The sequence below is a fragment of the Carassius auratus genome, unplaced genomic scaffold (genome assembly GCF_003368295.1).
Source record: "Carassius auratus strain Wakin unplaced genomic scaffold, ASM336829v1 scaf_tig00214829, whole genome shotgun sequence".
Taxonomy (NCBI): Eukaryota; Metazoa; Chordata; class Actinopteri; order Cypriniformes; family Cyprinidae; genus Carassius; species Carassius auratus.
The window spans coordinates 18,480-90,568 of record NW_020527819.1 but is presented as its reverse complement, the minus strand read 5'-3'; the positions used below and the strand labels follow the sequence as shown (position 1 = coordinate 90,568).

General features: G+C 36.6%; 2 protein-coding genes, 1 long non-coding RNA gene, 1 pseudogene and 4 gene segments (V, D, J or C); 2 read left to right on the top strand and 6 right to left on the bottom strand.

Moving 5' to 3' along the window:
- Positions 1-3,424, bottom strand: part of LOC113093014 (uncharacterized) — an 8,387-nt gene extending 4,963 nt beyond the window's left edge. Inside the window, exons 1-3 of the mRNA XM_026258840.1 lie at positions 3,201-3,424; positions 2,022-2,131; positions 350-502 (exon numbers count right to left, since the gene is read on the bottom strand). Of these exons, the coding sequence (XP_026114625.1) occupies positions 350-502; positions 2,022-2,131; positions 3,201-3,402 (465 nt within the window). The 5' untranslated portion in view covers positions 3,403-3,424. The remainder of the gene's footprint in view (positions 1-349; positions 503-2,021; positions 2,132-3,200) is intronic.
- Positions 3,425-3,492: 68 nt separating this feature from the next.
- LOC113093016 (uncharacterized) lies at positions 3,493-5,387 on the top strand. The gene is made up of 2 exons (XR_003287689.1): positions 3,493-3,863; positions 5,259-5,387. It is a non-coding gene; the product is annotated as an uncharacterized LOC113093016 (long non-coding RNA).
- A 770-nt stretch (positions 5,388-6,157) lies between these two features.
- On the top strand, positions 6,158-11,325 carry LOC113093015 (uncharacterized). The gene is made up of 7 exons (XM_026258841.1): positions 6,158-6,251; positions 6,495-6,587; positions 6,821-6,886; positions 7,832-7,927; positions 8,046-8,141; positions 8,277-8,372; positions 9,041-11,325. Exons 1-7 carry the CDS (start codon positions 6,165-6,167, stop codon positions 11,189-11,191), a joined length of 2,685 nt encoding a protein of 894 aa, XP_026114626.1. The 5' UTR covers positions 6,158-6,164; the 3' UTR covers positions 11,192-11,325.
- A 2,953-nt stretch (positions 11,326-14,278) lies between these two features.
- On the bottom strand, positions 14,279-14,853 carry LOC113093017 (Ig heavy chain V region 6.96-like; annotated as a pseudogene).
- Positions 14,854-33,650: 18,797 nt separating this feature from the next.
- Positions 33,651-62,493, bottom strand: LOC113093011 (Ig heavy chain V region 914-like). The segment is given in 2 exon segments: positions 33,651-33,977; positions 62,442-62,493. Coding segments are annotated over 2 exon segments (360 nt in total).
- On the bottom strand, positions 37,987-38,535 carry LOC113093010 (Ig heavy chain V region 914-like). The segment is given in 2 exon segments: positions 37,987-38,342; positions 38,426-38,535. Coding segments are annotated over 2 exon segments (372 nt in total).
- On the bottom strand, positions 57,192-57,846 carry LOC113093009 (Ig heavy chain V region 914-like). The segment is given in 2 exon segments: positions 57,192-57,677; positions 57,763-57,846. Coding segments are annotated over 2 exon segments (378 nt in total).
- LOC113093008 (immunoglobulin heavy variable 1-46-like) lies at positions 60,305-60,872 on the bottom strand. The segment is given in 2 exon segments: positions 60,305-60,669; positions 60,773-60,872. Coding segments are annotated over 2 exon segments (384 nt in total).
- Positions 62,494-72,089: the final 9,596 nt, after the last annotated feature.

The window sequence follows — 72,089 nt, the reverse complement described above, 5'->3', positions numbered from 1 at the left end:
TGCAGAAAACATCAACCTAATTACCTTAAACAACAATGTCAGCTATACACTCCTAATCATACACATGCCAAAACACAATTTTAGTGGTGTTAGTGTATGTAGAAATTAACAGTTCATACACTCTTGAATAGTAACTCATTTTCACAAAAATGCAGTTCTGCTACATCACAAGCTGTACCCTGAGCACCAAGGGCATATAGGTTTGTAGGTTGGGTTTGGACTTTGTTACTGGTACATAATTCAATTAAAGCACAAAGTGCGATAGTAAAGGCATTTTCACTGTAAACTCAATAAAATTTTCTGGGGAACACTGCACATTTGATGAAGTCAGTTACATTTTTAAACTTACCATTTTTCGTTTTTTGGGAGGATCAAAAATATCACAACATGTTTCATCAGAATCAGACTCAAATCTAGCAGGAGTAGAACTGAGTTGTCTTGGAGGTTGCTGTTTGAGGTCCCTCTTGAGCTGTTCGCCTATCTTGGCCATCTGTGAACCAGACTGACAACATACATCTTGTTTAAGAGAATGATTTTGAAAATGTCAACACCACCACTTTAAGTAATGTCACACACCGTCGAGGAATGAGAACAGCAAACGAAGATAAATTATTCAAAATAGACTATAATAATAATAAATGTTTCTTGAGCAGCAAATCAGCATATTAGAATGATTTCAGAAGGATTGTGTAACACTGAAGACTGGAGAAAATTCAGATTTGATCACAGGAATACATTTTTAAATATATTCAAATAGAAAGTAGTTATTTTAAATCGTAAAAATATTGCACAATACTGCTAAATGCAGGCTTGGTGAACAGAAGAGAATTCTTTAAAAAAAAAAAAAATCTTAAAGTTGCATTCAAAAACTTTTGACTGGTAGAGTAATCTCTCTTAAAATACCTTACTTTTATCATGGGTTATGATAATCAAAATGGTCCTGAGCTAGATTAAGCTTTGATCTCTTCAAACCAAAATATCACTTTAATCAAATATTTAATAATAATGTTTAATACCATAAAGCTGCTTGATTTAAATGAAAAACTATAGATGTGACGTGAATGCTTTACTGAGCTCGTGCAAACATCCACATTGGTGTAATAAGATGCATTTTTAACTGCTACTTTCATACTGCTATGAATTTTGTTTTTGTTGTTATTTCGTTATTGAGAGGAAAGCGTGTCATATATTTTCATATCCAAATGCCATTCTGTTTGGCTCGGTGCGTTTCTGACATAGACAGTAAAAGAAATGGACACAGCGACCCCATTGGAACTCAATTGAGACAAGTGAAGCCCATTTTTACAGTTTTTTAGCACTTCCGTTTCTCACGCGCAGACTCAAGCTAAGCTTGACGACGTCAGCAACCTGTCTCACAGATGTAAATCTTCTAAGTGGCTGTGCGTGCATTCTGATTAATTATTTTGTATAGGATTTTAAAATGTAACGCCAGTACGCCATATTAAGTTAATTGCCTGCGAGCTTCTCCTCCTGTCTGTATGGTAATGCGACAGAGAGTAGAGTGGTTATGACGCAATCGTTAGCCTACTTTTACAAAAACTGTTTGTACGGGGCCATAATGTAACATAGAAGGTAATGGAGCATAAATAATGGACAAACAGAGTCTTTAAACGCCTCAAATGTAAAGTTGTTCGCTGTCAAAGTGACACCAAAATGAATGGTAGTCACTGGGATGCTAACGCAAGTGAAGTTCTGCTACAAGATGACGGCATGCTGCCGACTTCAACTTCCAGTCGACTTCCTTGCCGCCTGGTTTCTGAGTGCTGTTTCTCTTCTTCTCTTGAATTGCATCGAGGAGAGCTGAATTACAGTCTTGTGCTACAGTGCCACACTGGTCAAACCGCATTAGTGCAGGCTCTAAATTAGGTCAAAATAAATAAAACGACTACTTGACAACAAAAATATTTTTCAAAATTTTTTTGACGATATTGTCGACTAATCGTTTCAGCCCTACTGGAATCACAATGTTCCATAACTGTTAAGTCATAAATCAAACTTACAGTCATTCCTTGCTTCACCACCCCCTTCTCCTGGCCAGACTGACTGGAAGACCATATATCCCCCCGTTTGAGAAAAGCAACACGCTTCTGGACTACTTCTTTGTAGTTTTCTGTGAATAAGAGACATAAAATACAAATTCAAGTATTCAATACATAATTTCAAGACAGCAATGTCACTGTCATTTAATTTTATTTGTACTTTATGACTTTCATCAGTATTGGGCACTAATGTCCATACCACCTTACAGCAGGAGTCCATCCCTCTGTACATTCAAAATTTATTTGTCCTATATTTTAGCCTGTTGCACTTTATAAATATGTTGTCCCCGACAACCGAATGACTTTAGTAACTTTGTTTTAACTAATTATCAGAATTTGTATAACGTTACTAGCTAAACCTTCACTAGAACCTAAGCCAAACACTTCAAAGATAAGCTATGGGTCTGTAAACGCTAGTGTTGGAGCGTTCTCTGTAGGAGGACTTATTAATTATGGCGTTTTTCCATTACATGATGGTACCTGCTCGTCTAGCCTCGACACATTGTGCGTCCGTTTTCCATTGCAGATTTTAGTATATCCTCAACAGCATGGCTGGTCGTCTTATATGACGGCTCGGCGGACACACCAGCACACAAGTATAAACATCAGCCTATGTAAGTGGCCTGATGATTATACTTGTGCGCTGGTGTGTGCGTCGAGCCATCATATTGTGTAACGTTACGTAGGCTATGGCTAAAGCTCTGCTTGGAGCCTCCGCGGAGCTGTAAAAAAGCGGCGCCAACTGCCGTGACCTAACGCGACACACACACACAACGTAGAATGTGTGTTGTTGTTGCTACAGCCAGAAGACATGTTTTGTTTAAAAAAAAAAAAACGCTTTATTAAGGAACCCCCACCCCCACCCACCTTTCGCTTTCACGTTACCTTTTGGCTCAGGCTCGCTTGGAACCTAGCTGAGGTGGTACTAAAAAGTACCTGTAAGCAGGTAACGTTAACGTTAAGTTACCAGGTACTTTTTTCGTAAGAGTCGAGGCGAGTCGAACAGGTAACGTTACAATGTAATGGAAAAGCGCCATGTTTCAGGCACTTCATCATCAGTAACGTTAAATTACATTACAGTAGTCGGTTAGTTAATGTTACAAAAAGTATTCCGAATATTTCCAATGTTTTAGAACTTACCCGCCATGAACAGCAGTTTGGCTGCAACCGGCTTCGGATCTTGCCTGCGTTTAGCTGGCAAAATCACCTCTATCCAGCCTTCCTGTGACTGGATGTCTTCCTTGCAGGTCACTGTAACACCTGCATTTATATATGCATCCTGTATAATAGATGTACTCTCTGCAATAACGGACCCGTCAACGAAATAAAACAACCCATACATAGTGCTAACTTTACCCTGTTACCGCCTGAGTTTCAGTGAACAGGGTCCCCGCGGGTCCTTAAAAAGTCTTGAAATGTCTTAAATACAATTTTCGATTTTTAAGGTCTGAAAATGTCTTGAATCCTGGAATTTTCCATATGAATGTCTTAAATTTCATGTGGGATCTTAAATTTCATGTCCGACTCGTCATTTTTATTTATTTTTTCAACCGCAATTTGACCAGCGTAACATTTGGGGGCAGCACTTCGTGGGTGCAACCTCCATCATTCCATAGGCGACATACGAGTAAGTGATTGATGAACGCGTTGCGTTGATGGTTCGCCACCACGGCAGTTTGCGAAATCGCAAGCATGGGCAAAGACGATAAAGCTGTGGACAAGACCACGATTGTCAGGTCTCGCTATCTTGGTTCTCAGTTTTTGAGCCCCTCAACGGCAGAAGACTTGCTGTAGCACTTTAAGGTAAGACTCTAAAAGTAACATTTAAAATTATTTGAATATGTTAAAATGCTTCATGTGTTTTTGTTATTTCCTAATGAATATTTGGGACAATATATCGATGCGTCACAATTCTTGGATTGATTTAAATTTTTCTGAATGCATTGTGAATTGATTCTGAGCTTAGTTTTTGCACATTGCGCTCTAGGCTAGTTTTTAACCGAACACTCAAATGCTCACGACGAAGAGCGCTCGTGCGTTCTGCTGAGTCTGATTATGTAATTGATATATTGCTTTTATGACGCGAGATTAATGTAAATGCCCTACTGCAAACACCCTTGTACTTCGCTTCAACCTTTTCGAACTGTATTAATTATTATTTTATAGTAGGTTCAAGTGGTGTGTGTAAGGCATATAAATCATGCAGTGGCATATGCTGTTAAAAACTAAACTAAGAATTGATTCGAGAGAGAATCGCGATGCATTCAGAAAAATTGGAATCGATCCAGAATAATTTCTCGATTCAAAATGCATCGATATATTGTCCCAGCCAATCAGTTAAAAAAATGTTGTGGGTGGGTGACATCTAGGCATAGGACTACTGCATTATGGATGGAAGGCAGTGCTGTAAATAACTTTATTATATAAAGCATTCAATATGCATTATGCTTCTTGCATTTTTTTTTATGTGAAAAGTAAAATTGAATTGAATTAAATAATGTAGCCCAGTTCATGGTTAGACTCCACATATCTGTTTTGTGCTTCTCAATTTTAGGTTAACAACGTTGACACTGAACCCTATCACATAGGCCCAATTTGTGAGCATTCACTATTATGGCTTAACTTGTTTCTCAAACATTTTTTCTTTCAAATCAAGGACCACTTAGCCAATAAAAAAAAAAAAAAAAAAACTTGACATATTTGGCTTAATGATCATCCCTAATGCATGTAAAAATGTAGGCCATTTTAGTCTTCTGAAACCATGGCTAACTTCACCTGCTAATAATGTGCATGATTAGAAAATAAGTCATGAGAAGTGAATTGGAAATGTTCAACGGTGTCACAGTCCATGTCAGTCATTTTGGTTGATGACTTTTGCTCACAGACCCTCCTTGGTAATCTGGCATACGTCCAGTGGTCCCCAGACCACAGTTTGAGAATCACTACTTTAGACAAACCATCTAATCTAGTGTTCCTGTAGCTCAACTGGTAGAGCACTGATCTAGCAAGCAAGCAAGTTTGGGGGTTCAATTCCCCGGGAACACATGATATGTAAAAATTGATAGCCTGAATGCACTGTAAATCGCTTTGGATAAAAGCGTCTGCTAAATGCATAAATTTAATCTGAGTGAACATGAATGAAAATGTTATCATTCTTGAGGTGGACTTTGTTTTGATTTTATTTTTTTATAATTTCAGGAGGGCACCAAGGAACTTAATTTAAGGAACATGCTTTCTGTGTCAATGGATGGACCCACAGTAAATTGGAAAGTCATGGATCTCCTACAACTGGAACATGCAATAAATTTCTGATCCTGATCTTTCCTACAATTGTCTGTCATTCATTAGGTCTATGCATAGATTATTGAATGTGCTTGCATTTATCATTTATCTTGCACGTGTCTGAAATGACATAGAAAACACTAATCAGACCCTGAACAACATTTTCTTGGGGGAGAACCCCCAAACCCAGCTCAAGGATATTAGGCAGCAACATTTAACCATAATTTAAATCAAGTATGATGAAATGGGCTTTTGTAATGTCCTGGGGCTGTCTTCCATGTCTTTTTCAAACTGCTATGAGGGGCCAGAATTTAGAAATTACCTGAAGTACCTTAAAGGCTGATAGTTTATACATAGTCAACCATGTCAGGGTTGTAAGGTCAATCAGCACTTGGTATAAAAGTTTTCGCGCCCCTTTGACCTGTCTTGAGCGTGGTTGTGATGAGTTGTGCCACACTAATGCTTCGCCACATCAATCTGTGTTGTCGGACTGAACATTTCCCTTTTTTTTTTGTTTAGATAAAGTCTTAAATTTTCCTTTTAGAGGACTTAAAAAGGTCTTAAAAGTCATTAAATTTGCTGTTAAAAAATGTGAAGATACCCTGGTGAAGAATTTCAAACATTAACCGTTACTATATGGGTAGCTAATTGCCGCCGAAACTTCTACATCATGATTGGATGTCGATAATGCTGCGTACACTGATTGGATGTGGGAACCGACTGGGGGGTAGGTCCAATTCCTGGGTCCATTCGTAGCCATATTGCTTAGTCTTGATTTTTGAATCTTGATCTGTTGCAGTGCTCAACAATAGTTATTCAAATATGCCACCTGTACAATCAAACTACAAATCCTACTTAATGGTCACCAATAAGAAAATACCAAGGACAACAGAATACAGACACAGGAAGGTAATTATAATTTTTTATCATTATTTAAAAAAAATGTTTTCTTGTTCTTCTTCTTCTTATAATTATGGTAGTAGTCGGCCTACTACTTCTACAATAATACTAATAATAATTATACTAATAAAAATAAGAAGAAGAAGAAGAAGAAGGCCCTAGTATAGCAGTACTACTAATAATATTAATAATAAATAATAATGGTAATAATAGGATAAAGCTATACTGTCTTGAAATTGTATTTTGTTTCAGGGAAAAGGCAGAAGACATAAACAGTACAAGCAGTACCTTTGCAGCACTGGTGTTGAAGTCCCTGACAGAATTTTAGGACGTCATGACAGAGAAGTATGCTAGCATATATGATGAAGTAAAGTTTTTTTTATGATTATGACATTGCATGGATTACAACGTGTAATGTTTTCAGCCAAAAAATCTTAATCTTAATCTTAATTCCCAAATCGCCTTGACACTAAAAACAATACCAAAATTATGTTTTCATCTTAATATAAGATTACTTACACTTGGTTATATTTTATTTTGTGCAGTAACATGGATGGTGACTTTTGTTTTGCTTACAGCCTCCAGCTCACCATGATGCACCACTGCAGCCAACAGCAGGAAAAAGAAAGAGAGCTGACAGTAAGGTCAGGACACTGACAATGCACAAATCATTCCTTATAGCCTAACTGTCTATTCTTTACTTTTTTACTTTGTAACAATGTGACCAACAATTGTTGAATTACTTACATTTGTATGGTTTCCTGTAGGCCTGTGTCTAAGGCTAATGTAATGATCTACCCTGTAACTACTCCTGTCTGTACCTGATGTCTGTTTGGAAACTTACTATAAACCCTAACGCTTAAAATAATCAATTGGTTTGAGTAGGACAAACTTAAATTAAACTAATTAGTTCAGTCAAATAAACTTTTATAAGTATTTATAAGTATTTATATTTTCTTTTTCTTTCAAGTTCACAGACCTAATATATTTTAAGTAAACTGATCTGTTAGCAAACTAGCTTGTTAAAACTATAAATTAATACTAATGAAAGGTTTTAAGTTAATTGCATGAAATAATGTATTAAGATTTTAATTGTTCTTAACTTGAAATGTTTAAGTACAAACTTAAAATCTACCAGATCTGCTTACTTAAACTTTGAATTTCAATTTGATGGAACAATGTATGATATTCACATAAATCATACACCAAATTGTTCAGGATGGCCAATATAAGTGGGTTTCTGTCTATATGTGTTTGTGTGTGCAATACAATATGGGGCAGAGTGTAGTACAACAAAATATCTAGTAGTAGTAACATATAGATTAGTGGCAATAGTGTGCAGAATAAAAAACAAAAACAAACATGCAGGACAGGACACAGGTATTACACATTTGTTCACTATGCTTGTTTATTGGTATTTTGAGGAACTGACTCCTACAACATAACAAACTAGCTAACACAGTTTTCTAATTTCAGAGTGCAGCGGTTGGAGCAAGTTGCTTTACATTTAGTGTTATAAGATCCCACTCAATACCAAAATAACACCAGATTCAGTGACTAACTTGCCACACACTTTGTGCAAACTTCAGAATGGATCAGCTGCTGAGGACGATGTGGTTGATATAGGAGACCACCAGACCATGCAAGAACCAGAGGCTGAGAGACCCAACCCAAATCAGTCACAGGTAAGATTACAATAACTTATAGGCTAGCATTTGCATTACTTCTATTGTTAGAAGATCCCACTCAATACCAAAATTACACCAGAGTCAATGACTAACCTGCACTTTTTGCAAACTTCAGAATGGATCAGCTGCTGAGGACGATGTGGTTGATATAGGAGACCACCAGACCATGCAAGAACCAGAGGCTGAGAGACCCAACTCAAATCAGTCACAGGTAAGATTACAATTAATTATAGGCTAGCATTTGCATTATACGTGTCTTTACTTCTAGTGTTATAAGATCCCACTCAATACCAAAATAACACCTGATTCAGTGACTAACTTGCCACACACTTTGTGCAAACTTCAGAATGGATCAGCTGCTGAGGACGATGTGGTTGATATAGGAGACCACCAGACCATGCAAGAACCAGAGGCTGAGAGACCCAACTCAAATCAGTCACAGGTAAGATTACAATTAATTACAGGCTATCGTTCATCTTTGTGCGTTTAGGGTATCTTTTACAGGAGTGATTTGCTATGATGACTCGATGCACACAATCTGAACAACAAATTTCATTCTTCTGCCATAGAATAGAATAGAATTACAAAGACTTTATTTTCATGTCAGGCACTTCCATTTTGCTCAGCAGGCCACAATAAAGCTGAATTGAGATCTCTGGCTGACACAAAACCATGCCCAAGGAGTGCAGCAAGGCACAAGATTCTAGAAAATGGGACCCCCCCCAAAGCTAGCTACACACAAGGAATCCATAAATTGTGTGTAAATTTCAAAACCGAGCATAAGGGACCCATCAGAGACTAATACTAAACTAAAAATGGTTAGATTAACTCTTATTTAAAAGTGCTCGATCCCAAGGGTTCCCAGAATAATGCATACATTTCATGTTTAATCATATTTAGAAAATAACATCACAAATAATTAAAATCTTTTACTAGTGTTAGATTTTGCTCAGGTAGTAGAGCAAAGTTAATGTGTTCTGTGTCATTCATATAGGGCATTTTTACATGATTAGAAACTTGACAAGATATAATAAACCTGAATACTTGAGAATGTTTTGTTCATTGTACTGAATGTTTTTTTTTTTTCAATCTCAATGTGTCATTTTGTAGGATGGAAATTGTGGAGATGACCTTTTGTACCCTGGAGCACCAATTACCAAAGGTCAAAGTTTACTCCTTCTAATGGCTTATGTCCTGAGGCATAACCTGACTGGGATTGCTCTGGACCATCTTTTAAGAATTTTTCATGAACTTTTCCCTGCACTGATACCAGCAACCTCATATCTCTTCCATAAATCCTATGGCCAATATGGCGAGTATGTGCCCCATTTCTACTGCTATCAGTGTTCTAATTATATTGGAACAAAAGAATGTGGTTTGACACAGTGTGTTCTGTGTGAGGCAGAATTTGATGTGGAAGCTAGTCTTGAAAAGGGTTCATATTTTTTGGTTATCAGTTTATCTTTGCAAATTAAAGAGATTCTGGAAAATCCCAACATCAAAATCCAAAGACATACATCAACTCCAGGTTTTATTTGTGATGTGCAATGTGGAGGGGAGTATAGGAGGCTTAAAGATAGTGGTGAAATAGGTGATGATGACATCAGTCTGATCTGGAACAGTGATGGGATCCCTGTTTTTAAAAGCTCTAGATGCCAAATATGGCCTATTCAGTGCCAAATCATAGAGCTACACCCTACAGAGAGGAAGAACAACATATGTGTTCCTTGTCTTTGGTTTGGAGAGAGCAAGCCTAATATACAGACTCTCCTAATTCCATTTGTACAAGAGCTACAGGAACTTCAAAGTAATGGGATCACCTGGGGAGATGGTTGCACTTCAAAGGTGCATGCACTTGTATGTAGTGCAGATTCAGTTGAAAGGCCACTTCTCCAAAATAAGAAACAGTTTAATGGCATTTATGGCTGTGACTTCTGTTACCACAGAGGTGGAGGCTCCTATCCATGTGTTATTCCTGAACCCCGTCTTCGTACAGAAGTTGAGCATTTTGACAATGCCATGAATGCAACACCTCAGCAGCCCATAATGGGAGTGAAAGGCCCAAGTCAACTAATGAAACTAGACAAATTTCAAATGGTGCAAGGCTTTGTTCCAGAATATCAGCATAGTGTATGCCTTGGAGTTACTAGACAGCTGACTTCTCTGTGGTTAGATTCCACAAACCATCAGCATGGTTGGTACATAGGCACCCAAACTGAGCAGATTGACGAAGTGCCTAAAAAAATTTCACCACCAACTGAGATCACAAGAGTACCACGATCTATGCAAGAAAGGAAGTTCTGGAAGGCGTCTGAGTGGAGGTCGTTTCTTTTGTTTTATGCTTTGCCAGTTTTAAATGGGATCCTCCCCAGAAAATACTGGAATCATCTTTTCCTTTTGGTTTTTGCAGTATATCATCTACTGCAAGAAAGGATCAGAGAGGCAGCGGTGGTGATAGCCGAGCAGGCATTGAAAAAATTTGTCAGGGAGTTTCAGGGGTTATATGGCACAGCAAATGTGTCATTTAATGTGCACCTCATGACACACTTGGCTGCAAGTGTGAGGAACTGGGGACCATTGTGGGCCACATCCACATTTTCCTTTGAATCTTTTAACGGCACCCTGTTGACATATTTCAATGGCACAACTCATGTCCCTGTCCAAATAATGAAAAGGTACCTAAGGGAAAGGAGCCTCACAAAGAAAGGAGCAACAGTTATGCATAATGCCAATGAGTATGTCAAAGATCTTTTCTATGAACTACAGGGCAGAAAGTGTTCAACTGAAAAATCAGTTTGGATCAGTGCCCATGTCAGAGTTTTTGGTAAATCAGTACAGAAAGATGTCTCGGTTTTACACATGCTTGCAATAGATGACCTACTAGGTGTTAGAGTGAAACAAGCCTCCTACTACAATCGTTTCATTGTGAATGGAATACTGTATCACTCTGACACAAACAACCGCCTACAGAAAAGAATCAACTCTGTTGTTGAGTTGCAGAATGGCACATTAGTCAGAATTGTGAATTTGGTTGTTTCTGGTGCAACACATTGTGTTTTGGTCAAGGAGCTTGTTAAGTCTGGAAGGAAGCTGTGCAGAGACACAACACTTAATATTGCATCAAGCTTTGTGTATGAAGTGTCTGAGTGCAATATAGTGTATGCCATCCATCCAGAGTCATTGACACGCAAATGTGTCATGGTTGAATCCAGGGAGAAGGTATATGTTATTCCTCTGCCAAACAACATTGAACGAGACTAATGTGGCATCAAGAAAATTGAATACTGCAAAGAAGTCCCAAAATTCCTGAGACCTATTGAATTGACTAAATACAATATCTGAACAAAGAATTACTGTTCTTTACCTGTTACATAAAGTGACCCTTCAACCCAGTGTTTGTGCATTAATACAAGATGTAACAGTAAACAAAATGAACTTGTCTTACTCACTGCAGCATTGTAGCATATGACCCTTTAAGAAATCAGCCTAACAATGTCAATACACTTTCCATTAGTAGGCTACAGTAAATTAATAAATATCTAAATTTCCACTAAAAGTGTTTGCATCTTTGCATATTTTATGACAGTACTGTGATATGCTAAAAAATTACACTTATATTTAGTGCACTTTGTTTACAGTGTACTAAGATAACACTACAGATGAAGTGAAATCATTGTACATGTTAATAATTATACTTTGTATTACAAATAAACTTACATGCTAAAAGTACACAAAATTACCACTATACATTTTTTTATTTTAACATATTTTATGAGAGTACTCTGATATGCCACTAGAAATACACTTATTTTAGAGTGTACTGTATAAAGTGTACAGACGTCACACTTCTAATGAAGTGAGAACATAGTACACTTTAAATATACTTTAATATACTTAAAATGTTTTATCTTCAATACAATTTAAAATACATTAACAACAAAGTACACTTTCAAAAAGTATATTTAAAAAATAATTTGATTACGGATAAATTAGTATACTTACTGTTTGGACTATTAAGTTGAACTTAACTACATCTTTTTTGAAGTATACTTTTAAAAAGTACAAATCAAATACTCTTTAAATAAAGTACAACAAGTAGAAGCATACTTCTTTTATAATTCATGTACTTTATTCATATTTCAAATACACTAAAGTATACTACTTTTTTACCTGGGTTCGCACGCAATTCAACGTCAGAGTGAACTAATACGACCGACTCACAACTTTACACGAGATCTGCTCCCCGCTGGAAGAAGCTATATATCAACAAAATCAAAGCATCCACGAACAACTGGCAATTTCAACTTTAATTAATCTCTGGACGTCTTCACGAAGCTAAGCAAAGTTATTTCATTTGTACTGCCTAGTGCTATTTTGGCGAATATGCTTCAGACATTGCTTATTGTAAAAGCTATTGTTCAGTTACGTTGCGAGGCATGTTATCATATTACCACACCGGTAACAGTTAAATATACCCATGAGCCTCGTTACTCTGTGGTCAAGGCTGTCGATATTAACGGTTGCTGCTCAGGCTCATTTATTGGGGATGCTTCCTTTAAACTTATCCAACTACTCCCAACACACTTGGTTTAATCAGTGATCTGCTGTTGCTCAAACTAGTGTATCGATCAAGTGCTGAATACTACATGTACAGATCGCCATTTTGCTCGTATCAATGCTAAAACGTATCCGAAAAAGGCTTATGCTGTTGCCTAAATTAAAGTCTGACCATATGATATATGTCATATGACATACATGACATAAATAAATAAATAAGTTATTCATAAAAGTTTTATAATTATTTTTTAAATTAATTTTAATTTAAAACACCTCAGATTGGACTTATGTTACTTTAGAGCTTGCATATCTGCCCCCTTTCTCATGATGAGTTTTTGAACAGGTGCTTGTATCTGTGCTTCCACTGTGTGTCTTGCACAGTAATACACTGCAGTGTCTTCAGTCTTTAACTGACTCATGTGCAGATAGAGATTAGAGCTGTCCTTAGATGCTGTGAATCTGCCCTGAACTGACTGAGCTGAGCTCTTAGCAGAATCTGAATAATAATAAATAATCCATTCCAGTCCTTTTCCAGGTGCCTGACGGATCCAGTGCATGTTAGTGCTACTAACAGTAAACCCACTGCAGGCACACGTCAGTTTGTAGGAAGCACCTGGAGACACAACTACTGACTGTTCAGACTGTGTGAGCACAACCTGACAGTCAATACCTGTGGATAAAAACAACATTTAGATTTATGAATATTAATATTTACACTGAAAACTGTTTGTTTATCCAGGGGATTAACTTACAAGACACAGCAGCCAGCAACAGCAAGAGAAATGAAGTGAACATGGTTTATATGAAGGCTGATCTGATGATGAGTCCTGCACTCCACAGTGTAGCTGTTTAAATATGAAACAGACATCAGTTCATTTGCATCGAACCCCAAATAGTGGACTCACTGGAGCTTGAGACTATTGAGGTTCATTGTATATTCAAATAATACTGTACTTCAGTAAATAAATGTAACATTTTTGCAGCAGGCATGTGCGTGCAACCCCTCAGTTCCATCAAACAGACATGGCATTGTGTTTTGTTCATGAGAAAGTAGGTAAAGGTCTTTAATAAAGCTGTAGAGCTTAAATGAGTTGTAGTGGAACAGCAAACACAGATCAGCACTTTTCCAATATCAGGTTGTTGTTGTTGATGCACTTCTTGTTGTGAAATCATGCTGATCCTGGATAAATAAATACATAATTCAAATATGTGATAGTTTACTTGTGTATAAAAATTTTTTTTTATTTTATATTCGGCAGCACAGTTATTTAGATGTACAAGTAATAAAATGTAATACTGTGCGTTTTATAACTGTTTTATGCTATATGTGTTCACTTTATATACATATGTACATATACATGTAAATATGTCCTTTGTCTTTTCTTTCTATTGAGTATTTAAACATGAAAAAATCTGATAAAAGTTTAGTTTTCACCTATAAACCCTATCAAGCATTAACTTACACAAATTATTTGTTTCTATAAAGCTATTACATATAAAAAATGTAGTGAAGTTTTTGTCTTTATTGTGATGTTATGTATCAAGTAATATGCATTATATTTTCTGCTATATTCCCATATATTTTTGCTTCATAATATCATATATGACAACTGTACAGGTTTTGTATCTTTGCTGATTAATCAACCCTGCATACTCTGAATCTATTTTTATGATGTACCTTAATTAATCCAGACCTTATTCACTAATTTATTTGAGAATCTGCTTATGAGGAAGATTTGAAATGTTTCAAATAAATTTATAAACAAGTATAATTTGTTCAATTGTGGGGAAGTTTGCAGTTGTTTCAGTGATCTGATGCATGAATAGTTTTTGTTCAGTCCTGCAGTCTTTTGTGTAACAGTGACTCTCGTGCACAGTAATAAACAGCTGTGTCTTCAGTCTTCAGGCTTTTCACCTCTAAATGCAGCATGTTTTTGCTGGTGTCTGTGGTGATGGAGAACTGTCCCTGTAGAGACTGAGCATAATACACAGTTGAGCCAGATATCTGTCCAATCCACTCCAGTGCTTTCCCTGGTTTCTGACGGATCCAGTGCATCCAGTAGTCATTCACTGAGAATCCAGACGCAGTGCAGGACAGAGTCACTGATTCTCCAGGTTTTTCACCACAGAATCTGAGGAGGTCAAAGACTGACCACTAACAACTGAAAAACATGCAAAAAAAAAAAAAAAAAAAAATCATGTTAGATGGTATAGAAAAAACATAAGTGACAACAATCTGGAGAAGTGAAATCATTCTCACCTGACATAATCATCAGCAGAACTCCATACTGTAACATTTCCATTATCAGCCAAAAACTGTCAAAGGAAAAGAAACTGCACTGCAGCAGAACACAAACACTGACTGAGGATCCAGTTTATAACACAGTCCTCAGTCCAGATTGAGTGACTCTGACTAAATCATGACATTTGCATACACTGTATCTGTTTTACAAACACAACATGTGTGGAAACACTGGATCTGGGAAAATGTATTAAAATAGTTTTGATTAAATTATGATTTATCTGTAACTATATTCATACCTTGTTGTCTTTGAATCTGAATTTTTGCATTTCTCAGCAATATTATTATTATTATTATTATTATTATTATGTTTTAAATTGTTATTACAAATGATAGTTGATATTTCAGTCTTTATAATGTATTATTGATGTGGGTGGAGTAAATGTTGTATTTTTTATGATTGGTGTTTTATTAGTTGTGATAGCTGATATGAAGTCTGTGGACAGCTGTTGCTGATAGACTGATGCTTTGATGTGACATTTTGAGGCACGTCTAAAGGCTAGTGAGGATGAAGGATTGAGATATGGTGATTCCAGGCAGTTGTTGTTGTTACGGTTAGTTTTTCTACTGTACTTCATTGAAATCAGGATTAAAGTTTGCAACAGATTCATCATTGCTGCTTCAATGACTTTTTAACTCTGGTCCTGGAGATAACCCCCGACCCCTGCACATTTTGAATGTCTCCTTTCTCTCAGACACCCATGTCTGGTTTTGGCGTCTCTACTAAAGAGATTATAACCTGTTTGATTGTGGAGATAGCTACAAATTGAGCAGTGTTTGGAGACTCCAGCTCAGGAATCGCTTGACATCTGTGCTTGGGACATCCAGACCAAGCCAGTCAATTTAGACAATCACACTTTTAAACACATGTTAGCTTTTCTTTACTGAACTCACAAATTCAGTTTTTGTGTACCTTTCAAGTGATTTCACTATAATTACATAGATCAGTATGTAAGGTTATCATGGCAACTACTGTACATCACACACTAATTACTTGTAAGGTAATCTATTGTCATGCTAGCAATAACACACTGAAAATAATGCACTATAACCGTGTTTGTCAACACAACCTCAAATTAGCCTTTTATGAAGCAAATCAAGGACTGAATTACTTGCCCACTACTTTAAAATATTTATCTTTTGAAAATGTTTAAATAATATAATATAATTATAATAATATAAGTTAATGCTGTGGAAATGGATGAGGAACACCTGCACGTGCTCGTCATGGGCTGATCGGCCCCAGCTGCGGCTCGTTTGACGATGGCCTTCTTCACTTCTTTCCAGAAACCAGTGGATAGCCGATCAGCCCCTCCATGAGTGCCACTCGGAACCACGAAACACTGGACATGATGACGAAGGGCACTTACTCACCTCAGCATCGTTTACCTCACCTTGGGCATAATCGTTGTGAATAAATCCACCCTCCGGGGTATTTATTTTGAGCTCTCCTTGTCGTGTGTTCCTTCCACCCGTGACTATATATATATATTTATTTTTGACAATATTACATTAGTAATATATTGTTTTCATATTTACTTCTGAACAATCATGTGTCAGTGCATCACTGCAGGAATTCTACTGTCACCTGCTACCTGTGCCAGCACTGTAAAAAACCCAACTTGAAAAAGGTTCAAATTACTGGTTTTGTTGTGTTGGCTCAGCAAAAATCTATGGAAAAGTCAGTATAACTATGTTTAATACATTTATTCAACCTAAACCAAGTTTCTTTCCATAAACTTAAAAAGTTTAGTTTTGTGAACAAGATTTTGCAAGTTCATCCTAAAAAACGTCTGCCAATTTATTTAAGTTAAGTTAGAAACTTCCCTCCCACTTTTTTTTAAATAACTTAAATGAACCTAATGTTTAACTGTAAAAGTTAATAATAGTAATAATTATTATTATATTATATATATTTTTACCATACCTTATTTTTATTATTATGTATTTTTTTTAGCTGAAAAGATGTAAAGGAAGCAGTCATCCCTGTGGTGTTTGTGGAGAGGTATTTTTTCAGAAATGGAGAAGACAGAAAGCTGCGGAGGCAGACATTTGCAGCAGTAAGTCTGTGTTGGTTTTACCTTTTTATCAAACTGCTGTTATAAATTGCACAGCATTTGTTGTTTCTTAAACTTTTGCACTGTCCAAATACCCACACTTGCCATCTTTGCACTTGACCAATCGATTATTTATTTGACGTATTTCCTATGTTTAGGCCAAGTGTTCGAGTGAGCATGGTGACCACAAGTGTGTGTCGAACTTTTCATGACCTGATGACAGTGGTTCCCAATCCTGATCCTGGAGAACCCCAGCACTGCACCGTTTTGGTGTCTCTCTTATCTGACAAACACACTTTTGAGGTCTTGGAGTCTTCACTGATGAGCTGATGAGTTGAATCAGGTGTGTTTGATCAGGGAGACATCTTAAATGTGCAGTGTTGGGCTTCTCCAGGACCAGGATTGGGAGCCACTGCCTTATGGGACACATTTAAGTGTTTACAGAGATTTTTAGTTTGATTATTCAACTTTGCATTTTAAAATAAATTAATTGAAAAATTATTTTCAATATCTAATTATTATTATTATTATTATTATTATTATTATTTTTAATATTTTACATTTTCCGTGACCCCTTGTGAGATCTCGACAAAAAGTCTCACAATTTATTCCAAAAAATGATGCATGATGGGATACACTAAGCCTGGTATAGAGCTCCTGAGTGGTATTGGAGATAGTGTGGGTTTAGTGTGTGATAAGGGCACTGCGCTTTGGCATTATTAAGACTTGCGCACTACTGATAACAGTCCTGTTAGCTTGTAATTATTTTTTTTAATAATTCATATGAACATAGCTGTATAATTACACACACACATACGCACAGTAATGTATAAGATGCATGTAATGTAGTAATATTTTTCTTTGTTTTTGTCTTACAGGATTGTTTGCAGATAATGCTGTTCAAGCTCAACAGCTCTTTTAAGAGCCAACCCTCACAAACCTTCCTAAAAACTAAAAGAGCTATTACTGAGTCTCAGTGAATCTTGCCATGATCAGCTCTTCCCAGGTACATTTGTTTAAAATATTTTTGAATCAACATTTACTCATCAAATGCTCTGGTCTGAATCTTATTTTAAATTAACTTAATTATATGTTTAATGAGCAATGTTAATTGCACACAGAGTAAGATTATCTTGTTTTTCAGAAGAGAAGGAAGACCAAGGAAATGATTTGCTCATGAGGAATGAAGACGGCCATCTTGAGCCCAAACAAAGACAGAAGTCCTCTGGTATGTGTGTGTTGAAGCAATGCTGTGCAATGCTGTGTTATGTGTTACAGCACTTTATGATTTTATCTCACAGGACTGTTCATCTCAGCCGTAATTTATTATTTCTATGTTTTTATTCTTAATAAAAAAAAAATTGATATACAGCTATTACAATTATAGCATGTTGGCAAAGTGTGAGTGGAATATTTGTAAACTTTAAGTAAAAAAAAAAAAAACACCAACTGTTTGTCTTAAATAAAAGAATACAAGTTTTATAAAAGTGGTTTACATTATTTCATTGTTTCATAAATGTTGTATTATAAATTGTGGATTGATAGTTGATTGGTTTGAAGCCAGGCCTTACACTAAAACACATTTGTGAGAGAAGTCAGGAACTTTGAAGATAGATTAGAGAGGAAAAAAGACACATTTACTGCAACAATAGATTAATTATAGAGACAAAAATTTCTGTCACATGCTAAGGGGTGTCTCATGAGCAAGTCCTTTGCCTTAATTCTTGCAGAATTAAATTTTTATTGCAGTATTTTAATTTGTACAGATGATCTCATCAGCCAAATGGGGGGTTTTGACCAAGTGATGCTCTTGAAAGGAGTGAAAGAAGAGGATGCGGTAAATTGTCTTCAGAGAAAAACTTTCTCTAAAGGTCTTAAAACAGCTTGAAGAATGGTAAGTGTACAGTACTACAAGGGTCATAGTTGCTCACCCTGCTAAAATCACACAGAACATAAGCTGAGCTCTCTGTCCATTAAACAACTTCATCTGGATTGTTTGTTTCACTTTGACCAGGTCTGGGATCTTAGGACTGAGAGATCCTTTGGCTGAGAAAAGGCTACACCACATCAGTGCTGGATATCAACCACAAACTGTTTCCAGACACGAGAGAAGAAGATCATGATGGGGAGATGAAACCAGTTTAGATGTGATGATGGGAATCATTATTTTCTGGAACAGTATCACATGTCTTATACACATGTTGACGTGTGCTTAGGGCATGTGCAGAGCAGCTTGCAGGGGTCTTCACAGACATTTTCAACCTGTCCCTCACCCAAGCAACTGTGCCAACATGTTTTAAGTCCACATCCATTGTGCCAGTACCGAAACACTCCTCCCCAACGTGCCTGAATGACTATCGCCCCGTAGCACTCACACCCATCATTATGAAGTGCTTCGAGCGACTGGTCCTAGCACACCTCAAAGACTGCCTCCCACCCACACTGGACCCACACCAATTTGCCTACCGCAGAAATAGGAGCACAGAGGATGTAGTATGCACAGTGCTGCACTCTGCACTCACACACCTGGACAATAACAACACGTATGTTAGGATGTTGTTTGTTGACTTCAGTTCAGCATTTAACACCGTCATTCCCTACAAGCTGACCACAAAACTTGGAGAACTGGACATTAACACCTCCCTCTGCAACTGGATTATGGACTTTCTGACCAACAGGCCTCAGCATGTTCGGTCAGGTCACACACACTCCACCACCATCAAACTTAATACTGGCGTACCACAGGGCTGTGTGCTGAGCCCATTCCTCTACTCTAGAGGTGTGCGATACCGCTAGATTTGGTATCGATCCGATACCAAGTAAATACAGGGCCAGAATCGCCGATACCGATACCAATATCGATACTTTATAATAATTAAGGTGGATGTGTCTTCAACCTAAATCTAAATTAATTTTCATGACTTTTAATTTGTTTTTGTGATTTGCATTTTGGGTTATTAATCAGTACTACAAAAGCTTTTGTTCAGAAACAACTTTTGGTTACTTCTGATTTATTTAAATAAACAAAGTTACAAAATGATTACTTCACAAATATAAAAAATGTAAAAACAAATTCTCTTTTCAAGTAGCATGTTAATAAAAAAAAATTTTCTCCTCTTTAGTGCACTTCTTTTCAGTATTTTTTTCTTAAAGTCACAAAGTTTTACTTCACAATATAAAACAAATTCTCCTTATACAAAATTCCTGAAGCCGACATCTTCCACTATGGAAAGAGGCTGCAGCTCCTTCGCAATCATTTCTGATAGGCGCCTTGTAATATCCACTGCTCTTGGAGAATCAGCTATTGAAAAATAATAAAAATAATTAAGTCTGGTACACATCTAGGTGAAGTTTAAATATAGAAACTAGTATCCCTTTCACAGCTAACACAAAAAGGGTAGATCGGCCTGAAAATACAGCCATACAACGCTCCTCTTTCTCTCCGCCTCTGACCGACTGCTGTTAGAAATGCGCGGCTGAGCGGTGCGCGCGCCTGACTGCTGGTGGTAGCGCTAGTGGTGAGTCACGTGACGGTACAACACAGGAGAGGGGGCGGAGAGCAGTGTCGAGCACAAGCAGCACTCTTAAGAGCTTGCTCTGCTCTGTGACAGCAGCAGCATTTTGACAAACACGGCCAGGTCGCAAAACGAGAGAAACTGAAACTTAAGTATCGATATTTTCCCGTTGGTATCGATCAATACCGATACCAACGTTGGTATCGATATTATCGATATAAGTATCGATCTGCCCACCTCTACTCTACTCCATTTACACCCACGACTGCAAGCCTGTGCATGGATCCAACTCCATCATTAAGTTTGCAGATGACACCACGGTGATTGGCCTCATCAGTGACAACGATGAGACTGCCTACAGGGAAGAGGTACAGCACCTGGCCACATGGTGCGCTGACAATAACCTGCTCCTTAACACCAATAAGACCAAGGAGCTCATTGTGGACTTCAGGAAGAAGAATGGAAGCACGCATGACCCCATCCACATTAACGGGCTGGCTGTTGAACGTGTCTCCAGCTTCAAGTTCCTGGGAACCACCATCTCGGAGGAACTGTCCTGGGCCACAAACACCTCCAGCCTGGTCAAGAAGGCTCACCAGCGCCTTTTCTTCCTCAGGACACTGAAGAAGAACCAGCTGTCTTCATCCATCCTGGTGAACTTCTACCGGTGTGCGATCGAGAGCATCCTGACCAGTTGCATCACAGTCTGGTATGGGAACTGCTCAGTGGCTGACCGCAAGGCACTGCAGAGGGTGGTGAAAACTGCCCAGCGCATCACAGGGACACCACTTCCTGCTCTTGAGGACATCCAGAGGAAACGCTGTCTACGTCGAGCTCGCAGCATTCTCAAGGACTCCTCTCACCCTGACCATGGACTGTTTAACCTCCTCCCCTCCGGGAGGCGTTTCAGGAGCCTCCGAACAAGGACCACAAGATTCAGGAACAGCTTTTTCCCTAAAGCTGTCTCCTTGCTGAACTCTGCCCTCTGACACCCCTCAACACCCCCACACCACACATAGACTCCTCCCCCTCTTCAACACTCTGATTTATTTATTTATTCACAACAAGCCAAAAAACAGTAACTTGTTATTACTTGCACTACTGTCTGTTCATCCAGGAACACTGTATAATCCATTTGCACATTGTAATATTTTCTATGCACTTTACTGTCCATTGCAATACTGTAAATTATGTTCATAGTTCTGCCTATAGTGTACATAAACTTTTACATAGCCCATCTGTATAGTATGTTCATAGTACACCTATCTGTATATCGTGCTTATAGTATTTAATATCTGTAAATTATGTCCATAATACTTATCTGTATAGTTATTGTACATATTATAGACCTTTATTCTGTACTTACTGCTTATTGCACTTCTGGTTAGATGCTAACTGCATTTCGTTGCCTTGTACCTACATGTGCAGTGACAATAAAGTTGAATCTAATCTAATCTAATATCGTCGCTGCCCGATGAAACTCACGTATGTCCAAAACGGTTACTTTTCAGGAAGTGAAAAAAACACTGTATTTCAAAAGCAGTTGAATGTAGCGTTGTCATACTTGGTACGGCATCTTTACATGTAACCATATTCTTGCCAGTGTAATGATATAATCCACATTTGACCAAAATTGAGTTTAAATGGACATACGTGCATATTTTACAGTAATGGTGGTCGATACGCGTTCTTCCGATCATTAATTAGAATGGCCAAGTCACGTTTCATATTGACAGATGAATACGCTCAGTTTATTAAATAGCCTACGTCTTAGTTTATTAAATACGCTTAGTTTATTTAATATTAATTATAAATTTATTAAATGTCTCTTGCAAACTATGAAGTGACAATGAATCAATACACTGACTAGGGGTGTGCCGGTTTCAGAATTGGTGATGACAGTTATGACGTGAGTCAAATGTGACGGTTCATAACATAACCGTCGGGGGGGGGGGGGGGGGGGGGGGCATAGCGTGTTTCATTTTGTTTCATATTGTCTCGCCACCATGCTAGTGGATCTGCCGTAGAGTCAATTGGTTGATCTTGGAGATAGCGGGTTAACTCCGTTTCAGCGCGCGCTCTGATCGGTAAAGGGGCAGAGATTTCAGACCTCCGTTTATTAAGGACATCTGTCACAAAACTCATCATCCGAGCCAAAGTTTTTTTTAGCAAATTTCAAAGCCGCACCCGCCCGCCATCCGCTGATTGTTTTGCGGTCCATGCTTTGCTGATGCGAGCCGCAAAAAAAAAAAAAAGCAATTGTCTGTTCTGGAAAGGATGCAGCAAAAACATTTAATGCTAGAGTATGAGGCATAGGCCTACGCTGAATTTCATTTACAATGAGATGCGCTCTAGTTCACAGTGCTTCCATGTCACGGTTATCATTGTCTGCTATATTTGCTTTTTATTTATTAAAATACATGCAATTGGTTGATGAAACATCTATTAAAATTAAGATAAAATTTGTTCAAAACGAAATTCGTTTTTAAGAAAGGTTTTCTACAAAGCAAAATTTAATGAAGTGGTAAATATCATGTCTGACGATTTACAAAACTTCATTAAGTGGTAAAAACCATGTCTCCCGATATATTGCGCATCTGATGATCCTATCTAAAAAATGAAAATAATTTTTGATAAAAAATGTTTGTAAAAAATATTTTAGTGACACGGTTTTGGCGGTTATAAAGTTCTAATGACGGTGTTCAACTCACGGTTATATACTAACCGTCACACCCCTAACACTGACATGGTAATGCTAGACAGATACTTTGTTTGCACAGTCCTACCGTAATTTTGTCACTCCTAGACGTACGTCTGGCGTCAGGGGGGAAACGTTTACCTCGATGAAGGAAAGTCATTGTCTCACCAGGCTATGTTTATTTACTTTACCTCACGGTGTTATTCGGCTATCCAGTGCTGAGCTTCGATGAAACTTTACGAGACCGGCGAGATGCTTCCACAGGGCGGGAGATACGCGGCGTGATTGACAGCTTTGACACCAAATGGATATACGTGAAAATCAGATGACATGATTTCACAACTTTTCATTGGCCATTTAGATATGTGAAGCATACTGTATACGGAAATGAACCTGGACATTCAATCCGTCAAAAAATCTCAAAATCGGCAAAATGGACATACGTGGTTTTCATCGGACAGCGACGATATGTATCACATGATCTGTATCACAGTTGACTGAATGGATTATTTTTACTTTTAAGGACATTTCATCACTCATCTGTGTGAACTGATTAATTTATGATATTAATGAATTTTTGATCCATTATTATTTTCCTTGAATTGTGTTTGTCTTGAAGCTACTTTATCAACTTCATAGTCTATGCTTCAATAAAATTAATATGGTGAATATTGTGTGTTGAAAATTCTTGGTAAATTCATAATTTTACTAGATACTGTAGGCTACTATGGGTTTATTCTACACTTGAAAAACTACATATTAATTACCAGGATTATTTTTTGCTTCAACATTAATGACATCTGGAACAACAATACACCAGAAAGTTATTATTGTATATATTTAATCACAAATATGCATATATATATATCTATATAAAGGGATCTACTAGTTGAATTATTTTGAAAAGCCATTTACTTTATAGTTACAAACACTTGAGGGATAACTGAGAATGTAGCAGGAATGATCAACATGGATCTTGTACTGCATTAAATCCAAGAACATGCAAATTACTGATGTTCAGCATCTGAGGACCAAGATAAGGGGATGAGGAGGACATTTTTACACTGATTGTTGCTAATTAGTTAATATATATAGTATTCTGAGTACTCCATGAATTATTCCTTGTGGAATAGTGAAGTATCACAATGTGTATAAATTGTCCTTGATTACTGCTTAACAGTGGGGAATAGATAATGGCAAGTTGTTGCAGGTTTATCCATTATATTTATTACTGTTAACTTCAAAAATAAAATAAATAATCTATATTTTGTATTATTAAATCATTTCTTTCTAATTTTGCCATGTTTCATCAGATGGCCTCACCATGTCCTGTCAAAAGCTTTACTGCTCATGACATAAGAATAAGAAAAGGTTAGTCTGTGAAAACTGTCAGACATAAATGTGACTCAGCTCAGTTTATTGTCCATGATGAGGAGAATACATATATGTAGGTTTTACTGCCCTTCTACCCCCAGGGGCCCAGTAGCACCCCCCGGAAGAGCCAAAAACTGTACATTTGAAATGGCTGTAAATCAGAGTCCAATTAACGAATCAAAGAGAAAACCAGAAGGATTTTTACTTATGCTATGCTGATAAAATAATGTCGGGCACAGTTTTCAGAAATAAATGGAAATGTTTCATAAAGCCATTTTAAATATTGCTCACTCTAAAATACCAAATTTCACTCTGTCTTTCAATTATATCATAGAGGTTTACACAATGAAACTATTCATATATCCAGTTTTCCATTAAATATATTATTTATTTCATTTCGTCAATAAAACGATTTAAACTACATTACCCACAAGCCTCCGTCATTCTATATATGGAAAGGCGAAACTAGGGGCTGTTTTTTGTAGTTCGTCGAAGTTATGATTAGGGTTAGGGTTAGGATCTCGCTAAAGAGGTAATTTTCCTCAACATAGCAACCCTTAATTGTTGACTTAATATATTACTAATGTGATAATAGTAGCAAAACGTACTTTTGTAACACGATGCGCTGTTTAATATGGGTTAAAGGATAGTCCAACCACAGACAACCCTGCGATGACAAGGGACATTGACAGCCAATGATATCAAAGCTGAGCAGCGGCGTCACGCTTCCTTATCCATTTATGACCGATGTCTTTCGTTTTTCGGCTGAAGGGATAGATTGGTTAACAATCAATAACATTTGCTACCTATTAGATTGTGTTTTATTAACGTCTACACCTTCCTCCAACAATAATGCAAATGCGCTAATTATTGTTTTCAGCTTGACAAAAATTGGGCAATATTGATGAGCACATGGCCAGCATTCGCAGTTCTATCGAACCGATTCCTCTCATTAAATCTATTTTTTTTTTCAAAGACAGGTGCATTTTCTAATCAAATGATTAGCTTGCAACATTTAAATTGCATGTTATGTTTTGTTTTAAAGCTATAACAATTATTCACTTTTGTTTTTCTGTGATTTGCCATTCTTTACCAATTGAACTCTAGCAATAAAAACAAAGTTTAAAAAAACTGATTCAAAGACAAATTGCCCATATAACTGCACTGCATCCTCTGTCAATAAGTTGTTTTTGCCACTATGAAGAATAAAAATTCTTTGCAAATACTTTTATTTAAAAAAAAGAAAGAAAAAAAAGTAAATACAGATAGTCTTTCAGAGAACACTGGAGAATTTATTTGACCAAAAAGTGATACAACACACTGTTTCAAACTCAGAAAATAAAAACCATGAGGACATGCATGTCAAGTGTGCAATATCATCTATAAACCTCCATCAGCACAGCATCAAATAAACACTGATTGTCCGAACAATGGAAGAAAGATAACGCTCAGGAAAACAAACACCTGCTACATAAAAATGCAGAAATAAAACTGACAATAACATCATTCACTTCATGACTGGAACTAGAGGATGGCTGTGCATGAATACGTCCTTTACGAAAACTCCTGATGAGAACTGATGTTTGTTTTTTTATGATAAAAGCACCAGAAGTAAAGTTTACTGTATGAAGCTTGAAAAAGAGAACACAATGCTTTATCAATATAAAAATACTATTTTCAACCATTGTTTTGATCACTGGTTCTGTATACAATATATGGGTTGCTGGAAGGTCACAATGTATTCATTATAAGCTTAGAACTAAAACAAAATTGCACTGCAAAGTCTAAACACTGATAAAGGGAGCATTTCTGTGTGTGTTGGGAAGATAAAGAGTTAAAGAGGTGAGTCCTTGTGCATGATCGAGAAGAACATCATTATCTGCAAAAAATCCTGAAAGACAGAAAGGAAGGAAATATTATTACATGCTACTTTTAGACCATAAAAGCAGCCTCTGTAAAGATGCTGTATAATTATATATTAAATGCATCTATTATTAAAAGCTAGTCAATAATAGCAAGCTATATTCATATGAATTATTTAAAAAAAATATTACATGCTTAAAGGAATGTTATCAGTAGTGTAATTGATCTGCTCACGGAAACCTTTCCAATGTATGTGAAATATTATTATTCATAATAATAATAATAATAATTAGATACTGAGAATAATTTGGTAGTAAAACAAAGTGTTGCATGTTTTCTTGGTGTACAGAAAAGTATATTTATTTTGTACATCATTTGCAACTGCTTTTTTTTTCACTTAATTAGAAGCCCCAAAAATTTAATTGCCCTCTGTAATAGGGACTAATGAAAAGAGAATTAGAATTTATTTTAAAATGCAAAGTTGAATAATAATAATAAAAAAAAAATAATCTCTGTAAACACTTAAGTGTGTCCCATAAGGCAGTGGCTCCCAATCCTGGTCCTGGAGAAGCCCAACACTGCACATTTAAGATGTCTCCCTGATCAAACACACCTGATTCAACTCATCAGCTCATCAGTGAAGACTCCAAGACCTCAAAAGTGTGTTTGTCAGATAAGAGAGACACCAAAACCGTGCAGTGCTGGGGTTCTCCAGGATCAGGATTGGGAACCACTGTCATCAGGTCATGAAAAGTTCGACACACACTTGTGGTCACCATGCTCACTCGAACACTTGGCCTAAACATAGGAAATACGTCAAATAAATAATCGATTGGTCAAGTGCAAAGATGGCAAGTGTGGGTATTTGGACAGTGCAAAAGTTTAAGAAACAACAAATGCTGTGCAATTTATAACAGCAGTTTGATAAAAAGGTAAAACCAACACAGACTTACTGCTGCAAATGTCTGCCTCCGCAGCTTTCTGTCTTCTCCATTTCTGAAAAAATACCTCTCCACAAACACCACAGGGATGACTGCTTCCTTTACATCTTTTCAGCTAAAAAAAAATACATAAATAATAAAAATAAGAAAGGGGGATGGGGGTAAAATATAATAGAATTATAAACAGAATTTTAATAATGTTTTGTGAGCAAAATATTTAAAATATCAACTGATATGAATGAACTGCAGGAAGGGAAAAATGTTTCCTTTTATTTATTTACTTTTTTTGGATTTACATAAAAAGGTATCAAAAGCATGATACAGTAAATGTGTGATATCTGTAATATAAAAGCACATCAAAAACGACAATTACAGTTGTACAACCATAGTTAGTTTGATGATTATTGTATTGTTGTATTGATTATTAATATACCATAGTAGAACTACAGTTACTGAGGTAAAAACATGGTAAATGTCCCGTTCCTGGGTTTTAACTTCAAATGTAATTTGTTACTATTGTACGTGCCGTGGTTACCATGATCTTACTACAAATTTACATCTTTGACATGAAATGAACAGGCTTGTTCGACTTCATGCAGTTTTGCGCAAACCGATCGTCGGCTGACTTGAAGCAGTGCATGCCGGTTAGAAATTTTGTCCGACTTGATTCAGCGCTGACGCCACGTGACTGTGACGTGTGCCGTCAAAGTACCACGAGAGCGATTCGAGAGTAGCCGGAGAACACAGCCAGCGCAGCTTCTGAAGAGCGGCTGCACAGGTTCTGATGACGACACAACTGATCCACGATTGGCTGGATTCACTGATGACACCGATGACGTGCGTTTCAAGTTTATTGCGAGTCGGCTTCAGTTTCAGAAATTATCATATGGACTTTTAAAACAGTTCAATACGTTTTTAAGTCGTCTTCATCTTATAAATCATATTTATTAAATATTGTTTTACTGTATTTACTTTATTGTTAATATAAAGTTTGTGTATGTTTATTTTGCATGACTTTCTTTTTTATACAGACCTTTTACAGTATTCAGCAGCATAACCTATTCAAATGGGCATTTTTAAGAACTAAAATGTTAATCTAAAAAGCATACAATCTAATGTGGTCATAAATGTATGCTCCTATACAAATGATACATAATACATTATGTTCCTCCATTTGTTTGGTTTCTTCATATTCTCTAATTTATTTTGCTGTGTTTATACTTCACCTGCATGTGGTTAGCAAACTGCTAACAACTTGCTGTAACTTCAACTTAACAACTTGACAACATTCTGTTCACTTTCAAATAGTTGGTCTAAATCACAATATAAATCCAACAGAATTGTGCTTTTCTGTATATGAAAATCAGTGGTGTTATGTTTAAAATGTTAAAAAGCTCAGCAGGAGGGCACTGTAAATCTTGTTGCTGAAACCTTCTTAAAAAACACATACCCACCAGGGAATTTTTTTATAGGTTACTTTTATCATTTTGTATGAGCAGAAACACCCATGTCATACTGATAAAGTATATATCCAATATGGTATCTTGTTTTTGGAAGGCACCCTTCCAAAACACCACTTTTTTTTTTCTTTTTTTTTTTTTTTTTCCTTTTCCAAAACACCACTTATACACACATTTAAACGCGATTAAGTAAGCAATCGCCACGTGATCTGCCATGACTGACGTAATTGCAGCAAACTACGAGAGCCACAAAGTGTCCGGCTTCATATCTCCGTTTGCAGCTCCTCCCCACCTGCACGCAGCTACTCTCGCCGATCGGTTGCATCCAGCCGCAGCCGATGTCGAACACACCTAATATATTGAAAGTCTATGGCACGTCACGTGACCGATAGAGTTTAATCACACTAGTTAGCAGGTGTGTTCATTTAGTTAAACGCAATGAAACTCAACGACAGCCTCGGATGACTGATATAATACAGCGAGAAAACAATACGGCGCTAATCTGATTAATAAAGAAGACGGAATACATTTTATAACAGGCATTAAAAGAGCGTAATTATATCTACTCACCGAGCCTGTGGCACATGGAAACTGATGGCAAGTATCGCGATGTGTGTTGAATGAGACTTCTTGAACGTGATTTCATAGAGATGATGAACTATGAATAAGCGATAAGCGAAATGGGTTGTAAGAAAACGGTTAAACTGCTTACTTGCACGCGCCTTGGAGCGTTGTTAAACTCACCTTTTTATGCTGTTTTCCCTGCAGTTGAGCGTTGCTTTGGTCAAACTCACCGATGAATGCTGTTTTACCTACAGTTGAGTGTTGTTAAACTCACCACTGATGAACGCGTTAAGCCTTTGCAGAGAGTCCACTTTAATATCAGATTGCGAGAATATTTAAACCTCAAAAACAATTTGGCCAGATAAAAACGATCTCTGTCATATATAATTTTTTTTTTGTAGCCTATTATTTATTTTTATTTATCCAGTGTCGTTGCGGTGTGCTGAACCAAGACGTCAAATTTAAACGCTGCTGAGTTCTATAGAAGTCTATCGGACTAACCTGCACGTTGAAAAATAACGCCAAAGGTATACCCAGTGTGTCAAAAAAGTGATGCCAGATCACTTGACCATGCGTCAGACATTTGACGAGTAGAGAGTGAGACTGTGTTGGTTTTTGTCGTCCCCTGAACAAATTTTTACGTCTCTTTTTTTAACGTAGCTGGTTTCTACCCCCTCACGTCTGAGTGAGTCTATCGTTCTTCCCTCTCTTGACCCCCGTCCTTTACAGACAGTCCCTAACCAATAATATTAAATATAAAATCTTTCCTACTTTGGTTTTGATGATTGATCAGGGATGTCACCAAAGAACGATTGCCCTCATCCTCCACCATAAAACTGTTAGGGGAATTTACAGTTATAACTCAAGGACCAGGTATTGTCACACTGAAGACCAGGAGTCAGAGATGAGTTCAATTAATAATAATAATTTTACTTGAAGAAAATATTTTGCAGTTTCATAAGCAGAAGTCAGCTTCAATACTCTATGGAGTTTGTAGGCCGACCATGTACAATACAAAATCAACCACAGTTATACTCCAGACAGAAGACATTAGTTGCGTCAAAGTGCTGGTCAGCAGCAATCTGATTGGTTCCAAAACCTAGATAAACTTAGACAATCTTCACATATGGGCATAAACATCTTCAGCATATCTCCAATGATTGTAGCCGGCGTCAGCACGGGTGAAGAAGACACCTCATCTCAGGTCCAGATGTCAGCAATGTCAGCAGAAACTATTCTTCTGTACAGAACATAGGTGCTGACACACACACATACACACAAAGCCCATATCTACAATTCAAGGTTCTCTAGCACTGGCAAGTCTCTTATCACTACGGTTGGATACACACACATAATAGACATTAATCTTGAGGAATAGAAATACAGTATAGAACAGGATTCTTCATATCTACATTTCTTTTTGTCCCTCGCAGCACACGTAGAGGAAGGGCCTCCCCTGACCCTTTTAGCTGACCTTGTGACCATAGGAGAAGGAATACACTCACATTTGCTCCTGTCTGTTACTTCTAAACATTTCTAAAAGGGAAAATATATATCTGTGTAAGCAGCATGCATCTATCTATACGTATATAGATGGCTTTTTACTTATTTAGTTAAATCATACAACAATCTTGGGGTTTAATATATATATATATATATATATTGAAGAAAGGATATGATTAGCAGCATCCACTCAATCCTCTCCTTCAGTTTGGAAAGATACAGTGGTTTGCTTTATGGTCATTTTGGGGTGAATTCTATCTTTAATATGAAATTAACTGCTTTGAATGTATATAGACATTATTTGTTCTCATTAGGACTCAATCAGTAACACAACTGCTGATATGTTGCTCCTTCACCCCCCCCCCCCCAGGTTTTTGTAAGGGTAGCTGTATGAAAGCAAGCAAAGTGAATCTCTTGAACAGTAATACACTGCAGTGTCTTCAGTCTTTAACTGACTCATGTGCAGATAGAGATTAGAGCTGTCCTTAGATGCTGTGAATCTGCCTTGAACTGACTGAGCTGAGCCTTTGTCAGAGTCTGTATAATAGTGTAAGATCCATTCCAGTCCTTTTCCAGGTGCCTGACGGATCCAGTGCATGTTAGTGCTACTAACAGTAAACCCACTGCAGGCACAGGTCAGTTTGTAGGAAGCACCTGGAGACACAACTACTGACTGTTCAGACTGTGTGAGCACAACCTGTGAGTAAACACCTAAACAGAGAGACAAAAAATCTTTACATATCACAGTACATAACACAAGAAAGCTGCCTAAACTCTTTAAAAAATAAACAAAACACTCACTGTGTATGGCATTTTCTCTCGTCTTCAGATAAATCTCTCATTTACTAGTTTTAAATAGAAAATATGGCAGTTGAGTTTGCATTGATATATTTGTGTTCAAAATCTAGTAAGGTTTTTTTTTTTTTTTTTTTTTTTTACATGCTATTTAGTGGATGAATTTTATTAAAAAAAAAGTATTAACAAAGGCTAAAACATCACCTGACTCATTCAGTGTTTGAAATGCATTTATTTATTTTTTTATTTGATTTTGCAATAATGTGGTTATTTTGTGAAAATAAGTACTTTATAATATGAAAATGAACTGTTTATTGAAAAAAAATTGTTTCATTTTTGTGCAGGTCTTGTGGCAGTTTGTTGCACAGTGCATCATTGTTGAAATTCTTGCCTGTTAAAATAACTGTGTTGCTGGAGGATTCAGAAGAGAAACTGAGCTTATTTTTCAGAGAATCTGTGACAACATTGTTGCTGAAACTATAAATATCCAGTCCATTCTATCAGTTTTCCATTTGAATATCTGATCCAGTTTGTGTAGCCTCCACCTGAGGCTGAATATCCAGTGATCTTACAGAAGATGGTAAATGTTTCACTAACATGACAGGAGGCTGATCCACAATGAATTTTCTAGAAATGTTTATTGTTGGGCTGAAAATACTCTGTGTACAGCTGCCAAAATCAGTATTAGTGAAATACAGTACACGATGCTTGTTGTATTTTCACTCTGCTATGACTCTGTAAAAAAAAAAAGCTTTTATTGTACATGTGTGCTTCTGTTTACATGATAGAACGGTGGAGATTTGCATTGACATAAACATCTGTCTGACTGTAGTCCTTATGATAATTATTACCAATAATGGTAATTAATTAAATTACCAATTTTATAATCTTGATTTATATAAAAATGTCTTGAAGTTATTCACATTTAGTGTAAATATCTTCTATTAAGTTAATCCAAAGAAAAATATATATTTGCTTAAACATTTATTGAATATTACATTCGAACAATTGTTATGGATTAAAAAAAAATTAATTAAACCAATAAAGGCGAGGTTTTGTCATGCAAAGTCATGTCATGTCAGAAAAAGTTACTTTTTAAAGACTCATGAACTGTATCTGTTGCATGTATTTGATCAGTGATTGAATAATACACTGTAAAGAGTGAAAAGATGTGAAACTTCAGTGCTTTTACAATTTAATCTTTATTTTATTTGATATCAGGATTAATTGATTTCTACAGAAAATGGACAACATAAGCCTATAATCACATAAAATTAGATGAAAATGAGACATGTCAATTTTCTTTATGACTTTATGACTATATTCAATCAGCTGCTCATCAGTAGAGATTTAAATACCTTAAATGTGTGTCAGATAAGAGAGAAATCAAAAACACGTCGTGTTGGGGTCTTGGAGATTCTTCAGGACAAGGATCAGAAACCAATGCTTTAGTTCAAAACAACAGCAGCAGTTTCTCAGAGCTCAGCGTTATCATTCTGCCAGAAAGACCCAAAAGACAGGTGAACGTTTACATGGTATTAATTCTATAAAGATGGTATCGAGCTACAATGATTCATGAAGTCTGGAAAAGTTATTTGGCATAGGCCCTGAGCTTAGTCTGAATCCTGTGGATGCAGATTTGGCTGAACCTGCCTGAAGATGAAGGCAGGGACGGAGCCCACCCTCTGATGGATGGACAGGGACTAACCTGGTGGTGATGGGGAGGATGGAGGGACACGTCAGCATCATCAACTCTGGACGTAAAAGAAAAAGATCAGTACTTATAAACTCAAGTGTCAAGCAATGACTTCTCTGTTTAGAATTATCAATGTATGACATTCATTACAATCTTTCTGCTAGATCTTACTTTAAATCTGTCATTTTTAGTTGTCTATGATATTGGTGTTGGTTAATATTTTTATTTTATGTTCTGTTAGCTGATAGTAGGTTTATGGATGTTTGTTGGAAGAGTGCTGCTGGAATGATCTATATTGCACATGTATTGTAAAGGGTTACATCACTCTTTCCCCTAAATTATTGTTTAAGGAATACGAAATGGAATAAAGAGTTGTTTGTTCTCAGATTTTGTGTAGTGCTGTAGCTGTTTTCATCACTGTGTCTCTCTTGCACAATAATATACAGCAGTGTCTTCATTCTTCATATTATTCATCTGCAGATACATCTGTTTCTTGCTGTTGTCTCTGGAGATGGTGAAGCGTCCCTGAACAGACTGAGAGTAGTATATACTACTACCAGATGAGATGTATGCCAGCCACTCCAGACCTCCTCCTGCAGTCTGTCTGATCCAAGCTAAGTGTGGGTCACTACTAAATCCAGAGAATGTACAGATGAGTCTGTGAGATCCTCCAGGTTTAATGACCACTGACTCAGACTCAGTCAGTGTTTGACACCAACAGACTGAAAAACAAACAGTTCAACATTAACATTTACAACAGAACACATGAATAAGTCTGATTATCAACAGGTTTTCAAGACAATCTTACATTCTGTGATAGCAAACATGAAGATAAAACCCAGTTTTGAAACAATATCCATTGTCATGTTATGAAAAGAGCGAGCTGATGCATCAGAGTCACAAACAAGTTTTATGTCTGGAGATGAATAGCTTGGAGACTTTTGAGGAAGACAAACAGAAGTAGGTTTGCATAGGGTGCCCTCTAAAGGTACATTTGCATTTCTGTGTCCTTATTAACCTCTGTAACCATGTCTGCCTTTATATGTATTCTTTGATAATTCTTATTTACTAAGCTATGGTACAGATATTACCCATTAATTGCATATGTTTTTATTTAATCTAAATTCAGTTTTCTCAAAAAACAAACAAAAAAAAAAAACATATAAATTCTTCCTCAAAATATGTAGTATTTACACGGTTTCATGCACAAAGGTAAACATAGAGGTTCCTTTATTCATAGTTGGAGTAGAATGTTTTGGGTTTGCACTGTGGTGAGATGGTTGAGAATTTCTTCATATTTTATTCTTAATATTGAAGAATGAGAGATGGTCCATTTTACCATCTGAACTGTTTTGATAAGGTCTGGCCTGAACAGTGTATAGTTTCTCCAAAGCACATTAAGTTTATGTACTGCACAGAAGCTTCTTGTGTTACTGTTTTTTTTCGAGCACAGTAATAAACGGCAGTGTCTTCAGTCTGCAGATTTGTCATGTGTAGATACACCTGCATTTTACCGTTGTCTCTGGAGATGGTGAATCGTCCTTCAACAGTTTTAAAGTAATATTTGCTGCTGCCACTTGGAGAAGAAATATATGAGATCCACTCAAGCGCTTTTCCTTCAGCTTGTCTTATCCATGAAATATCTGCAGCTCCAACATCAATCCCAGAGAAGGTACAGGTCAGTTTATGATTGTTCCCAGGTTTGATGATGACTGACTCAGATCTTTAAACTCAAGTCAGACCATTGTCTACAGCAGTCACTAATAAAGAAAGTATAGAGTGCAACGAATAGATGGACTCTGAACACAGACAATTAGAATCAAACAGACAGGTTTATTGTAGAGATGTGGTAAGTGGCAGAGGCATGAGCAAGGATATTGATGGATGAACTGTCCAGTTACCAGGTCTTATAGAGCATGGGAAGATGTAAAGATTGTGGAGGAGCTGGTGGTGGGGATTGAGAAGCAGGTAGATAATGGTCAGAACACACAAACACAGGAACACTAGGAGATGAAGGAGATCTGGAGACCTGAATAATAGTTCATGTTAATTAGATTTGTATGAGTAATGAGTCATTTCCCCAATGGAGACCAGACAGTGTGTGTGTGTGTGTGTGTGTGTGTGTGTGTGTGTGTGTGTGTGTGTGTGTGTGTGTGTGTGTGTGTGTGTGTGTGTGTGTGTGTGTGTGTGTGTGTGTGTGTGTGTGTGTGTGTGCTCTGTGCACTTTTGAACTGTGGTGCTGGTGATTAGTGAATGACGATCAGGTGTGGGAGATCAGAATTCAGAAAGATGTAAAGATGAATAAGATGAATACATAAAGATGTATTCCTATACTTACCATGAGTAAATATGATTATGCTTATTAAACATGCAATTCTGATTTTGCAGCAGTTTTTGTTCACAAATTTCACTGACAAAATATCGAGGAGTAAAATATTGAGGGTTTATAATACAAAGAAATTCAGACCCAAAATAAACAAGTGATATTTTATATTTTGGGGATGTTTGCAATATAACTGCTATTGTGATCTGATCATTTTCAGCAATCAGTTTCTAGCTCGGCAGGGAAGTGTTTGTCTGGTTGTTTGTGTTTAATAATTTTTTTACTATTATTATTATTAGTTTATTACATTTTCTCCTTCCCTGATGAATACCATAGACTGGTTTTGTTCTCATTTTTGGGGTGAAATGAGTTAAACTATGTCACATGTTTCTGCCTGGTAGGCTGCTTTTGCAGGATGGTCATAGTATGGTCATGATTAATAGTTTAATTAATCTATAAATCCTAGCACTACTTTTTTTAATGGCTTCCATTGTGACAGTACCCATGTAGAGTTAATGCAGTTATGTATAGAAATGGTATTGTAAAAAATGTCCAGTCCTTTATTTCTATAAGATAAATTAATATTACTGAATATTAAATACAAATACATAGGTTACTCTAGAAAACAGACTAGTGAGATACAGATTTACTGGAAACCAAGTGTGAAATTAATAAAAGTTTTATAATTAAGATTTTTTTTTTTTTTGTACATTTAAAACACCTCCGATTGGCCTTATGCTACTTTAGAGCTTGCATAACTCAAACATGTCCGCCCCATTTCTCATGAATAGGTTTTGAACAGGTGCTTGTATTTGTGCTTCCACTGTGTCTCTTGCACAGTAATACACTGCAGTGTCTTCAGTCTTTAACTGACTCATGTGCAGATAGATATTAGAGCTGTCCTTAGATGCTGTGAATCTGCCCTGAACTGACTGAGCTGAGTTCTTATAAGCATCTGAATAATAATAAATGATCCATTCCAGTCCTTTTCCAGGTGCCTGACGGATCCAGTGCATGTTAGTGCTACTAACAGTAAACCCACTGCAGGCACACGTCAGTTTGTAGGAAGCACCTGGAGACACAACTACTGACTGTTCAGACTGTGTGAGCACAACCTGACAGTCAACACCTGTGGATAAACACAACATTTAGATGTATGAATATTAATATTTACACTGAAAACTGTTTGTTTATTCAGGGGATTCACTTACAAGACACAGCAGCCAGCAACAGCAAGAGAAATGAAGTGAACATGGTTTATGAAGGCTGAATGATGATGATGAGTCCTGCACTCCACAGTGTAGCTGTTTAAATATGAAACAGACATCAGTTCATTTGCATCGAACCCCCGAATAGTGGAATCACTGGAGCTTGAGACTATTGAGGTTCATTGTATGGTCAATTGTATCAGCTATCTTGATATGCAAATAATATTGTACTCCAGTAAATAAATGTAACATTTTTGCAGCAGGCATGTGTGTACATCCCCTCAGTTCCATCAAACAGACATGCCATTGTGTTTTGTTCATGAGAAAGTAGGTAAAGGTCTTTAATAAAGCTGTAGAGCTTAAATGAGTTGTAGTAGAACAGCAAACACAGATCAGCACTTTTCCAATATCAGGTTGTTGTTGTTGATGAACTTCTTGTTGTGAAATCATGCTGATCCTGGATAAATAAATACATAATTCAAATATTGAAAATATGTGATAGTTTACTTGTGTATTATAATTTTTGTAATTTTATATTCAGCAACACAATTATTTAGATGTACAAGTAATAAAATGTAGTACTGTGTGCGTGAATAAATAATTAAACTGTTTTATCCTATATATGTTCACGTTATGTACATATGTACATATACATGTAAATATGTCCTTTGTCTTTTCTGTCTATTGAGTATTTAAACATGAAAAATGTCTGGTAAAAGTTTAGTTTTCACCTATCAAGCATTAACTCATGAAGAATTAATACACAAATTAATTGTTTCAATAAAGCTATTGCATATAAAAATGTAGTGCAGTTTTTTGTCTTTATTGTGATGTGTTATGTATCAAAATATAGTCATATATAGTACAACTGCAAACTGCAGGGAACTGAAAAATAGAAGCAGCAGTGCTTTATAAACAAATGTGTTATTTAAAATATAACGCATTATATTTTCTGCTATATTCCCATATATTTTTGTTTCATAATATCATGTATGACAACTGTACAAGTTTTGTATCTTTGCTGATTAATCAACCCTGCATACTCTGAATCTATTTTTATGATGTACCTTAATTAATCCAGACCTTATTCACTAATTTATTTGAGAATCTGCTTATGAGGAAGATTTTTTTTTTTTTTTTTAATAAATTTATAAACAAGTATAAATTTGTTCAATTGTGGGGAAGTTTGCAGTTGTTTCAGTGATCTGATGCATGAATAGTTTTTGTTCAGTCCTGCAGTCTTTTGAGTAACCGTGACTCTCGTGCACAGTAATAAACAGCTGTGTCTTCAGTCTTCAGGCTTTTCACCTCTAAATGCAGCATGTTTTTGCTGGTGTCTGTGGTGATGGAGAACTGTCCCTGTAAAGACTGAGCATAATACACAGTTGAGCCAGATATCTGTCCAATCCACTCCAGTGCTTTCCCTGGTTTCTGACGGATCCAGCCCATCCAGTAGCTGCTCATTGAGAATCCAGAAGCAGTGCAGGACAGAGTCACTGATTCTCCAGGCTTTTTCACCACAGAATCTGAGGAGGTCAAAGACTGACCACTAACAGCTGAAAAACATGCAAAAAATCATGTTAGATGGTATAGAAAAAAAATAAGTGACAACAATCTGGAAAAGTGAAATCATTCTCACCTGACATAATCATCAGCAGAACTCCATACTGTAACATTTCCATTATCAGCCAAAAACTGTCAAAGGAAAAGAAACTGCACTGCAGCAGAACACAAACACTGACTGAGGATCCAGTTTATAAGACAGTCCTTTGAGAGATTGAGTGACTCTGACTAAATCATGACATTTGCATACACTGTATCTGTTTTACAAACACAACATGTGTGGAAACACTGGAACTGGGAAAATGTATTAAAATAGTTTTGATTAAATTATGATTTATCTGTAACTATATTCATACCTTGTTGTCTTTGAATCTGAATTTTTGCATTTCTCAGCAATATTATAATTTTTTCATTGTTATATATTTTTTATCGTTATTACTAATGATAGTGGATATTTCAGTCTGTATAATGTATTATTGTTGTGGGTGGAGTAAATGTTGTATTTTTTATGATTGGTGTTTTATTAGTTGTGATAGCTGATATGAAGTCTGTGGACAGCTGTTGCTGATAGACTGATGCTTTGATGTGACATTTTGAGGCACGTCTAAAGGCATGTGAGGATGAAGGATTGAGATATGCTGATTCCAGGCAGTTGTTGTTGTTACGGTTAGTTTTTCTACTGTACTTCATTGAAATCAGGATTAAAGTTGGCAACGGATACATCAACTGATGCTTCAATGACTTTTTAACTCTGGTCCTGGAGATAACGGCCCCAGCCCCATGAGTGCCACTCGGAACCACGAAACACTGGACACGACGACGAAGGGCACTTACTCACCTCAGCATTGTTTACCTCACCTTGGGCACAATTGTTGTGAATAAATCCACCCTCCGTGGTATTTATTTTGAGCTCTCCTTGTCGTGTGTTCCTTCCACCCATGACTATACATATATTTATTTTTGACAATATTACATTAGTAATATATTGGTTTCATACTTACTTCTGAACAATCATGTGTCAGTGCATCACTGCAGGAATTCTACTGTCACCTGCTACCTGTGCCAGGAATGTTAATTGTACCAAACAGTTTTCAAGTGGAAATGCAACGGGAACTTCTCAACAGGATGTCATGAAAGCATGTATGCAGTTTAATTTGCTGCTTGTTATATTCAGATTTTGTATAGTACTGTAGTTGTATTTGTCAGTGTGGTTTTCTTGCACAATAATATACAACAGTGTCTTCATTCTTCATGTTATTAATCTGCAGATACATCTGTTTATTTGCTGTTGCCTCTGAAGATGCTGAAACGTCCCTGAACAGACTGAGAGTATATATCATGTTTCATTGGAAAACTGTTTAATAATGCTCAAAAATGATAAAAACTTCTCACAATCTCACTGCACTCATACAGATAAGACATGGTTTATAAGTGGAATTGTATAATACACTGTAATGAGTGAATATGTGTAGTTGTTAACTTTAATAATTATTTATACCTGATCTTGACCACAAAAATAACTTTTGTTGGTATAGTCATGTTAATATTGAGTTGAATAAAACCAGTTGAGCTGATGTTCATTTGTTTAATGTGTTTAAACTTTTTTTGTACAGAGCGGTGGCTTGTTTAGTCACTGTGTGTATCTTGCACAGTAATACACGGCTGAGTCCTCAGTCTCAAAATTCTTCCCCTGTAGAAACACTGTGTTTTTGGACGTGTCCTGGGTGAAACTGATCTTGTTTTTGACTGAGTCTGTAGTTTCAGTGCTACCACCACTACAAAGATATCCAAGCCATTCCAGTGCTTTTCCAGTGGGTTGACGGATCCAATTAATGCAATAGCTTGATTCTGAAATCCTGCAGGAGATGGAGAATGATTCTTGAGGTTTCACAACCATAGATGAAGGTTGAGTGAGCTCAACACAGAAAACACCACCTGAAAATAACAATGAAAGAATGTGTTATAAGTTATGCTTTGACTTCTGTTAACAGTTATGAAGCTTAGATAAATGCTTTATAGTTTAAATGAGGAATCAGTGAAGCTCACAGGATGCAGCTGCTGCCAGCAGAAGCAGAGCTGATGAGAAGATCATGATTAAAAATATTAATTTCTCCTTCCGTGCCACAGACACACTTCACTTTAGTACATGGAGCAAACAGAGAATTTGCATAAATAAATTTTGTTTTCTGAGATAATAAACTTCAGTGCTTTTGCCATTTAATCTTTATTTAATTTAGTGTCTGGAACAATTGCTTTCTAAAGAAAATGGACAACATCAGTCTGTACACACAATGACAATAAATTAATTAATACATAAATAATGAGAGGACACCACTTTTCTTTAAGGTGTCAAATTATGATAGATGTACAGTACAATAAATATATTCTTAATATTCAGATAAAATTTTGACGTCAAGATTTTGTCACAGCAGTTTACAAGAGAAAGCCCCAGGTGTAGAACAATTACGGGATTGATCTTTATTGACTAGATGAGGCACAATCATGATGCTGGTGATTGAGGATAATCTTAACAGTAGGACAGGGCAGTCAATAGGAGAACAAGATGACAGACTTGGGCAAAGTCAGGCTGTAGAGTGGAGGAGATGGAGCAGCAGCAGACAATGACAACACAGCAGATGCAGTAGCAGCTTGAAGAACCAGAGGTTTGATAGTAAGAGCTGCAACTGAAGCTGCACCAGTCGGACGACTCACTCCTTAGAACAGTAGCCAGGGAGGAACAGGATGTGACAAAGACTAACACAAGACACAAAGACAACAAGAGAGAGCAACAGGAATAGACAAAACACACACACACACACACACGCACACACAAACACACACACACACACACACACACACACATATATATATATATAAAGGAGTAAATGAGTAAAAGAGATTCTTATTGGTCGTTCAAGATACATGCATGTTTTTTTTTTTCGTAGCCTATTTTTTATGATTTTTTTTAAATTAATAGTATTTTTGTTTATTTTAAACACTGCAATAGCAATTTGTAAAATAAAAGTGAATGAACATCTTCATATATCTATTGTATAATCTAGGACTTATAATTTGATGATTATCAACACAAAATTCTAAAGTGAAAGATTTAAAATATTTCACAACAGACACCTCTTGGTAATGAAACAGCATGAGCACAACTTTTACAACACATTTAAGCAGAACTGTGTTTCCTACTAGGCCACAGATGTGTAATCACGGTCGTGCCATTATTTGGGGGGAAAAAGTGTGTTTTTAATTGCATACAAAAGTTTAATAAATAAGCTAATACCGAGTAACTTACTATTTCATTTTGTCATTAATGAGATTTACTTTGTTGTAGGCGTGGACTTGGACTCAAATCAGACTCGAGTCATGAATTTGATGACTTCAGACTCGACTCGACAAAATGTACAAAGACTTGCAACTCGACTCATCAATGACTCATGAGTTCACCTGGACTTGCGCCTTTTGACTCGAGAAAACTTGCTACTTCCCATGAAAACCTGGGGGAAAAAAATTTCACACGGCTGCACCGCTCTCAGTGTATCTGCATCTGTGGAAAAAAATGTGCATCACCTGTATGCATGCAGAGAGCACGCACGATGCCTGCTCGACATCCAATCACTGTAGTCCTACGTTGGTTTGATTCGACAGCATCTAAGCAGGCACATTGCAAGACAACCACTGAAGCGCAACAAGCAACAATGCGCCATTTGGCAAAATGACACCAAAGATAGTTTCGTTTGGCTATAAAAATTACGAGGTAGTTGACAAAAACCGAGTTGCAATTTGCAAAACATGCTGGTCGAAGATTACAGACGGAGCTGCCACAACGTCCAACTTTGTTCGACACCTGAAGTCAGGGGCGCTGCACAAGATCCTGGGCCCTATGCATAGGCAGTCCTAATGCAGTCCTAAGTCCCTTAAAATATATATTCCAGACTTTTCAAGGGCCCTCTCTTCCTTTGGGTCCCTGGTAATGCCTGAAGATGCACAAAGAAAGGTACGTTTTGAATGAATGCTAAGCACCTTATCGGATGTAGAGTACTGTATCAATGAGACAGGAAACGCACGTCTCCCTTGCTGGTTCATGCTAACAAAAATAGGGATTTTTGAACCCGAATTATGAGGTACATGAGTGTAGCACACTCAGATGGAAAACCTCGCCAACATCATGTCAATGTCCATTTTAAAGTACCATTTCTACCTCGCTGCTGGTCGGATAAACACAAATGTATATCTCAGTCTCTCCAACACACAAAAGACAAAAACAGGCCATTCTTCTAGTGCAATATGCTGTTGAAATACAAGCATTTTTTTTTTTGTGAAATTACTGTATTTGATTAATGTCATTGTATAAAAAGAGGTTTAAATAAATACAAAATACAAGTCTTACAGACATACATGATTTGTATAAATTTGATTTCTGTGGTAGAGGACTTATGAAATGACTCGAAACTAAAATGGTAGGACTTTGGACTCGACTTGAGACTTGTTGGCTTTGACTTTTGACTCGACTCGGGACTTGCCTCATCTTTGACTTGACTTGACTTGGGACTCGAGGGCAAAAACTTGAGACTTATTTGTGACTTGCATAACAATTACTTTGTCCCACCTCTGGCTGTTTTGTTGCTGAAATTATTCCGTTTTTGAATGACTCATCCAATGGTTCATAAAGACTTGTAACTTGTCGCCACCTACTGGCGAAACTATGTAACCTGCAGGAAGTATTACATAATTCTGGAGCACCAATGCTGACAGTCAGTCTGGAACACGCAAACAAACAGTATGATATAAATGTTGAAACGCCTCAGGAATCATGCTCTGTATATTAGCACATTTGATGAGTTTCAATAACTAGAAAATACTTTTATAAACACTAGATTAAGTTTTTCAGCATCTGCAACATAGGTATGAAGAAGTGGTTTTTGTATTGCTTTGTCCTGGCTCCTCCTGCTCCGGGACCCACCCTGACTCCTCCTTCCATCTACTCCACCCTGGCCTTATGAATAATAGCCCTTTCTCATTGCTTGCCCCTCGCCTGCCCCCACCCTCCCTCCTCTGAAGGACTGTTTGTCAGAGCGAGGATGCACCTTTCTGGGAGGGGCGATATGTCAGTTATGTGTTCAAATGACAACTGTACAAATGAAAATATTCCTAAATTTAAGTGACAAAACTGAAGTTTTTGCTTATTGTAAAAGAGTGATTAAAACCCATTAAATATCTACTGTTTGTTTCTTTTTGAAATCTATTTTATTAAGAATTAAAGGTGAAAAATATTATTATAGAAATCTGACACATGAGAAATTCAGAGATCTCAAAGCAGCACTACTTCTCACATTTCTCTCATGGATTTTATTATTATTATTATTATTATTATTATAAATTCTTAAAATGAACTGACTTAAATGTAATATATACAGTCTTGTTCAAAATAATAGCAGTACAATGTGACTAACCAGAATAATCAAGGTTTTTAGTATATTTTTTATTGCTACGTGGCAAACAAGTTACCAGTAGGTTCAGTAGATTGTCAGAAAACAAACAAGACCCAGCATTCATGATATGCACGCTCTTAAGGCTGTGCAATTGGGCAATTAGTTGAAAGGGGTGTGTTCAAAATAATAGCAGTGTCTACCTTTGACTGTACAAACTCAAAACTATTTTGTACAAACATTTTTTTTTTCTGGGATTTAGCAATCCTGTGAATCACTAAACTAATATTTAGTTGTATGACCACAGTTTTTTAAAACTGCTTGACATCTGTGTGGCATGGAGTCAACCAACTTGTGGCACCTCTCAGCTGTTATTCCACTCCATGATTCTTTAACAACATTCCACAATTCATTCACATTTCTTGGTTTTGCTTCGGAAACAGCATTTTTGATATCACCCCACAAGTTCTCAATTGGATTAAGGTCTGGAGATTGGTCTGGCCACTCCATAACATTAATTTTGTTGGTTTGGAACCAAGACTTTGCCCGTTTACTAGTGTGTTTTGGGTCATTGTCTTGTTGAAACAACCATTTCAAGGGCATGTCCTCTTCAGCATAGGGCAACATGACCTCTTCAAGTATTTTAACATATGCAAACTGATCCATGATCCCTGGTATGCGATAAATAGACCCAACACCATAGTAGGAGAAACATGCCCATATCATGATGCTTGCACCTCCATGCTTCACTGTCTTCACTGTGTACTGTGGCTTGAATTCAGAGTTTGGGGGTCGTCTCACAAACTGCCTGTGGCCCTTGGACCCAAAAAGAACAATTTTACTCTCATCAGTCCACAAAATGTTCCTCCATTTCTCTTTAGGCCAGTTGATGTGTTCTTTGGCAAATTGTAACCTCTTCTGCACATGCCTTTTTTTTAACAGAGGGACTTGCGGGGGATTCTTGAAAATAGATTAGCTTCACACAGACGTCTTCTAACTGTCACAGTACTTACAGGTAACTCCAGACTGTCTTTGATCATCCTGGAGGTGATCATTGGCTGAGCCTTTGCCATTCTGGTTATTCTTCTATCCATTTTGATGGTTGTCTTCCGTTTTCTTCCACGTCTCTCTGGTTTTGCTCTCCATTTTAAGGCATTGGAGATCATTTTAGCTGAACAGCCTATCATTTTTTGCACCTCTTTATAGGTTTTCCCCTCTCTAATCAACTTTTTAATCAAAGTACGCTGTTCTTCTGAACAATGTCTTGAACGACCCATTTTCCTCAGCTTTCAAATGCATGTTCAACAAGTGTTGGCTTCATCCTTAAATAGGGGCCACCTGATTCACACCTGTTTCTTCACAAAATTGATGACCTCAGTGATTGAATGCCACACTGCTATTTTTTTGAACACACCCCTTTCAACTAATTCAACGAATTGCCCAATTGCACAGCCTTAAGAGCGTGCATATCATGAATGCTGGGTCTCATTTGTTTTCTGAGAATCTACTGAACCTACTGGTAACTTGTTTGCCACGTAGCAATAAAAAAATATACGAAAAACCTTGATTATTCTGGTTAGTCACATTGTACTGCTATTATTTTGAACAATACTGTACTGTGACACATATTAAGGTAAGTAAGTGAGTAATGCATAGCAAAGTATGGCAGGAATTTGTGCTTTGTATTTATTTCATCCACACTGCAGAGGGTAGTGAACACACACCCCCTGAGCAGTGGGTAGTCATTCTTGCAGCAGCACCTGGGAGCAATTGGGGATTCAGTGCCTTGCTCAAGGGCACCTCACTTGTGAGTATTAAGCGTGGAAGAGAGCACTGTTAATTCTGTTCATTCTCCTTTCTTTCAACATGCAAACACAAGAATATAATTTGGGAAGAAGCTACAGTAAGGCTGCTGCTCAAACTTATTCAAAAATACTTTTGTTTTTTTTATAATTTCTAAATTGGACTGTCTGTTTCTTGGTCAAGAAAACAAACATTCAGTGAGCGATGTCCGAAAGCTTGACAAGAGCGCCACCTCTTGGAAAGGAACAGTACATCTGGAGCATCAGTGAAGTCAACAGTGAAGGTGGTTTTTGTATTGCTTTGACACTGAACTCATTCACTGTGAATCTCTAGCGCAGTAATACACAGCAGTGTCTTCAGTCTTGAGGCTGTTCATCTGTAGATACAGTTGACTGCTGGAATCATCTCTGGACACTGTGAACCTTCCCTGAACTGACTGGGAATAGTAGATTGGAGAACTGGACGTGCCGATAGTTGAAACCCATTCCAGTCCTTTACCAGCTGCCTGTCTCACTACAGCTGCCTCGTAGCTGCGGAAAGTAAATCCAGAGGCAGTACAGACCAGACGAAAAGATTCACCTGGTCTCTTTACCACAGCTTCAGACTGAGTGAAGGTCTGACAATGAATATCTGTGGAAAAGAGATAAATATAATAAACTGAGAAGTCAGCGAAATGTAAAACTATAAAGACGAAAACCCAATAGTGAGCTAGTTAAATGTATGCATTGATAAATCATTAATATTACGAATTAGTTACAGACCGTGTAAAAATAATAATAACAGGAGTAAATTAATCATTGTTGTCATAGCTGATTTATGCTCTTCTACAAGAATCATAGTCAGTGAACACGCTTATGGCACAATGCAGCTTATGGGAATTATACACAACAGTTTTGCATGAACTCCTCCTCCAATCTGTCATTTTTTTTTTCTACCTGTGTACACAACAACAACAACAAAAAACCCCCGATAACATAACTTTTGAACATAACTAATAATAACACATCCTTTCATTGTTATTTTTTCAGGTGGTTTTTTCTTTTTTTTTTTCTGTGTTGAGTTCACTCAACCTTCATCTATGGTTGTGAAACCTCAAGAATCATTCTCCATCTCCTGCAGGATTTCACAATCAAGCTATTGCATTAATTGGAGTCATCAACTCACTGGAAAAGCACTGGAATGGCTCGGATATCTTTGTGATGGTGATGGCACTAACATTAAAGACTCATAAAAATAAACAAATAAAATAAAGCTGAAAACACATCCATTCAGAAAAAAATCTCCATTGTGTGTTGCTCAGAGACGCAAATACATTGGTTGGTGGTACAAAAACAGACAAAGTAACAGGCCTCTGAAGTGTAAGTAATAATTAATGATGTGTTTACTGAACTGCTGTTCACACTTGCAATAGTGCTGTTGGTCTGAATATCAACATTGTCATTGTGAAGCAAATAATTATCACAAACAACAGCTTGCTCATTAGGTATCACTTAAATTAATCACATCTGGTAATTATTTATATATTTTTAACATCTATCATTAATCTTCCATCATTTTTTAGAAATTTTTTTTTTTTTTTTTTTTTTTTTTTTTTATTAGGTAGGCCTATGTTGGTTCCCTCAGTGGAAATTTTATCACAGAAATAGCTCAGTCTGTGGAATAAACAATGTGTTCCAATGCTTAATTTAAACATCTAATCTAACCTTGTGTATGTTATCATATAAAACTACCAGCTCTACTTTTGTATGGTATTGTGGCTGCAGTTAATAAAAGGGCAATGCAAGTAGTTCACACAGTTTTCACACCACAAAGGTCAAGTTAATGGAAACTGACAGCACACATTCAGGACAACATAAAAGAACAGAAACATGCAGTAACACACAACAGAAGCAGCAGCGTATGAATGACTTGCTGATTAATATTTGTGAACATAATGCAACATCAACACATGTATGAGAATCCCTCTCAGGATTCTGGCAGGGAAACTGTGGCAGTTGAAATGAACAATTTCTCACAGGCAGATAATGGAGTAGTTTTACCTGAAGTCGTCTATGTGAGGGTAAAATTGAAAGGAAAAGATTACATGTGCTGCTCTGTGTTCAACATCATGTTTTCCAACTGTTTGTTTCTGGGTTTTGCTGCACTGATTTGTTCATTAAAGGTAAATGAGAAAGCTGGATGGTTCTTCTCTTCATAAGTAAAATTTGGATTAGAAACCTTTCCTAAAATGATATTATAGTCATCAAGGTCACATAATTTGCTTCTGATATCACTTGCTGTGAAGACATAAGGACGTAACAATTTCATGATTGTATGTCTTCTATTTATGTTTGAATGAGCATGTTATTAGCCTTAGCATAATTTATTTTAGTGGTTTCTATATGCGCTGTAGTTACAGAATGCAAATAAATCTTATGAAACTATACATGCATATTCACTTATTTTTTAGAGACAATAACGAAACGCAGGTGTTTCCTGAGGGTCACACATCAGTAAATATGTGTCTCTCTCTCTTTTTTATTTATTTTGTTTTTTTGACACTCCCTTGGTCTCAATAAATGTATGTTGCTTCAGTGATAGTATAGTTTTTAATGTTTTTATTAGTCTTGCTAATAAATTACTTTGGTAAGATATACACTCTAAAAACTGCTGGGTTGAAAACAACTCAATTTGGGTTATTTTGGCAAACCAGTGCTGGGTCAAAAAGGGACAAACTCAATGATGGGTTCTTTTAACCCAACCAGTTGGGTTATAACGTTTAACCCAGCATGTTTTTTTTTTTTTTTTTTTTTTTTTTTTTTTATGGTTTCAAATTGCTACATTGCAGGGTTTCAAAAATCAGAGCGGGAGTTTTTTTTTTTTTTTTTATCACTGATTTTCAGAAGAAAACTGACTGTATTTAGAAAATGTTCGATTTCATTTTGCATGTAATACTTGATAAGGCAGTGTTTGTGAGCTCAGCGCTGCTTTGCAGCCGTTACCGGAGAAACCCTTACCTCTCCCGCTCTTAGCGCCTCCTGCTGGCAGAAGATGAACTCGCGGAGTGCCGCCATGAATTGAGTGTAAGGATGGGGGAAACACTGTATTGCCATGCTAAAATGAACACAAATTGAGCTAGGCATTAAACCTACAATTTTTTATTTATTTTTTTTTTTCATTTTAGAAATCACTTTTACACACAAATAATAATTATCAAAAGGAAAATATTTATTAAAAACAAGAGAAAAGTCAAAAAGTAACATGCATGTTAGAAGAAATGCAGAAAAGTATGGCATTAACAGCTACAGAGACCATAAATAAAGCATTGAATATTTGTTGAATATAAACTTAAGATCAAATCAAATTTCAATTTTAAATATTATATAAATATATATGAAAACACTATTAAACAATAAATGTACAATTAGTTTAGTTCTTTACCTAGTTCTTTACCAACTATTCTGGCATGACAGTACACAAATAAACCACAACATTAACATTGATATTATAACATTTAACAGACATGTGTGTAAAAGAATGTGAGCATGATTATGAATGACAGTGTAACCTCTTCTACTAAACAGCACAGAACAAGCATTTAAAATGGTTTTTACAAATCATACACTTACAGTTTGTTTCATACTCCATGAATACAGATCATGCATCACTGTCAATTTTTTCATGATCTCTTCAGAATAACTGATGTAGTCATGATGAAGCCCCATCAGCATGTGACATCTTCTACATCATCCAGAGCAGTGTCCTCCTTTAAAACCACTGCTGTGTCAGTTTAGAGGAAAGGACGTTCTCTTCTTTGACCAGTATTCATCCCAGTCACCACCTGCTCTTTATCAGTGGCCTAAAAAGATAAACACATTTGGAAAAAGTCAACATTTAATTAAACTATCCTTTTTTCAGATAGAGGTGTATTAACAATAGTAAATAACTGGTTTTAAGTTTAATTTCTCTGTCCACAGTGCTCTAAAATGCTATAATGGCAGCACTAGTGAGAGGGCATTAGATATTGTTTGAATAAATATATTGCTTTGAGAAAGCTTCTTTACTGAAACATGAAAACATACATGACATTCACATACCTCACAAATGTTCATGTACGTGGAGGGATGCTCTTCAAAGGGTTTAGTTCACCAAAAAATAAAAAGGGTCATAATTTACTCTTCACATGTTGTTTCAGACTCATACAAATTCTGCTAATTTTTGGAATACAAATACACATTTGTAATATTCCCTTAATTTGTGTCCTCCATTGCTAGTCTGGGAGAACAGTATTTAATTTTGAACATACATGTTTGCTATCATATAATTTAAGATTTATTCATAAATAAATATCGGAATGGATTACTTCTACAATAACTCTCTATTTACGAGGCTTGAAAATCCTGATTATCTATACTATAAATATATTAACAAAAAAATGTGAAAATCAAAAATATATTCCTTTGTGTTGTAAAGACAGACAAAAGTCGTATAGGTTTGGAATGACACGAGAGCAAGTAAATGATTTTTGTGTGAACTTTAAGAATGAAGCCCAAGAATGATGACTCTCCAAATCAAACAACTCCAAATTTGGTTTGAGTTCTGCAATGAACAACACAGACATCAATGGTTTTAATAAAATGAGCACTTAATCACACTGTTGTTGCATCAAAATGAGAAGTAAACCGGCAGGAGACAACAGAAACATTTATTTTCTAAAAATAACTTACATAAAATCTCAAAAGAATGATGCTCTCCCATGTCCCTTGCTTTCAACATCTACAAAAAAAAACATCCTTATTTTACTCTTAGTAAAAAAAACAACAATTGATAACTGATAAAATGACATTATGAAGTTTACTTGCCTTTACTTGAAGTTTACCAGTCTAAGGGTATTTTGGGGGCCTGGAGAAGTTTTGTCATGCCCTGAAATTTGTGCTTTTTTTCAGTTTCTTATACATATCTAAATGGGTAAAGTCTAATCTCACTGTAATCAGCACAAACTGGGCTATAATAATATGTGAGCAGCATGTATGTACATGATTGTGTTTTTGAGGAAAAAATATATATATATTATGCGTGGTTAGTGAAAACCTAAAAATGTTAAAACACTTGAAAAAGGCCATAAAACACATAAAGAACAATGGTTCCCAGGATTTTTGAGAACTGGAGCTTGTAGCCTAGAATTTTTCTTTCTAAATTATGTGAAAATCATCTTGTTTACTCACTCACAGAAAACATTAGCATCATTACTCACACAATCCTTCAGAAATCCTTTTAACAATCTTATTTTCTATAAAAAAAAAAAAAAAAAAAAAAAAAAATATATATATATATATATATATATATATATATATATATATATATATATATATATATATATTGTCATTATTATTATCATTATTATTAATGTTAAAAAGAGCTGAGAATATTTTTCTGCAGGGTAAACAATAAACTTTAACGTTACTTACCACAATGTCTTTCATTTGCTTTTCGCTTCTTTCACGCTGAGAAAATGGCGGCTGCTCGCATGGAGACGTACGATCTTAACGTGACGTCCGTGCTCTCCTTCACGTCTGCGTTCCCCAGCGCCGCTGGGTTATAAGTGAGACCAATTTTCAACGCAAACTTGGGTTAAAACAACCCGATGTCCCACACAGCGGTCTCAACCCAGCATTTGGGTTGAAAAAACAACCCAGCATTTTCTAGAGTATAGAATGTGTAAGAGAATGGATCAACAAATAAACAATACTTACTCTTGAGACATTTAAAGATGAAGTATAGGCTACGGAAGGACAAATATCCAAACTTGTTCAGACTATTGCAGTTTGTACTCAACCCATGGTTCGGCTACATCAGAAAGTTTCTCAGTGATGAGGAGAATCTGGCTCTGATCTTCAGTGGCACAGGATGGATTCTCAGATCTTTCTTTACTGCATATAGAGAATGATTTAACCAAAAAAATATATATATCAGAAGAGAAACGATAGTAAAAGAAAGACACAGAGGTCATCTATCAGTCTTTTGCATGCCAAAGTCAATTTCTGCATATAAATCGAGCGCAGCGTTAGTTCAATCAAGTGCGCAAGTGTTTTTGTTTGTTCCCTGCATTTCGAAGATGCTTGTTTTACAAACAAGGCCCAGTTTGACACCGGATTTGCATATAGTTTATTTCTTAAGGATAATGCAGTCCCAACGAAAAAGGGTCACGATCGTGTGTTGGAACCGCATGCGGTGAGTAAAACTGCTTCAAATATCTCTGTGTTGTTAACTTAGCTATCGGCGCGTAAGCACATCAAGTAAACAACATGCAATGTTGGCATCAAACTGCACTTTCCACATGTACACCTTAAAAAAAAAAAAAAAAAGACGACATAAAGTGGAACTTAGTCATTTTCCAAAACCGCTAAGCAAATATATACAGTTTCAATGCATACCACATAGAGACGTCCTGCTGTAGTCGTTGCTGCTGCTGCTCTTGTTAAATTTCAGCCTCTGGATCATTCTGGATCATAAATAAACGGCTGAATCTGACTGTTAGCCATGGTTTGTTTTGGATGATGTTTTTTTCCTCACGGTAATGTCACAGCTTCCAAACGCTCTCAACGCAAAAGCCTACTCACGCTTGTGATTCTTTAGCTCCGCCCACACGTCACGCCTCCAGGCGCTCGTGTTTTTCCGGGAAAAAACGGTACAGACTATCTTTCTCTTATAAATATAATAAAACTAAAGACTTTTTGGAGTTATGAATGATGCAGTACTACATATATCTCCGTGGATATGCATCTTTGGTCTATATATCCTGTTCAGTGAGTCTATGTGAACACAAATAAACCACTGCAGACGTGACTGAATATGAATGAGTGGTGAATTTCTATTCAAAATGTGGTATAATACGGATTTATTATTTTGCACTCCTCACATAAATTACTAAATAACTGTCACTGCAACAATGTTTTATCAAAATATTGGTCAAATATCGAAGCTAGAGTCTTTAAACTTTCAATTGATGCACAGTTTGTCCAGATCAAGTAAGAGAGTGATGTTTAACATTCTGTGAAAGTGAAACAATAATAAACTGGGGCCATCTGGGATGCTTGCACGTAAAGGATTTAAAAGGGGCTTCTGTTTTCTCTCACTGGGAGATCACCCCTTGCCGCGATACCTGAGGGGGCCGCAGTATATCCCTCAATGGCTGCAGGGGACTGCTGTTCATCCTTCAGCAGAGGTTGAATACCCCTGCTACTTAAAATAAGAGGGGACTTGCTATTCTCTCCCTCATTTAAAGGGGAAAATACCCCTCTCTAGCCATAGGCTGCATTAAGGACATCTCTATAACATTATTTTTCTCTTTTGCAGGAAAGAAACAAGGAACATTTCAGGGGGTCTTCACGCTACTCTCCTGCAACTCATACCAAGCTCAGGGACATGCTGCTCATTTGCGGTTCTCCTGCTGGAGAAAATACCTTTCGCTGCTATTACCAGCTACCTTAATTATAGAGAGGCCCACTATTTTCTGCCTCATTAGAAGGGAGAATACCCCTTCGCTAGCCAGTAGGCTACATAAAGAATATCTCAATAACACTGTCTTTTCTCTTTGCAGGATTGGAACAAGGTTGGTTTATGGGGGGTCTACTTCAGGCAGTAATACCTCTCATTATGTTTTGGGGGTTCATGTTAAAGCTCTTGTATGTTCAATTATTATGGGAGCAAGAACCCCCACAAGGAACCATACGGCCAAAGATAAATTATGTTCAATAAACTCAAGTAAACTTGCCAAAGTGGTTCCTGTCTGAAATCGAGCACAGCATTAGTTCAGTCAGGCCACGGAGGCAAGGCTGTGAACAGCTGATGGGGTCAGCTGTCAAATCGCTCCAATCACCACCTTTCTCCTATTAGAAACAGGACATATATATATATATATACGTGGCACTACTGCTGGGTAAGTATGCTCAACGGCTCGCAACCCTCCCTCCCTCCCCATTATAAGCATGAGCACATTACTGTGCACCTTCTGGCTCTCGTCTTCTTTGTTTCAGATCACTAAGGCTTACACAATCTTAGCTGGCATGGACCTCACTGCTGAGAGACAACCATCTTCACAACCAGGCTACAGGATAGACGTCCCACTGCCCCATCTATCATGTAGAGCTAACGTTAGCATCAAGCTATCATCTATCATCACTGTTTGCTTTAAAGACTTATTAAAAGTCTTAATTGTTATGTATTTCTAAATTCATGGTTCCGGGGGGTTAATGTTTAAGCTCTTGTATGTTCAATTATTCTGGGAGAAGGAACCCCCATAAGGAACCATACCGCCAAAGATAAATTGTGTTCAATAAACTCAAATAAACTTGCCAAGGTGGTTCCTGTCTGAAATATTACACCAAATAGAAGCAGAAAATTGTCCTATAAGCACTTTCATGTGATCAGGTTAGTCTACAACAACTAACTTGTTGGCTATTTTACAAACTGGAATAAAACAAATTAATTACAATGTTTTACATTCAAGCTACCCTTGTGTATAGTGAAAAGTACTTTAAAAGTGTCTGAAATGCAGTAAAGTAATTGTAAAGCTTTTTAAAGGCTTATAAATAATTAACATAACTGTATTGCAGCAAATACTTAAAATTTTAAGGTATTCAGAATAAAAATCAGAAAATATCAGCTTTTATAATTAGTTTTTTTTTAATGGTAAATAATTATGAAATTAAATGCAAATTATAATAGTCTTTTTTAGACTTTTTCCTTATTTTTATATTTTAGACCTCCATCAATTATGGTGATGAAAAAAAAATGACTTGCCATGTCCTCAATGGATGTGTCTTTAGAGAGAAATGCATGGATTACATCGTGAAAGAGTTTCTATTCTTGATTTGAACTATTTTGTTTTAAAGTAGTAAAGATTCATCATTGTGAAGCGACTGAAGACCAAGATGGCAGAAATTGTTTGATTCTTTTTTTATAAAAGCAAAACATTTTGTTGATATTGTGAGTGCACACAAATAACACTAATAACACTAGACCCTTTAGAGTTTAGAATGATGTATTACTCCTACCTTTATGAGCAAAATTGACTGCATATTTTAAATTGTTTCCACTGGTAAAAAAAAAAAAAAATCAAGTGATTGCTCATGTCCTGAAGAGTGCTTCAGCTTCCACTCTCCGCACAAATGATTAGATATGTGTCTAACAGCGCACATTTATATAGGTTAAACATTTAAGGAAACATTGTGTTATATGTTTGAACTGTTTGATATATAGATTTTATTTTAGGCAAGTCCTGATAATTTGAGATGGCTAAATTGATCAAACATATTCACTGTCTGCCACTGACAGCTTGGTTGTTACTTAAAAAGCAAAATAAAATTTTTAAAAATGCTCCAAACATTTTTTCTAAATTACGTTTAAAAAAAAAAAAAAAAAACTAAACAAAATATATATATGTTTTTTGGGTGGGGGGAGGTGGGCTGTTAGACAGGCTAGGGCCTACAGTATATTTTAATATTTGAGGCTGGGCTCTAATCCAATTCATCCAACACTGTTTTATTCTCTGTTGTTTTCATCTGTGAGCATGCTCTTGATATATGTATTTCACCATTGTGTTGAGTTTAAAATGTGTGACACATTCGTTCTACTCTCGCCGACCGTTTGGTCCCCATAAAAAAATAAAATAAAAAAAATCCTGCAGGCGCACCTGGTAATCTACGCAATTCGGAAAAGAAGCGGCTTTTCTGCATTAGGTATGTTTATCTTTTTCTTTTACTTTGCTATGTTGAATATATGTAATATACAAAAATTAAATGTAGAGCATATTAAAAACGTGTTCATGCCCCCCCAAATACATCTCTTTGTGATGGTGTTTCAAACAGGCCTTATATCACTTCAGAGACTCTTCCCCTTTTTCAGCTTGCACAACCTACATATCTTCAGTCCACCATCATGTTTCTCATGAATAGTTTTTGAACAGGTGCTTGTATTTGTGCTTCCACTGTGTCTCTTGCACAGTAATACACTGCAGTGTCTTCAGTCTTTAACTGACTCATGTGCAGATAGAGATTAGAGCTGTCCTTAGATGCTGTGAATCTGCCCTGAACTGACTGAGCTGAGCTCTTATAAGCATCTGAATAATAATAAATAATCCATTCCAGTCCTTTTCCAGGTGCCTGACGGATCCAGTTCATGTTAGTGCTACTAACAGTAAACCCACTGCAGGCACAGGTCAGTTTGTAGGAAGCACCTGGAGACACAACTACTGACTGTTCAGACTGTGTGAGCACAACCTGACAGTCAATACCTGTGGATAAACACAACATTTAGATTTATGAATATTAATATTTACACTGAAAACTGTTTGTTTATTCAGGGGATTCACTTACAAGACACAGCAGCCAGCAACAGCAAGAGAAATGAAGTAAACATGGTTTATTTGAAGGCTGATCTGGTGATGAGTCCTGCACTCCACAGTGTAGCTGTTTAAATATGAAACAGACATCAGTTCATTTGCATCTAAGCCCCAATTTAGCAAAATCAGTGGAGTCTGTTGAGCTTGAATGCTTTGAGGTTAATTTCAAGGACAATAGTAGCATCTATTGAGATTGAAATAATATTATAGTTTAATAACATGGATAATTGGTATTATATTTACAGTTAGTGAATGCTTTTTAGGACTTTATTCAAACAGATAAATAGTGACATTTTTGGTAAAATTGGGTGCAGGACTTTATTTTAGTCATAAACACAGTCTCTACAATGTTATTTTTGTTAAGACAGACTCTAGAGACCTTTTTTTAATAGTGTTCAAGACAATTCCAAACAACAGAATAACATGAGCATATTTTTTTTTTCTTATTTAAATACTGTAATCTCCAAATATTATAGATGCATCTGTTATTATTTTGTGTAAAAATATCTTATCTGTCTACTGTCTTGGCCTGTGTTCATTTCAGTCACTGTGTTTCTCTTGCACAATAATATACAGCAGTGTCTTCATTCTTCAGGCTGTTCATCTGCAGATACACCTGCTTCCTACTGTTGTCTCAGGAGATGGCGAACCTTCCTTCACTGAAAAAAGTAATAAGTAAATTTACTTAATTTTTATTTGGCAAGTTTTTGCACAAGCATTTTTCAAGTAAATTTAACACATTTGGAAATTAAGTAAATCTACTTAACTAAGTTAAGTAAAAAATAATAATAATAAATACATTTTATTGAGTAAAATTTAATTAAATAATATTAAATTAATGTATTTAGCAGACACTTTTATCCAAAGCATCTTACAGTGCATTCAGGCTAACAATTTTCACCTATCATGTGTTCCCAGGGAATCGAACCCACAACCTTGTACTTGCTAATGCAATGTTCTACCACTGAGCTACAGGAACACTTCAAGATTTTTTAAAAAATAAGTGAAAATTTCACTTACTTACTTTTTTTATTTTGGAAAAGTTTTTACACTAACAAAAAACCCGAAACAGATATTCTAGAAATTTCTAAATGTAAAATTATTTTTTTACAGTCCGTAATTCTGAGGACCATTTTTTGACCCACTGACAAATTACTGAGAAGTTAAATATGGAGGGTTTATAGAAGGTGCAATTAATTAGAATTTTTCCATCCCCAGCTGATTTTACATCAGTACAAAGAAAGTCAGTAAAAAATAGAAATAAAACCCCAAGCTTGGCCTTATCTTGCTTATCTTGTACATAAACAATAGTTGTCATCGTCACTTTCATCATTGTCACTTTCTTCCGTGATCTGCTGCATGAATAGTTTTTGTTCAGTCCTGCAGTCTTTTGAGTAACTGTGAGTCTCTAGCACAGTAATAAACAGCTGTGTCTTCAGTCTTCAGGCTTTTCACCTCTAAATGCAGCATGTTTTTGCTGGTGTCTTTGGTGATGGAGAACTGTCCCTGTAGAGACTGAGCATAATATGCACTTGAGCCGTAATCTATATATCCAATCCACTCCAGTGCTTTCCCTGGTTTCTGACGGATCCAGCCCATCCAGTAGCTGCTCATTGAGAATCCAGACACAGTGCAGGACAGAGTCACTGATTCTCCAGGCTTTTTCACCACAGAATCTGAGGAGGTCAAAGACTGACCACTAACAGCTGAAAAAGATTAAACAAATAATGTTAGATGATTCAGAAAATTGAGATGCCCTCAACAATTCAGAAAACATTAAGAGTTTCTCACATGAAATGATCAACAGCAGAACTAAATGCAGTAACACTTCCATCATCACCCCGAAACTGTGAACTGTAAAATATTTATCTTCACTTCAACTGGACACAAACACTGACTCAGACTTTTGTTTTATAGCTCAAGTCTTTCTAAATTTTAACAACACTGACCCTCCCTAAAACATCATTGCATTTGCATATACTCTGAAAAACAAGGTAACTCTGGCAACACTGGAACTGAGTATTTAGTTTTAATTGAATTCTGATTGATATAATACATAATTCACAATTTATTTAGTTTTTAGGGCAGTACAGGGGTTTTATGTGGTATCAAAGGTTACTTTTTGCTTTGATGACTAAAGGGACGCTGAAAAGTGAACTTAAACCCCCCTGTCCTCTCTGTCATACTCCAATGCCACATCCCAGCACCAGTCCTCCAAAACCACTGTAAACGCACAAACTAACAACTAACAAAAACACCAATCATAAAAACCTCTAACATTTACTGCACCTGCATCAATGACAGTAACAGCCTGATTTCTTCACTATATGTAAGAATTAGTAATAACTGGGTAAAAATGTGAAACATTGCTGTAAAGTAAAAAAAAAAAAATCTTTTTTGTTTTATCTAAGTTATATGTACAAATATTTAAGTTGACTTGATGAGTTAATGCTTTATTTATTTAATTATTGTACAATATGTTTCCAAAATTTCTTCTCATTTGTAAGTCGCTTTGGATAAAAGCGTCTGCTAAATGATTAAATGTAAATGTAAATGCAAAAGCACATTTCAAATTGCATTAACTCAAATATATTTGTTACTAATTCTGGCATACTAGTAAATAAATCAGGGTGTTACTGTCGTTGGTGTGGTTGCAGTAAATTTTAGATGTTTTTATGATTGGTGTTTTTGGTAGTTTGTCTGTTTGCAGTGACTTTGGAGGACTGGTGCTGGGTTGGACATTTTAAGGCGTAGGTAAAGATCCTTTAGGAGGCTGGAGTGGGACAGAGAGGACAGGGGAGTTTAAATTAACTTTTAAGCTTCCCTTCAATAATCAAAGCAAAAAAAAATAAAAAAAAAAATGTTTGTATATCTACATAATTTGAACATACGTATCAACATTTTGATTTTAAAAAGAAATACACACATACATAATACATGTAAGAATATAGTTCACCCAAAACTAAAAATGCAAGTTTTTCCATACCTCAAAATTATAATGTTATTTAGGTTAGATTCTAATCACATCTTCTATTCCAGAAAAAAAAAAAAAAAAAATTTAGTGGCAACACTTTATAATAATATTGAGTTATAAGTCATTTATAAATGATTAGTTAATGGTGAACTAATAATTTACAAATCAGGACTACACTTTCATATATGATTAATAAGTAATAAGTTAACATTTTAGTAATGTTTTAGTAATTCAGTTATAAGTAACATATAAGTTAGTAGTTAATTATGTACAAATCGTTTACAAAACATGACTATACATTCATAAATGTTTCATTAATGGTGTGCTATCAATTTACAAATGTGTTGTAAGTTATCTTAAATAAAGTTAAAATCAATAAATTAATCAAACAGATCATTAGTAGGGGGCTTATAAGTTATTAGTTGATACAGTATGTATCACTTATAAATGATTTAAGTATTTATCTCAAAATTGTTTTGTATAATTATCTCAATAATTGTTAATCATGAACAAATTATGAATAAGCCATTAGTAAATAATCAATATATGATATATTGTCAAAGTTGTAAGGTCTGTGTTCAAAAGCACAAACATGTAGTTATGCTAGAGCACTATTTTTTAAGAAGAGTAATTAATGTGTTTTGAAGTGGATAAACATTTATAAATGCCTTAGTCAGGTGATTCCAGTGGCTTGTGTTAAATCCTTTCACTCATCAGCACAGACCTGTGTTCTGTGTGGGATCTAGTGAGAAAATTAACATCTCAACTGGTTTTACCTTCCACTGAAGCTCACATCAGGTGCACAGAGTTAAAGACTCCATGTGTGTCAGAGAAGAAAGCTGTCTATACCCTCACCAGTCAGCACTTACACTGCAGTACACACTACAACGTGTTCAACACCTGTTATAGATTATGTTGAAACGCATAAATAAAATTCATGAATTTACACAGCATCTACAACAGGAGTTGAACACTTAGTAGTGTGTTCTGCTGTGTATAGTATGTTTGACTGGTGAGGGTATAGACAGCTGTCTTCTATGAAACACAACATTACTAAAATGTTAAATTATGACATATGAATCATTTAAGAATGTGTAGTTATGTTTTGTAAATGATTAGTTCAATAACAATGACATTAATTAATCATTTATAAATTACTTATAACTGAACGTTATTATAAAGTGTTACAGACTTTAGAAATGAGAGAATAGTATAATAAATAAATAAAGAAAACTATCCAAATTTGAAGGTGGAAAGCTAAAATGTACACATTTTTATTGCAATCAAGATTAAATTTGTTGTAATGTTAATGTGGATTGAGGTATCAAGCTAATTGAAATCTTCTCACTTCAGTTACTGTCAGTGCTTGTAGAGCTGCTTCATCAGATGGAGTCAGTGTGTCTCTCGAGCACAGTAATAAACAGCAGTGTCCTCTTCTCTCAGACTCTTGGCTTCAAGATACTGTGTACTTTGAGACACGTCCTCACTCATAGTGAAGTGATTTTTCATGGAGTCTGCGTAAATAAGATAATCAGATCTAGAACTACTGCCAGAGTTAACTCTCCCAATCCACTCCAGAGCTTTCCCTGGTTTCTGTCGTATCCAGTGCATGAAGTAGCGTGTCATTGTAAAACCAGATATTTTACAGGAGATCTTCACTGTTTCTCCAGGTCTCTTTATCTCAGCAGACGACTGATCCAACCGGATTTCATCACCACTGATACCTGTGGAATAAAAATAAATAAATTACATTGATGTAGAGCATCCATTAGTATATTGAATGCTCTTGGCTAGAAAAAAAAAAAAAAAGGAAAATGTCAAACTTACCTTGAGTTAAAATCACTACAATAATGAACAGACAAATGCTTTTTGACATCATTGTTAAAACACCTTGACTGCTTTGTAACTATACGGGTGTATGGAAATGATCATTTAATGTTTGCCAATTGTTGAGCTGAGTTGTGATTATATACAGGTGAAGTGGAAAGTGAATTTGCATATGCCACATTTTTGAGCTGTATATAAAGTGCTGAAGTAAGATGTGGGTGGAAATATGAGGAGGTGTTACTGAAATACTTCCAGAATTACACATGAACTCCAACTTAACCACATTTACTTTAAACTAATTTGATCTTAATTTCATAGCTCTGTTTTTGATTACTTTTTTTTGTGATATAATTTTTTGTCTCTACAATTTAATTATTTTACATAAAAAGGTATATAATATATGTCTCAACAATTTACATTTTCAGACAAAGTCATGATTTCACTGTAAGTTTGGGAGTCCCTCTTGTTGAAGCAGTGAATAATTACTATAATGTACTATTCAACATTTATTAATGTATTAATACTATTACATTCTTCAAGTAAATGTTAACATTATTTTTTTTCTTTTCTTTTTTTTCAAAAGTGATTGCGTTGCTTTTCAGGATCTCAAATTACAATTATGGAATGTCAGCTTGTGTGTATGGAAACAATGTCTGATTTATTTATTCATTTATTTTAATTCTGGAAATGGACTGTTTTAAAAACCAGGTGTTGTGTGTTTTCAATCCGTGAGACGCCATTAGCAACTGTCCATGTGAACAACATGCTCTGAGATCCCATCTGTTTCTGTGACTATATAAATATTTTTAACTACAGTCAGTTAGAAATAGATTATCCTGAGATTAGAAATGACTAAAGAAAATAATAATAATAATAATAATTACCTAGTAGTTCTTTGTAAAACTGTAAGGCAGGATAGACCAGAGACTCAGAATTTGTCTAAAGGACTCAGGTTCAAACCTCGACCCAACATTCTGTAATGTCAAATAGAAAAATTCAGCTAAGATTAAAAATAATCACCTTGCTGTTGTATTAAACATTCTTAACAAAAGTAAATAATGAGAGCTTCACCAAAAACATCAAACAGTTTGTCCATACTGTATGACTTGTGCCTCCATGCAAATTCTCCTGAAGACATTTGATAGAGTTGTAAAAGATAAATCTAATTATTTAGATGTTTAATTAAATTTATTCACTGAGGTTTTGTATTGTGAGCTCACTGAACTGTTTATATGGTTGTTTTCAGATTTTGTGCAGTGCTGTAGCTGTATTCATCACTGTGTCTCTCTTGCACAATAATATACAGCAGTGTCTTCATTCTTCATATTATTCATCTGCAGATACATCTGTTTCTTGCTGTTGTCTCTGGAGATGGTGAAGCGTCCCTGAACAGACTGAGAGTAGAATATATAACTACTACCATCACTATAGATGTACGCCAGCCACTCCAGACCTCCTCCTGCAGTCTGTCTGATCCAAGCTAAGTCTGGGTCACTACTAAATCCAGAGAATGTACAGATGAGTCTGTGAGATCCTCCAGGTTTAATAACCACTGACTCAGACTCAGTCAGTGTTTGACACCAACAGACTGAAAAACAATTTTTGTACATTTACAACAGTGCACACAAATAAGTCTGATCATCAAATCAGGTTTTCAAGACAATCTTACATTCTGTGAGAGCAAACATGAAGATAAAACCCAGTTTAGACACAATATCCATTGTCATGTTATGAAAAGAGCAGGCTAAAGTATCAACGTCACAAACAACGGAGTGGAGGCTTTTTAAAGAGGACGAGGAGAAGTAAGTTTGCATAGGGTGCCCCCTAAAGGTACATTTACATTTTCTATGACCTTATTAACCTTCATAACTATGTCTGCCTTTAAATATATTGTATGTTTATAGGGAGTAGTTAAGAGACATAGTAGTGTCTCATATTGGCTGTAATGATGTGCTTGACAAAGAATATAATTCAACTAATAGTATTTAAGAACACTCTTTAAAAGACACAGGAAAACACAAAAGATAATATAAACACAACCATGTAATGAAGATGCTTCATTACTACAATCATCATTGATTCTGCACTGATTAGACTGAAAATCTGTGAGAAAGATTATCATTCAAAGATATTGATGTGCTGAATATTTAACTTGCTGATTATAAATGTTCACATAGATTGGATTGTTATAGAGCTCAAATAAATTCTAGAATATAATTCAACATTTTCAGAATTCAACATTAACATATATATATATATATATATATATATATATATATATATATATATATATATATATATATATATATATGAATATATATACACAAGCACTGTATAAACGTTTTCTTGATTTATTCAAGTTTACATCAATTTCTAAAACACCCTGAGTATTAATTATAAATTATAAAACGTGAAGTGTGCTGAAACATTTTCTAGGACCCTCAGAGATCACATATATCTATTTACATTTACATAAAAATTTAGTATAGCGTTTGTTTATCCTTTTTTTGATATCTTGTATCACTGCTATTCTATGCATAGCTCACTGTAAAAAATGATTTGTTGACACAACTTGACTTGGTCAAGTCATCTTATTGCATTGACTCAGTTAAGTTTAGCCAACATTAGGAGTTAAGTTCACTCAACTTATATGTATTTGTTGAAATAACTTGCAGTAAATTGGGCCAACGTACTGTATCAATTAATAAGCATTTAGATTTTTTTGTTAAGTCAACTTAAAAACGTATTGTTTGAACTTAATTTTTCATGTTTTCACAACCATTAACCAAGTCTAATTGACATAAAATAGTAATTTTTCATCAACATCACAACTTAACATTTTGAGTTTACTAGACTTCATTGCTTGCTTTGACAAGAAGTTCTAGATATCTACCTGGAACCAGATTTTTAAATGAAATCAACACAGCTGCACTGTAAACCCTAATATTGCCTTGACTTAAAAAATCAAGTAATGTTGACTAAACATTACTTAAAATTTTGCATTTTGGCCCTGTCACTTAAAAATATGAGTTAATTTAACTAATTTACCTTCAAAATGCATAAACTTAAGATTTCAAGTGTTGTGAGCTCAAAATCATGAGTAATCCTTTCGAAAAACTCAACTTCACTCTGTTCTTCCTTTAATGTGATTGGCCATTGGAGAAATTCTGCCTAGCAACAAGAGAACAAAAGCACTGATTGGTGGATTACAAAATTTGTCCTTTTGGTCTGTTTGGTTGCTGAACTACAATTCAAGAGGAAGTTTTTCTTCGTGTACTATGTTCGGTGACTAAAATTATGTAGATATAAAGTTGTTTTGCATGATTTCTACTGGTGAAATATGTTAATTTAAATCCTTGTGGTACGTGATTTTGAGATGATTATTGAAATTACAACTTAAGTATTTGATGAAGTGGCCCAATCGGTTTCCTTTGAGCGAAAGAACATGACAGTTAAGTTTCTGCTTAACTCGTTAGATCGAAAACCCTAATAAGTTGAATGAACTAAATTGATTGAGTAAACTCATTGCCTCAATTTAATTGAGTAATGGAGTCCCCCAAAACTTACATATTTAAGTTTATTTAACTTGAAGGTTTTGTAGAAAACCCTAATAAGTTGACTGAACTAAATTGATTGAGTAAACTCGTTGCCTCAATTTAATTGAGTAATGGAGTCTCCCAAAACTTACATTTTTAAGTTTATTTAACTTGACGGTTTTGTAGATTGTACTTAAATCAATCAGTTCACCAAACTTGATGCTAATTTAACGTACTTAAACAATTATGTTCACTTAACTTGGTACTAATTTCAAGTGTACTTATATATTTAAGTTAACTCAACATGTAAATTTAACTGAAAATGATGTTCTTATTTTTGACAGCACACTGAAGTAAAACAAATAACAGCATATTTAAACTTTGACCTTTTGACAAACTGTCTCAATATTTATTAAAATACAGTAAACCCTATACTGCACTGTAAAAAAAAAAAAAAAAGTCTTTTTATGTCTTTGCAGACATTGAAAAGACATCCACTGAGGAGAGAACGTTTTTATGACGTCTTTTTTTAATGTTTTTTATGTCTTCTGTACATCCGATATAGACGTTCACATATCCTCCTTACAAGGTTCTGTGACTTTATTTCTGTCAGACATCTAGAGAAGCTCTTATTGAGAATTAACAGAGGTTTAAATGTGCATACTTGATTCATTTGAAGTCACCATTGTGGTGGAAAATGTTTGGTTTAGTTGGGATCTTGGTCCAGATACTTCTTATGTTCGCTTGTCTCTTGCTGCTATAACAGTATATTTTAAAATGCTGTTTTTGTGGCAAAAAAAGACAAAGTTTAAAAGAGCTCAGGTGTTATCAGCTCTTTGTTGGTGTAAGCTTGTCTCTTGCTGCTGTAACTTGTGTGTTGTAAAACACTGTTACTGTGGCAAAGAGACTTGAGATCTAACATACACATATCTTGCTTGTAATGGTGACTAATTATAGTAAAATAAAATGTATTGCTGCAACTATGGATATACTTTTATGGATATAAACTTTGTAGATAAAACAATGTACTTACTTTTAGAAAACCGATCACGTCGTCACAAACAGACATCAAGATTTTGGATATGCATCACATCAATGGTGACAATCAGAACAAAAAAGGCTGGAAAATAAGGAGGAGTTTGTGCTATGGAGCTCTTTTGTTTGTCACCATTATTGTGATGCATATGCTAAATCTAGAAGTCTGTGTGTGTGAGTACTTGATTGATTCTTTTACTCAAATTATTTCAAACGCATTCATTTCGTCCATCTTTAAAATAAGTATTTTACTCCTGGTGCCTGTTAAAAATATCAAACAAAACTTATTTTATGATCTCAAATACGTATTATGTGATGACTTTCTCAACAACAAAAAACATCAAATAACACCTGAGCTCATTTAAATTTGTCTTTTTTCACCACAAAAACAGCGTTTTAAAATACACCAATACAGCAGCAAGAGACAAATTAACCCAAGAAGTAACTGGACCAAGATCCCAACTAAACCAAACACTTTCCACCACAATGGTGACTTCAAATGAATCAAGTATCAACATTTAAACCTCTGAGGGATTTAGGTAGTCTACAAAACCGTCAAGTTAAATAAACTTAAAAATGTAAGTTTTGGGAGACTCCATTACTCAATTAAATTGAGGCAACAAGTTTACTCAATAAATTTAGTTCAGTCAACTTATTAGGGTTTTCAGTGTGCAAAATTGAATCTCTCAGCATTTATTTTTTTAAACAGATGCACTGCACTCAAAAACTATTAGCTTGCAAAGATATGAAAACATCACAAGAAAAACCCTCACATATATTCAGCTCACACAAGCATGTGCAAACTTCTTCATGCACAGACCCATTCTTAGAGAATAGTACAAATAACTCTCCTTGTCACTATCAGATATTTTCATTGCAGGAACAGGAGTACATGAAGAATTCACTATAAGCTGTTTAACAACTTCAAATAAAATTCTTCAATTCCCAATCAAACGTCAAGCAGGACAAGGAAACAAGAAAACAGTCTGTTTCAAAAGCAATTCAAGAATACCAATGTTACACTTAAAACAATGAAATCTAAAATAACAATGGTCTTAATATTTAAAACAGTGTAACGGTTTAAGTGCTAATAGTAGCAAGAAGGAGAAAATAGTTTCTTATCTCAGCAACTTGCTCTTCAAAGAGTGAACTCTTGCGGTGCATGAGTCTGATCCAACTCCAATGAACAGGCGCTGTATCACTTCAAAAGTGAATTTTAATTCCTTAGGTTATCGAGGTTTAATGCATACACCAGGCCCATCAGGTTCAGAAAAGCATTAGGTATGTCACTCAGGTGACGCATCACCACTTCTTCCTCAATCACCAGGGCAACGTCATTAGCCGCATTTCCACTGTCGGGCCAGTGCGAGCCAGGACTTAAAGCGGGCCGGGCGGGGCTCATATCCCCGGGCCAGTAGCACCAAGGCCAGAATAGCGCAGGGTTTCCACAGTGGAGCTTGAAGCACCGCTGCACGTCACTAAAACACGCCCTTTACACGCCTCTCAGAACAACGTCATGCAACCTCATTATTTCACCAACAAAGAGAAGTTATCAGAAAACTAAGAAATACGTCACTGGAACATGCGCGATCACAAAACGAAGATGATAAAAGCGGCAGTTTGTTTGCATGCTTTGTTATATATTCAAATGCAAAAGCATGATGTTTTAACTATAGAATAAGTGATACATTGATCATATTGTTTTAATTTATCAGGACTCAAAATAATTCACACATAAATACACTTATTTCTATTTTATTTATTTATTTTTAACGCTCATGAAAATAGCCTGCTTATTCAGTGAGTCTGTTTCTGCTTATTAGCCACAGCCGTCATATTTAGAATGAAGGTCCCGAACAAAAAACATTGTTTGGCTATATTATTTTATGATAGGCAACGTGAGAAAAACTCTCGAGACGAGGCTTGTGACAGATAATATAAGTTACTTAATAAATACACGATTGTGATAGAGAATAAGAAGCTGATCTAATTTCTTCAAGCGGTCATATTTTACCATGTTTACTATGGTAACAAGTTTAGCGTGCATATCTTTTTCATCGCTTATAAATATTTCTGCCTTGTTTAGTGATTATAATCCACATTGGATCAAGTTATTTCAAACACTCACTGCTGACTGAAAGAGAGTTTTGAGCTCGACTTATTTAAAAAAAAGTGTTAAATGCTGCTGATGTTAAAGCGGTTATCTTTTTGAAATGATCCTCAGCGCAGACTCTCTATTTTTATAAAAGCTCCCAAACAAAAATCATTATTATATTTTGATGATATGCAACGTCGAGCTAAACTCACGAAACGACAGATACAATGTTACTTAATAAATGTGATAGAGAATAAGAAGCTGACGTCTGATTTATCCAAGCGGTCATTTTAAACATGTTTACTATATAACGTTAATGTTTGGCGTGCATAGTCTTTTACATCGCTTATAAATATTTCTGCCTTGTTTAGTGATTATAATCCACATCTGATCAAGTTATTTCAAACACTTGCTGCTTACTAAGAGTGAATTTTAAGCTCAACTTATTTTAAAACGTCTTTAATGCTGGTGTTAAAGCTGTTATCTTTCTGAAATGATCCGCGCTGACGCTCTCCAGACGCTTAGAAACTCCGCCTTTGTTCGTAACCCCTCCTCAAGCCCCAGCTGGCCCGCTTTGGCCCAAGGTTTTCGTCGGGCCGAAAAAACCTGGCCGTTGGCCCCGAGGAAGCCCCGGCGAGGCACGATCAAGCCCCGGAAGTGACAGTGGAAACGCGACTGGCCCTGGCACGCACTAGCACGCCCGGTCCTAGCTCGATAGTGGAAACACGGCTATTGTAGAATTCTGGGAGAGGCTCCATCACATTTTCCACAACCACTAGGATTCCGATCACCACACCCTTGATCACATCCTCTTCACGGTCACTGGGCTTTGCAGAATGAAAACAAAATTAAGGTACTATTACTTAAAACCAATTTCACAAACAATTTAAAGTCCCCACACCCCTGAAAATTAAGAGATCTAAATTTTCCCTTGTTTAGCCTTAAAGGTTTCAGCTTACCTCACATATCTTCATGAATTTAGAAGGAGTCTCTCGCATATACCAATGCTGCAGTCCTCATTCTTTGGTTTGTTGTCTGTAAAATATAGAATGGTTAAAGTACCTGCTTTATTGGTTCAATCCTTTGTTTTTCTTTTCATTTATCCATTCACCCCCTCCCTGTCTTGAAAAATAAAAACATTAATTTCAAATATGTACACTTGTATACTTTTATTGTAAATAAATCACCAGTGATGTGGAACAACAACTGTTGTTTGTTACCTTTTTGTTCAGCACCAAAATAATATTTAATAGTGGATGTAACCAGCTCATGTCACTTAACCAAGAGTGTCTAAGGCTGCTTTCACACTGGGATCGTTTGTTGCGGTCTTATGGACTCCGAGCCCGATTGTTTCCGGCGAACTGGATTCTATCAAACCCTGGTGTGTTATTACGTCATCACAAACGTGCATGACGCATGATAGAAAACAGAACGTGGGTCAATATATGTGGCCAGTGGCGTCAGGTACTGGAAGGAACTGTATAAAGCAACAACAATTATATAACGTTCAACTACGCCACCCGGTATATATACCGGGAACTGCCAGCCCCAAGACAGGGGGGCGCACAGGTTCGTTACCGAAAAATGGGTGAGCAGAGAGACATAGGCCTGGGAGTACAAAAAAAATGAAGCAGCTTTATTCAATACAAAATTTAAAATCATCAATACATTACCATCAAGGGCTAAATATTCACGTGTCAACAAGAAAAAAATAAACACTTTACAACACTTCAATAAATAAAAAAAATGGATACAACATAATACAAATACACAAGAAAGCTTAAGGGAGGGAGATGGCCTGCTGTGACCCTCAATTCACACACACACACACACAACACGCTTAATACCCACACACACACTCTGGTGAAGTAAGGTCACACAATAAGCACAACACTCAACGTGAACCCCGTTAAACAGCGGCTAACCCCTCCTCTATACACCTTCCTTAGGACAGAAATAAAAAAAAAGTAAAATAAAGAGAGAACAAAAAAGTACACAGTCAGTTCAAAAAAATAAGTGAGGCCACGATCGCCCGCACACTCACAGGGCAAACGAGAAACAGCCACGCTTTTACTTTCACTCTTTGGCGAGGAATCGTCCAGGCTCGCCAAAAAAAGGAAAAAAAGTTCACTCCAACAAAAGACGACCGGAATCAGCCCAGGCAAGGCAGCAGTGCGTTACATCAATAGACGCGCATCTTGTCTCATAATATAAAGGTGAAACCCTTGATCCTGTCACTCAATCGGAAGATGTTCATAACACGGTACTATGCACAGTCGCTAACGATAACATGCAGTAGTTTGTTCATTGACGAGCTCAAAGCCAGGGGCAGCCTACACAGCAGCAGAACGCAGAGGCGGCACTCCAGATACTCTCCCATTCATAAGTGCCAACTTCCGTAAAGGGGCGGTACGGGTGACAACGCATCCCAAGTGACAAAAACGTCCTCTTTTTATATCGTGACAGCAGACTGCTGATAGGCTCAACGTTTTCACATGACACTAGCCAATAATCAACACCGGTAACACTTCACCCTGCTACATTCCACCCCCACATTATAAATCGTCGCCCCGACGATAAATCCCAAACCTGGAGTCAATCCCATGGCCTAAAAACAGCTAAAACTGCACTAGACATTGCACCAGAGGGCACCCTAATGCATTCTGCAGCTTCTCCAACTGCTCTGGGCAAATGATGAACATTTGAATGTTGGCCAGCTGTTGGCCTCCTTGACTTACGAGGCAAAACCTCAGCCTCTCGCGGCTGACTCAGAACTGACAAGTCTAGTGATGAACCTTGACTTATTTCCACCTCGCAAGGAGGACCTGGCCCATTTATAGCCACAGCTCCCTCACACACAACTGACCCTTCAAAAGGGACAGGAACGCAAGTTGCCTGAGATGACTCTGGCAAGGCTACCCACAAGTCCACCTCATCCAAACTATCCTGTAAACTCTGTTCTGGTTCAACCACATGAGCGACACGGGGTATTTGAACAGGGCTCCCTTGAACCTGAACTTTTAACAATGACCGGTGATCCCGCTTGATCTTACCCCCGTCATCCACCGGTGCAATAGTATAAACCGAGCCACCTACCCTAGGCGCTTCTATCACCCTATACACCACAGAGCTCCACAAGTCCTGAATCTTGTGTCGGCCCTGCCTTCCACATTCCCGGAGATAAACCAGCTGCCCTTGCTCAAGTGGTGCGTCATGGACCCGCAGATCAAAAGATGTTTTCCGACGATCAGCGGCTACCTTTAAACGATCTCTTGCCCCATCAAAGGCTACTTGTAACCGTGTCTGGTGCTCCATAATCCACTCATGCACCTCACCCGCCACTGGCTCAGACACTCTGCCCAACAGGAAATCGATGGGGAGCCGCGGCTCCTGACCAAACATAAGGAAGTGTGGGGACTCACCTGTGGCCTGGTGTGGAGTGGTATTATATGAAAAGAGCACCTGAGGGAGGCATGACACCCAGTCTCTTTTCCTTGAAACTGGTAAGGTGCGCAATAAGTTATGCAATGTTCTATTGAAGCGCTCACACTGACCATTACCAGCTGGGTGGTATGGTGTAGTGCGAGACTTCTCAACCCCATAAAGCTTACACAATTGCTGGATCAGAAGGGACTCAAAGTTTCGGCCCTGATCAGAATGAATTCGTACAGGTACCCCAAACTTATAGAACCATTCACACACCAGCACTTGTGCTACAGTCTCGGCCCGTTGATCCCTAGTAGGGACAGCAAGAGTGAACTTCGTGAACACATCCGTCATTACAAGAACATTCTCCAAGCCTGAACGAGAGGCTTCAAGCAACGTGAAATCGATGGCCAAGATTTCATTTGGCCGGGACGCTAGCAAATGTCCCATAAAACTACGGGCAGCCGGTTCAGTGTCTTTGGCCACTTGACATCGTTCACACTCCTGAACCCATCGTGCCACCTTGGCTGTCATACCAGGCCAATAACACCGCTGACGCACTAACTCAGTAGTGCGTTCAATGCCCTGGTGCCCGTGTTCTTGATGCAACCCTTGCAACACGTCACGCTGCAGTACAGAAGGTAGAACTACTTGCAAAATCTCATCCCCACCATCAGGACGAAAAATTCGACGATAAATCACTCCCTGCTTTTCCACCAGGCGGTCCCACTGCCGAAGAAGAATTAGAGCAGCCTGTGAAAGCTGCCGCCGCTCAAGAGGCCCAGGGAACTCTTGCTTTCTCCAAAACCCCAGAATCTCACCGATTACTGGGTCAGCCTATTGTAAGCCCCCGATATGATCAAGCGAATGACCCGGTAAGGCAGTCACCATGGCCTGACAAGCAACAGGAGCCAATGGTACAGCGACAGCCTGACGTACCGAAGCGGGAACCCCTGTACCTGGGAACAGGCTACCTGCCACTTCCAGTACGGGTGGATTCTGACGAGACAAGGCGTCTGCATTCTTATTACACCTCCCAGGCCGATACTTAACTTCAAAATCAAAACAAGCAAGCTGTGATGCCCAGCGCTGCTCTGTAGCCCCCAATTTAGCTGAGGTCAGATGGCTGAGAGGATTGTTATCAGTATACACCACACATTTATGGCCTAATAGATATTCTCTAAATTTCTCAGCCATGGCCCACTTTAATGCCAGAAACTCTAGT

Coding starts and splice junctions, on each gene's coding strand:
- LOC113093015 (XM_026258841.1), top strand. CDS start 6,165: ATGCCACCTGTACAATCAAACTACAAATCCTACTTAATGGTCACCAAT. Junction 7,928..8,045: donor CCAACCCAAATCAGTCACAG/GTAAGATTACAA, acceptor TGCAAACTTCAG/AATGGATCAGCTGCTGAGGA. Junction 8,142..8,276: donor CCAACTCAAATCAGTCACAG/GTAAGATTACAA, acceptor TGCAAACTTCAG/AATGGATCAGCTGCTGAGGA.